The sequence below is a fragment of the Coregonus clupeaformis genome, unplaced genomic scaffold (assembly GCF_020615455.1).
Source record: "Coregonus clupeaformis isolate EN_2021a unplaced genomic scaffold, ASM2061545v1 scaf0890, whole genome shotgun sequence".
NCBI classification, from domain to species: Eukaryota; Metazoa; Chordata; class Actinopteri; order Salmoniformes; family Salmonidae; genus Coregonus; species Coregonus clupeaformis.
The window spans coordinates 163,895-219,196 of record NW_025534344.1 but is presented as its reverse complement, the minus strand read 5'-3'; the positions used below and the strand labels follow the sequence as shown (position 1 = coordinate 219,196).

The window sequence follows — 55,302 nt, the reverse complement described above, 5'->3', positions numbered from 1 at the left end:
TGCCGACAGATTTTCATTTTTAAATCATGAGATTATCTTCAAGCTAATATTTCAGGTGGGAGTGATGCTCTTGACTTTAAAGTTCAAACATTCCTACGATTTTATGTTCAGTTTTATTTCCCCCCTGTGCTCACTCAAAGTCTATTTAGACTATTTTGGACTCACAGATTTCCTACTGTGTTCCAAAAACAAGGTATGATAGCATTTACTGTAGGTCTCTAGGTTTTCTTTTTATAGTTGTGCAGTTGTTCATATCCCCTGCTGGGGTTTTATTTTCACTAATTCTGTTAGAAGGAACTGAAATGCTTCTGTGCACTTGTAGTTTATGGGAGCGTGTGAAGAACCATTATCTCTGTTATAATGAATTAATAAAGATCCATTCTATTCTATTCTAATCACTTTTATTATATTCGATTATATTCTATTCTACTGAAACATACCAGTAAGATCGCCCTGAATTCTGAATTTCTTTCATTTATTTACCACCATGTCTCATGTTTGAGATGTTTCTATTTTTTCTCTTTTAGAATTCCAAACTGGTTTACCATCCGGTGCAGTCCTTCAATTCTCTGGATCTGGATGATACTGACGGAGCAGACCTCCACTCCCACCAGAAGCTCATGTGGAACACTCTCAGGGATAAAGTGGAGACCAACTGGTTTCTCTATAAGTCCATTACAGTGAATCAGTCTCCACAGGTGACTGACTACCAGAGATAATACAGTATTTATTGTGTGTGTGCTGTCTTCAGTCTATTTGTAGTTGTCTGCGTGTGCTGGGTTAACTATCTACAATATACAGTATACAAAATACTAATTGTGTGTGTTATTTCTGCCATCATGTTTGAGTTTGCTGTTTGCTTGTCTCTTCCAGTTACGATGGGCAGACATTGCCCTGCGGAACTTCCTGGGGGCGGGACCAGTGGTGGGGGTGGAGCCTCCTGGGTTGATGCGTAAACTCCGTGGCAGTGTGGGCGGAGTCACCAGGTCCTCACCACCTCAGAAAAGGACACAGCTATTGCATGATGTCGCTGTGGATGTCCGACAGATGCAACACTTTAAGGATCTCCTCCGAACCAGCAGAGCACCGGCACCTAGGGCAGACGATGGGCAGGGGCAGGGGCAGGGGCAGAGGAGGGGCACCGGGCAGTGAGGGCAGGGGCACAGTTGAAACAGCATCTCTCAGCCCTGGTCCAACAGAGACTGTAAAGAGAACTATGGGATATGTGTGTTTACATTTACCTCAGAGTGAGAGCGAGAGAGAGACATTTTCTCAATAGCCTTAAAGGGAGGGATGAGAGGATGAGGTTGGTGCTTAAAATACATTCTCACACTCTTACACACAAACGTTTTTGCAAATAAATAAAAAAGCTAAATTCTCAATAACCACCACCTATTTTGACTCTTGCTGCCAAAGTTGTAAAGGTTTTTATGAAAGTTACATTTGTGTTTTTGTTTTTACTTCACCAAAGTGTGAATTCAGGAAATGAATTACATTCTCATTAACTGACTGTGTCATTCCTCATTGGGTTGGACAAACAACAAATTACATTTCAGCTGCCTAATTTCTCTCTGTCCTCGACTGATCTCAAATAACCACATGATAATCCAGATAATAGCAATTTGAGCGCTCTCAACCTTTTAATCAATTAATAAAAAATGCACCCTGACAGAGAAACAAATAATTGGTTGGCTCATTTCCTCAATGTCTTCCGGACCCCAATTTACGCTTGTAATGGAGGGACACTTTTTTTAGGTACTCATATAAGACAATATAATCACACATTGGGCATAGAGGAGTGAGATACATTGTTTTATTAAGATGAGGTCAAAGACAACCAACTTCACACCTTTGACAACAGTATCAAAACATAAAACTACTATCAAAACGTTTCTTTCCCAAGATGTGGTGTGTGATCATAAGATCTTTCTCCCAGTTTAACATGGCACTGCTGTGAAGTACCTCTACCGTATTGACACGGCAATATTGATGTTTCAATTAGAATAGCGTTACATAGCACAGCAGCATGGTAACGCAGCGGCATGGTAACACAGCATCGCCAACCATCTGCTCTGACTCCACGTCTGACGAACGAGGCACGTGGGGCTAATCGAGCCGCACATGAGCGATGGGACTGCGAGATCTCACACACACACAAAAGATGCACACTAACTCTCTCACACGTACAGACACACACACATAGACACATATACACACTCTGTCTGTCTCACACACACGTTTCTATGCAGAGAAAGAAGGGAGGGAATAGAAGGGAGGCTCCTCACCCTCTAGTTTAGACACCCTATTAACTATAGGGACAACCTCTGATTCCATCTCTCCCTTTCGTTTTGATAGGATCACCTAACAGGGTAATAATGCATTGACAGGGAAGAGAACCATACCAGATGTGTGGAGAATTCTTCAAAAGCGCACCCGACAAAAGATTTGAAAAGGAAATGCTTTGTGCCAGGTTGGCGTGCTGGGAGGGTATGAAATAATACAGGGCATTATGCTTGGCATTACTGTCTGCCAACCCTAGAATCAAAGACATGGTTGTGTGGATTACCTCCCTAATCTGTTGATGCTTTTGAAGAGCGATGCAGGTGTTTATGTGCCAGCTTTTTTTTTGTCTTTTCGGAAGGGAGTTGTGTTAGGTTGGTAATCTGCATTAAATGCTTTCTGGGGAATAAGACATGATGAAATGGGTCCAAGAGATCTCACTGGAAGCATGGCACGCTTTATTTTAAAACAGCATGCTGTCGAGATAGTTGTAATACCCATGCCGATGTGGAGGAGGTAGGCCTAGACATCACTTGTTGACTTATTTGATTGTTGTGGTAGGAGGAAACTACTACTTCTGAACTCTTTAGGGTACCGACTAACAAATACCTACTAACAATTTTTTTACAACCAATGCAAAAAATACCTCAGTTTCAAAAGTTCAATGAACAAAATCGCCAATGGCACTAACCAAAAACTACATCCACAGCTCTAGGACCAACCCATCTTATTATCAGGGGTAGTTAGTCTAAAGATCAGCTCATCAGTGGACTTCCAGAGCAGTATACATTGGGTAATCCTCCCTTTTTCTCCTCACTGGGGTGGTCTCATCCAGGTTCAAAGAGGGACAGAATACACCTCCCACCACAATAGAGTAGAACCACTGGGGCTCTGCTTGCTGAGGGGTGCAGCTTTAAGCAGGCCTTTGAGGGCCCTAATTGCATTGGAATACAGGAGCCTGAGAGCTTGGCTCTGATCACACCGACATGTGGAGGGTTCGCTCCCCAGCACCTCGAGAGCCATACTTTGCCAAGCCCTTTACAATACACACAATTAATACTCTCCATGCTCTCGCTCTCCCTACTCTACCTCCCTTTCTCTTTCCGTCACTCCTTTCTTTCTGTCTTTCTTTCGTTCTCTCTTGCTCTCTCTCTCACTTGCATGCACACGCACACACTATTAATTATCACACAACCTGTCAATCCTGCTTCCTTTGATACATACACCAATTACAGCAGGGACTATAAGTAAGAACAATAGGAAAACATGGGTAAAACTTAATAGACACCAATCATTACACAAGTAGCCTATACTACCAGTTGAATAATGTACTGGTATGTAATTACCTTGCAAAAGCTAGTAAGTATATGCAGTTAATTAATCTCTATATGGTGACATAACCTGACCACTGAAAGGTAGCAACGGTTCAATGCAGTGTGATATTGGTCTGGATGTAGCTAAGGTTTTCAAGGACATGTTTCAGTGGTTTTACATATCAGACTACCTGTAGGCCTACATGTTAAATTATGACTGTCTAGTCTAAATCCTTTCTATTAATTTCTAACCTATTGCATGAGAATTATAAGCATCATATTTCCTCCAGTTCAGTACAATTGGAGGAGGGGACAGGAAGTGGTCACAGGCATGTCATGAATGTTAATATGGTAACATCACATCAACATAATGCAAAGTGAGGGATTCTTCTATGAGGCCTACAGGTCTGTCTTCATCCTACTTACTATAAATTAGGTTGTTCCAAAGTGACAAGAAAAAAAAGACTGCCTACCTACACGTTTTTTTATTTCCCGATGACCATTTGTAAGATTGCTTACTGAAATAGTGAGATGGTAGGCTAGATCAAGTGAGGTTACGGGTCTTCCTGGTTTAAAGAGTGGTTGTGTACATTAAGAAGCCTACTATCTAAACGTGAATCAATGGAGTGTGTAAGGAACAATTGAAGATTTTAAAAACATCTTTAACTAACTCATCATTAGATTTTTCATTACATGAACCATTTATGAAATGTAATTATTTTCCCCACAGCATTTGAACACAAACGAGTTCTTGTGAAAAAATCGCAGAGGGATACGAGTTGATGTATGGGGAGACAGTTACCTAATTAGACCGTTAAAAATTGAAACTTTACAGCATGCGGGTCATATAATTACTGTTAATTTAACGCTCAGATTCTCCGTCGTTAATTTTTATTCCCTTAAATGTTTGGCAGCAGCTCTTAGAGCACAGGAATATATTCTACTGTATGGGAAAGCACACTACACCCTCCGAATGAATTACCACGGACCCCGCAGTCCAAATAACAAGACTCGCATCATTTATGCGTTGTTAAGCCATGTAATTGAACGACCCATAGTTTGCATATTACACCATTAAAATAAATGTGCTTTGCATTTCTCCCAACACGACTATTTAAGCCTGTGTGGTGATGTGGTAATTCCTTGAATTACAGCCCTAATTACCACAAATGTTCTTTTGATTTGGGTGATTTCAGTGTTACGCCACAATGATGATATTACAAAAATGAATTAGTGAACCATGCCTTGAAACTTTTCTGCTTGTACTTTAATCCTTTCATATTTGCACTGTGTCATATGCACAGTCTATTGGATTATGTTCATATTATATTATATATATATATATATATATATATATATATATATATATATATATATATATATATATATATATATATATAATCAGGATTATTTGCTGTGACATGTCAAGAGAATACTCAGGTCAAACTATTGGTATAATGGATGGATGCACACATCTGTGCATAATGCCATACAGTCACTCTCATTTTAAACCCCGATTGTTAATCTACACTCTTAGAAAAAAAGGTTCTGGATAAAACCGAAAAGGGTTCTATGCTTGCTTCATATATGGCACCCCTTAAGGTTCTATATAGAACCGAAATTGTTTCCATATAGAACCCTATTTGGAGTCCAAGGGTTCTATATGGAACCAATTTTGGTTAAGTGAAGAAGAACCCCTGGGGTTCTGATCAAAGAACCCTACAAAGGGGTTCTATATAGAACCTTTAGGGGTGCCATACATGAAGCAAGCTATATAAATAACCCTTTTTGGTTATATCCAGAACCTTTGTGTATTGAACTAATCAGGCAATTGGTTAACAATAAACTGTTCCACGCTAAATGAAATATTGTTTATGTTATCCAATAATGGTACCTATATTAATAGACCTATATGCCTTTATTATGTAAATTGAAGGTTTGTTGAGCTTTTATAGGCTACATTTTGATCGTTAGCTGTTTTAATATTCGATTAAATTGAATTCATTTCGATTTCATAATATTTTAGTTTTCCCCAAAAAAATATTCATACGGTTTTTCCATACTTATGGTTAAATACGTTGTAGGCCTGTTTGTTCTGGTGGTCAATTCCAAGCTCCAAAATATTCATATATTTATTGGGGATATTTCAGAGGGCTATTGTATTTGGCCTGCACCCTAGGCTGATAGTAGCCTAGCCGATTAAAGAGGATTCAAGCGAGTAGTTTGGCCTTATTTGTGACTGAACATTTGCTTCGATAATGCACAAAAGTTTGAGAATGGAGAAGTGGGGCCAGTTTTAATCCCTTATGTCGTTTGTAGGCCTATCATAACTACTCTCTCAGGCACACACAGAAACTCTCTCACTCCTCTCTCCCCATCTCCCTCCCTCCCTCCCTCTCATCCCTTCTCCTTCAACGTTCCCTATAACATCCACTCCCTCCTTTTCTCCCTCCAGCCTTTGTCCCACCAGAGGGCCCCTTTAAATAGGCCTTTAGATATTCAAGAAGAGGGGGCGAAAGTAGCTGTGACGTGAGCTCTGTTGTTTCATTTACTCTTCACTATGGCAACCAGCAGTGTTGCGACAAGAATGTCTCTCTTTGGACAATGTCCTATCCTATCCCTGAGCGGCACAGAGAGGAGGAGAGAGAGAACGGCAGCTGTGGCGGGTTTGACACCTGCGCACCACGCCACGGACCGAGGCGTGATCTCACTAAGCCGCTTGTATGCACTTCTGTCCTTGATGCTTCACTGACTAAACATCAGCCAGTCGACTCCCACTCTAAGAAACATTTTAGGCTTATATTATATTGGCCTAAGTGAGAAAAAAAAGACTTATTTTTTTATGATTGTAGACAAGGGCTCTCCAACCCTGTTCCTGGAGAGCTACCGTCCTGTAGGTTTTCGCTCCAAACCTAACCTAGCACACCTGATTCTAGTAATTAGCTGGTTGATAAACTGAATCAGGTTATTTACAACTGGAGTTGGATTGAAAACCTAAAGGATGGTAGCTCTCCAGGAACAGGTTTGGAGAGCCCTGTTGTAGACTATTAGGCCTACTACGCCATATTGTAGGCCTATAGGCCTACAATCTCAAATCATAAATGTAGGCTATGACTAGGCCTACAACATGGCTTAGTAGAAAGTGACCTACCCAGCTGTTGGGTAGGTTACTTTCTAAATGTAATCCGTTACAGTTACCTGTCCAAAATTGTAATCAGTAACAACTTTTGGATTACCCAAACTCAGTAACAATCTGATTACTTTCAGTTACTTTCCCTGTAAGAGGCATCAGAAGAAGACAAAAAGGATCCATCAAACGCATTTGGTGTGTCATAGTGGTCTCTGACTTGAGGTCAGACTCGCGCAGGTGGAGCAAACTTAAACTTGCGCCATTTTCTAAGATGAATTGAATGTCATTGAGAAAACAGAAAGGTGTCCTAATGTATTTTTTCCCAAACATCCCTTCTACATTTAAAAGTAGCACAATAAGTAATCATTTCATTTTTTTAAAGTATCTGTAATCTGATTTCAGTATTTTTGCTGGTAACATAACTGATTACAATTCGTTTTTTGTATTCAGATTACATGATTAGGCTACATGTATTCAGATACTCCCCAACCCTGTATAGACACAATATGTGTATAGGCTTACTTCAGACATAAAATATTGATTTCATTGTACTATTATTTAATGTTTGTATTACTTATTTTCCCTATATTTGAATCGATTAAGTACCATATTGAAAGCTAATTGTCCAAAGATCATACTTTTCAAATGGGTTTCGATTTGAAAAGTATACTTAGGCAACACAACACTAGTCTTGCCTATATAACCGAATTCAGCACTGTCCTTAATGCATTACGCATGAGGTTCACTTCTTAGCCACTGTGGAACGTGTGTTGAGTAGGCCCAATTTAATCATCGTATGCAAACTTTGGTGAGATAGTTAGTTAGTTAGTTAGTTAGGCCTACAGCTGAAAACACCTAAGCAGATGCAATGCTTATTCAAATATTTGAAATATTGGCGCAAAAAATGTTTCTGTCTCTGTTCCATAGGCCTTTTATGCATCTGCTTTGTGACGCACAACTTTTATAATCTCTTACCGTCATTGTTTGACATTGTTATGGTGGTCCAACTTTTTGTTTTATCGTAGACGTTTTATATTAGTGTAGTTCTCCATAATCCAAACATGTTCAACTTGGTATTTCCAAATTACATCAACGAATTTTTCTACTAAACCAAATAAAATAGTGCCCAAACGAATATAAAAACTCCTACCATTTCAGACCTGATTTTCATAGGTCTGAGGTGGAAGCGTTTCACACGCACACACACACAAAACAACAATGACATCATAGCCAATGAACCGCGTGCCCATAGTTGACCGACATTATGCAAACCTGATTTGAATGCATACTACTAAACAGTCTATTATCACAAATTGTGTTTTTAATACAAGACTGCTATGTCTAGCTTCTGATGTAAACAATTTGAGTCATAAGTAGCCTATTATTGAAAGTTATTATTTGAAGGTTTCCACCTTCATATGTTCATGGCGCCAAGACTAGTTTGATTCAGTTAAATCTTTATTGTACTTAGCCTTATATATTTGTATTGTCATACAATACATCCCAGTATTGTAGAGCATATGCAATGCAGAGGGAAATGGCGTTACATCACCGACATTCTATACAAACAGATCACGTAACACATACACAAGCAAAGTACTGTCAGTGGTACAAAGCATGTATCTATAGAGGTTCACAGTAAAACATGTTTTCATTCCATGCATTTTTGGCCAGAAAAAAGGATTAAGCCCTGCAATAATTTAAACAATGCAACCAGCACTAATCCTCGCAATAAGTCTCAGTTACTCTCATTAGGCTATTCAATATCAAGGAATCCATATCATATCTCATAGTATATGCCTAATAACATAATGAATACACAACAAATGTAACTGCAACTATAGGCCTACTACCTCAAACAAAACTTTATCCTTGAAGAAAAAAAGTTTTCGCCACAAACTGAACACCCAAAATATGAGAACGCCCACACAATTATTGTAAATCTGAATAACATTCAATGTCTGAAAAAGCAATGGAAATACATTAAATACAAAAACAATTTACTCCAAATAAATAGACGAAGATATTTAACCGTATTCAACTGGATATTTCACAAAAGCATTTGAATCATGCATCACTCGTATGATCTGCAGTCATGATATTCATATATTGGTTTAAAACATTATCGTATTAATTTGAGAAAATCTATATATGCCTTACAGTTCCATTGAAAATCTCGGCCAGTGCCCATTCCCTCTCCGTTTTCCATGCCGCACTCGGGCTCTCACGTTTCAGAGGTGCCGCAGCAGAACTCGCACTTCTCTAGAAAGAGGTAGTGTTTGTTGAGCCTCTCCAACGTCCAATGAAAGGGCTGTTGCCAGTAGCAACCACGTCCATCAGCCATTTCTGTCCAATGAACGGCAGGACGAGGCGGAGTGCAGGTGCGCGCCGCTGTGTCCACTTGGCAGAGTGCCTGGGAGACGCCTGTGGCAAAACAGTAACTGTCAAATGCAAGGTTCCTTTAATAAGAGCGATCAGTCCGGCTCCGAGAGTCATGGCGACCACAGCGTCTAATCATTATAATATCCTCACCTCCAGCGCATCCATTGTGCACTCGGAGCCCGGGAGCATGCAGCAAGCATCGGCGTACAGGGACGCGCAGACCCTGTTGCAGAGTGACTACTCATTGCAGAGCAACAGTCACCCGCTCAGCCACGCGCACCAGTGGATAACGGCACTGTCGCACGGAGAGGGAGCTCCGTGGTCAACCAGTCCTCTCGGCGAGCAGGATATCAAACCTGCGGTGCAGGGCACCAGAGACGAGATGCACAGCTCCAATAACCTGCAGCACCAGCACCAGCCGCGACCGCCCCACCTGGTGCACCAGTCGCATGGGAACCACCACGACGCCCGAGCGTGGAGAACTACCGCAGCCCACATACCCAGCATGGCAACATCCAATGGCCAGAGCCTTATTTATTCACAGCCCGGATTCAGCGTCAACGGCCTGATCCCAGGCAGCGGGCAGGGAATGCACCACCACAACCTAAGAGACGCACACGAAGACCACCACAGCCCGCATCTCAGCGACCACGGCCACCAGGCGTCCCAGCACCAGCAACAGAGTCACCACGACCATTCGGACGAGGATACACCGACCTCGGACGACTTGGAGCAGTTCGCCAAGCAGTTTAAGCAGCGGAGGATCAAGCTGGGCTTCACTCAGGCTGACGTCGGACTCGCCTTGGGAACGCTGTATGGAAATGTGTTTTCCCAAACCACTATTTGCAGGTTCGAGGCCCTGCAGCTCAGTTTCAAAAACATGTGTAAGCTCAAGCCTTTGTTGAACAAGTGGTTGGAAGAAGCGGATTCCACCTCGGGCAGCCCAACCAGCTTGGACAAAATCGCTGCACAAGGGAGGAAAAGGAAAAAACGGACCTCTATCGAGGTAAGCGTAAAAGGGGCTTTGGAGACCCATTTCTTGAAGTGTCCTAAACCCGCAGCTGCGGAAATTACTTCCCTGGCGGACGGTCTACAGCTGGAGAAAGAGGTGGTGAGGGTTTGGTTTTGTAACAGGAGACAAAAAGAGAAACGGATGACTCCTCCCGGTGGACCGCTTCCTGGAACCGAGGATGTGTACGGGGACACACCGCCACATCATGGAGTCCAAACACCGGTTCAATGAACAATAACGGACCAATCTTTCGCTATTTGACTTTTCCTGATTTAATTTATCCTGAAAAGTATATATAATTCACTGGACTATGAGCGATAGTGGGTGTTTTATGTATAATAGCCTGGCCTATGGCAGTGAGTAGGCTACTTACACAATATCTACATTGAATACCATTGAAAACCCGAATATCATTAGCGATGGAGTGGAAAATGTTTTCTTCAAGAGCTAAGAGAACATATGTTCGAGGATATGCCTAGCACTGTGACTCGACGCAGTTTCAAGGTGTAGCCCTATTGTGAAAAATACTTGGCGTAAAGGGAATTATGGTTTAAAACTAGCCTCGAGATTCTTAGCTAAAATGGTTTACATTCTCGACTTTTCTAGTCTATTCAACACATGGCGCTGCGTATACATCATTGTTTTGTACTGGACGTGTGCGTCCGACAAGAAAAGTCATGAGAGCTGCATTCTATAAATATAGCCTAAACGCCATTTCTCTGTCCCAGACAAGCAGCTGGGGTTGAGCATCGCCTGAGCAATGTGTGAGGGTTGATCATCTGTCAGTCATCTTTTTCTAGTTAGTTTTGACGTTCAACATTGCTTTGAGGCGTTTAGGCAAATTATTATGGGCGAAAGCTTTATTATTTTGCCTGTTACCTGTTATATCCCTATTATTATTATCATTATTATTATTATTATTATTATTATTATTATTATTATCATTATTATTATTTTTATTATTATTATTATTATTATTATTATTATTATTATTGTCCAGTGCAGTTCGAATAATTGAATAATTGATACCACATATGTCGTATGGTTTTGATATTTCGTTTGGACGCACACAAGAACACATCATCCTCCTTGTTCTCTCAATGATATCAGCACGTGCGGTTCTAAACACAAAAGGCTGCCAACACTGAGCTCCGCTCCACGCCACGCGGCCAGCAGCTAGCAGTCAGGTCACGGAAGGGCTACGTGGCGATGGAAACCTGGCACTTTTCTAGAGCAAGATATATCACCAAGTTTCACAGAACATTGTGATCAATTTTGTAAATATTGTATAACTTAACAGTCATGGCTTAGTTCCTTCTCACTGGGGCACTTTTTTTCTTTCGGTGTTTTCAAAACAAAAACAGGTTTTAGCTGTTTATTTTTTTATTCGAAAATGGTTTTGACACAATTTTAGGTTTCAATAGCCTACCTTGTATTTTTATTTAAAGTTCTTTGTAGCTGAAATTATGCTTGTTGTTTGCAGTGTAATGTGTTTGAGACGCATTTTATGTTAAAATCAGAGGCATTTCATTGATGTGAATTCAATTGGATTGACAGAATTTACTTCACATGTCCTGTCATTGGCTTTCAGTAATGTCCACCTGACATTATATTTTTTAGTCAAATATATGCTTTAAGTAATTATGTTCTAATTGATTGGCAACTAAATAATGAATCAGCCCACAGATTGACAAAGGAAGGCGATATGCTCGCTGAAATATATTTTATTTAAAAGATGTATAATTCCTTTACAAAAGGAAATAGATATTTAAGTAGCCTACATTTTATATCAACTTTAAAAACAACGTAGGCGTTTTGTCAAAAACAAGTCACCTGGCATCACATAATAATAATAATAATAATAATAATAATAATAATACATATTTTATTATTTATCATAGGTGAGGATTTTATTTGATCCTTGCCGTCTTTCAGACATGTTGATTTTCTTTTGTTTTGGTATCATTGCGATTTGGGAAGAATTGTCAAATATTTTAATTTTATTATTTTGTTATTGAGATTGTAATTTATTCTATAATGACTTTTATAGATGACACAAAGTACAATAGATATATAAATGGCATCGAAAAGGCTTATGGAATATAGGCTAGTCATAAGGGGGGAGAGATAGTATTTTTTATTTCAGCGGGATTGCCATAGCCTGTACATGTTTTCTGATAACCATATGGCTTGTTCTCCGTAGCTTTGTTTTATTTTATGCAAATTATATCCAGGGACTTGTGTTCTTCTCATTTGGAAGCAGCTTGCCTAATCTTACTTTATCGCTAAAAGAAAAAGGGTCATGACATTGATCATATTTCTTCTGTAGCTTGAATTAATCGACCCATCTTACAATTCTCTGAAAATCAAACTGTGGGATGTACAAATTCGATTTTTGGTTTTTGTTTTGTTCGTTTTTTTGTTTTTCCACGTTTGTCACATTCACTTTTAATTGATCTGGATAAACCTGGGGGTTAAACACGCAGAGGTGGTGATATACATATGTTTAGGTCATATTTCATCACTTGATATGACATGAACAAAGACTTGCACATTTTTAAATAATGGGGTTGATATTAAAAAGCTTTTTTCAATGTCGAGATCTAATGTATATTTATTCAAAGCTGCATGGAACACGGTCTTTCTGGCTATTTCCCACCATCTTTTTAAAAATTGTATTCTCATCAATGGTCTTTTTGTGGTCATCACGTCATGATGGCGAATTTGGTTAATTTTGGGGTTTTGCAAGAAGAGAGGCATTGAGTTGGTTTGTTTATACCATGTTGAAATTCAGAACAATAACAAGATTTTAATGTTTATCAGTTCATGGCCACGGCGCATTGTATTATGCCAACCAAATGCTAAGACCTAATTAATGCAAGTTACAGTTTCACGAGAGCTATGACATTTCTGTGCATTCGTTCATATTTACTGACAAGACAAAAATATTTAATATGAGCAAATGGGTGGTGAGCCTCGGCTATGGGGAAAATATAGGCTATAGGCCTATTTCGTTTCCTAGGTTTCTGCACCCTCAACAGCATGCAGTCTTTTGTAGGCTAAATGTAGGTCTATGTCCTGTGTCCATTCCACAGGTCAAATGGACCACAACACCATTGAGCTCTGTGTACGTATAGATTAGGATCAATGAATCCATTCGGACATGGTTTCAAAATAATACAACTATCGATCACAACCATAGACCGATATACATGGCATCATTGTATCGGTCCTATTATGGCGTCTGTTAGCGCATGGGCAGCGCTATTGGCAGCCCATTGAGGACTCTTCCATTTTGAAGTAGTCCATTTTCTTCTTCTACTACTTTTATGACTTGGCAAACAAACTGAAAGGGTGCATACTGCCACCTGTAGTGTGTTGTTTGAACAGGTATGAAGCCAAGGTTGGCGATTTACTGCAAATGTTTGCTCATGACTATAATTAATTGGTTTATCCCTCCTGATGACCCGGATGGAATCATGTTGACTACTTAAAAATGGTGAAAGTCCCGCTCATGCTAAAACAAGCTTTTATTCCACAATACTGATGATGGATCAGCTCCTAGAGGGATATTACCACCTAAATGGCATATTATGGCTGCAAATATTGAGAGGGCTTATTTGAAATGCTTAGGCCTACCCTATAATAATGCACTAAATCAAGATTTGGCAAATCATTCCGCACATGTTGTTAGATGTCATGAAATATATTGAGGCAAAAAGTACAGACAGTAGCCTAGAATTAACTAAATATAATCAAGATTTGAGAGTCCTCTTTCTAACTCCATGGTCACAACCCAGACCAGGGCCTCGCTTCTCAGAGCCTTCGTAGCGTTAAGATCATCTTTAGAATCATCTTATGATGTATGGTAGCCGAGCTGTTTCCCAAAACCATCATTACTAAAGTTGCACAAAATAACGCTCGTTATTTACCGACGGCCTCAAACCACTCGTAGAACATCTAAGTGCGTCGTTAGATGCTTTTTTGCCGTTCCGCGTCACTTTATACACAGAAGATCTCCGCTAAACACATAATCAAGAGGTTCATCTGTCGCTCTGTGACTGCGAATAAGTTCAGAACGCAGTCGACTACAAATAGGCTAGCCTATGTTGCTCATGTCTTGCATTTGTTACAAACAAGTGAATAATAAAAACGATGCATGCTTCAAATGAAAACCGAGATGACTGCAAAAGATGGGCTACATTATAGGCTACGTAGGCCTATATATTTAAATCACATTGAAATCAATTTGATGTTCATTCAATTGAATTATATTTGGCTAATTCTAGGCTATTGTCTGTGCTTTTTCCCTCAAAAAATTTCATGTGTAACAACATGTGCGGAATGATGTGCCAAATCTTTGATTTAGTGCATTATTATAGGGTAAGTCGCTTCAATATTTGCAGCCAAAGGTGGTAATATCTCTAGGAGCTGATCCATCGTCAGTATTGTAGAATAATTACAATACTAAATTAATTCAAAGTCTATTCCACCTTGGTTCAACGTAATTTCATTGAAATTATATGGAAACAACGTTTATTCAACCATTATGCCCAGTGGGGCGCTGCTTCTCTTTCGACACAAATGGTCTAACGACGCACTTCGCGAACGTTCTATCTACGTGCTTGTTTGAGAAAAAGTAAAAAGTTGGCTCATAAATAACGATGCATCTGGTACGACCATCGTAATGCTTACGTTAAATCGCAACTGGGAAACGAGACCCTGGCCTCGCCGCTCAGTGGCCAAATTACTCATGATGCTTCTTTTCGATGTAGGCTCTACATTTCTCGTACCATCAATTCTCACCTTTTGTCTTCACCTTATTCATAACGATACAGACGTAGACTAATCGATTGAAACCTTAGGCATACTCACCATAACTTTGTCATCAAGTTTACATTTTTTGTTCCACGCTATTTGCTGTTTAGGCTACTGATTTTCATGTAGGCCACCATGTCCTCCACGGTGATTAGTTCTGTAGACTAACTAATAGGCCTAATATTTTCATAATGTTTTTCTTGACCGATGAAACATTTTGGGGGATAATTTAATCCAATAATTCTAAGCAAAATGCCATATCATATTGCATAATTTTGAAACCTTGAAAACACGTGGATGTCCCTTATTTTTTCCATTTTGTTTACATGCGATCATATGATGATAATCTGAGCCAATCATACTTATCAATCTTTCTATAGACACATAGCAACACTCGATGCTTCACAAGTTCAATACCGTTTTGATGTGAAAGGGTGGTTTGAAAGTGTTAATGTAACCTGATCTAATGGAACTTCAATAGTCTTGATATTGATAGGTAGGCCTAGGCTACGAACTGTCATCAAACGGTAGAGCAAATATCTGCGTTCAACAGCAAAGAGGATTGGCCTTCGTTACGAAATGCTCTGTCAGTCTCCATGTACGGCGATGCTGTATAGCCTAATACCATATGGTTAGATGACTCCTTAGTGCCAATCCACCATTAACACTTGATTGTTACATTTGGATGGACTTGGCTGCAGGCTGCCTCAAAGACTCCCTACGAATGAAGAAATGCAAATATAATAACTGCAGAGCTAGGTCTGCATGCCTTTCTTTTAGGAACTTGTGGAAATGGTTTATCCTAGCCTACTTGACAGATTTGTAGGCCTATGTACATTTATTATTATTGCAAGTGTCATTTTTATTATTATTATTTGTTTACATAGCCTTTGTTTGTTTAATGAGCATCTTTGCATATACCAGTAACATGTTTTATTCGAATAAGACCAAATATTCCAAAGGAAAGTGTGCAGGAGACCACAATGCCATTTCAATGTTTTGCATGAAATCCACCGGCCTCTGATCTATCTCGACCCTTACAGAAGAAACGCCTAATTATACAAAATAAATAAACGATGGTCTTGTGCACTTCATTCGTTCAGTTGCAATTAATACTGCGACATGTTAATTACACCTTCCTCTTTATTTAGGTTGCTTGAAATTTCCCATTAAGCTCGCGCACTGCACGGTTCTGCTTGGCGCTTATCCGCCGCACGCAGCTCAAGTCGCGCAACGTCAATCCTCTGGTGCCATCTAGCGAGTCCTTGGCTGAATAATAGCCTAAAAGGCGGGGCAGTTTAGTATAGCCTAGTTCTACACATGGAACACATTCTTTCTTAGAACCTCTTAAATGGATAGGGACATGGGTTTACATCTTGCCTATTGCTCATTTCATTTTTAAGACATGCTTTCATAATTTCCAATCATTGGTCAATTAACAAACTAAACAATTTAAGGCACCTTCTCATCAGGCAACATAGCTGTTTTTTTTTTTGTTGTTGCAAACCACAGGAGCCTCCGCTCTCAATGTTCAAAATACACCAGAGTGTAATTTCAGCCACAGAGATCAATAGTTTCTAAAAAAATAATCTGGATTCAATTTTATCACAAGCGTATTGCGGTAATGCCAAAATAAAGGAAACACCAACATAGTGTCTTAAAAAGGGTGTTTGGCCACCACGAGCTGCCAGAACAGCTTCTTAATGAGCCTTCTTGGCATAGCTTTCTACAAGTGGGATCTTAAACCATGCCAGGAAAATGCACCCTACACCATTACATATTATTTATATACCTCTGTTTATTAATGTTTTTTATTTTGGCAGTTACTGGTTGCTCTACATTTGGGAAGGCTAGCAATGCACGCCAAATATACAGCTTGCTGGGTGTTGTCAGGCTATAGACATACAGTGCCTTCAGAAAGTATCCACACCCCTTAATCCTTTTCCACATTTTGTTGTGTTACAGCCTGAATTTAAAATGGATTAAATTTCTATTTTGTGTCACTGGCCTACACACTATAGAGTACCACAGTATGAGTTATAATACCATTTAGAAAACCTATTGGTCAAAGAGGAAATGGCAATCGCTTTTCCACCATTCATTTTTAACCCATAGGGATTTTAGAAACCCGCAAATACAGGGTTGTGTTTTTGTTAGTATTGATGTTTTGTGACGGAGGAGTGGCTTCCGGGCCACTCTCACCAATGGTCTGATTGCTAGAGTGGCTGCAAAGATTGTTGTCCTTCTGGAATATTCTCCCACCTCCACACAGAGGAACTCTAGAGCTCTGTCAGGAGTGACGCATCGGGTTCTTTGGTCACCTCCTGACCAAGGCCCTTCTCCCCGATTGCTCGCTCTGGTTTCACGGGGCGGCTAGCTCTAAGAAGAGCCTTGGTGGACCCAAACCCCTTCCATTTGAAGAACGATGGGAGGCCACTGTGTTCTTGGGGACTTCAATGCTGCAGACATTTTTGGTACCCTTCTCCAGATCTGTGCTCCCAACACAATCCTGTCTCCTGAGCTCTCACGGACAATTCCTCCCGACCTCATGGCTTGGTTTTTGCTCTGACATGCACTGTCAACTGTGGGAACTTATATAAACAGGTTTGTGCCTTTCTGCAAACAATGTCCAATCAATTGAATTTACCACAGTGGACTCCAACTAAGTCGCAGAAACTGGAAAAAGGATGACCAATGGAAACAGGATGCACCGGAGCTCAATTTCGAGTCTCAGCAGAGGGTCTGAATACTTGTTTAAGGAGGTATTGTATGTAGATTGCTGAGGATTATACTTTTAATAATCAATTTTAGAATAAGGCTGTGAATGCAACAAAATGTGGAAAAAGTCAGGAGTCTTTTTTAATACTTTTCGGGGCTGGGCTCTATCAATAGAAAACAGGTCAAATAAAACAAAGCGCAGCTAGTTTGCTGTCTTTCCAGCTTCAGTTTGAAGTGACTGTGCATTCAGCTTGTTGCCTAGCTCCTTGGAACAACAGTGTCCCGACGAGAGACACATTTTCTACGCCAGGCGAAATCGCTGCATCATTAGCTCATTGTACGTGGATGTACAGTATCCAAACAAATGTCACTAGAAAACCGCTAAACGAAACGCAAAATGCAGCTTACTGTATAATATTCTGGCTGCACTGTTTGACTTGACTGTAAGTTAGCCGTAGTTGGCTGCAAAGCACGTGGATAAGAACGTTGCCAGCCAGTATGGCACAATAGAACATTTAGAACGAACGACTGGGTCGCGTACCATAGATAGAGAACAAAAGACTGAACGACTGGGCCAGCGTCTCTGGCAAAACCGAACCGATAGAACGAACGTGACCAACCGGGCTTGGGTAGCAACCCTCTATATTTGTGTCGGGACTATATCTTGTGGAAGGATGAAATAGAGGAATAAATTAATCAAAATAACGTTATTTGAATATGTTAGTAAACCCCGGTTGTATAAAAGTGATAATGTCTCGGCCGGGTGTTTGGAAGATATGTTGGCACGGCTTGGCCGGCCATCGAAGCTCTCCCAGGTCTAACAACACCCATGTCAATATATCCTCCAAACACCGGCTTCTCGGGCATTATCACTTACCAGAGTTCATTGGAATGGCTTCATGTCCATGGTTCCAAAATGTAGATAAAAGTAGGTTTAAGTAATTAGACACTTTGGGTAGAGTTTTGGGGCACTTCTTCACCACTTTTCTACCAAATATTTAAAGGATAACATAACAGTATAGTGGTATACTTAGGCTATTTTTATTGTATTCTCCAGACCCCGTCAAATATTTTAAGCCATCATTGGGCTAATGTACACTTGAAGTCGGAAGTTTACATACACTTAGGTTGGGAGTCATTAAAACTCGCTTTTCAACCACTCCACAAATGTCTTGTTAACAAACTATAGTTTTGGCAAGTCGGCTAGGACATCTACTTTGTGTATGACACAAGCAATTTTTCCAACAATTGTTTACAGACAGATTATTTGACTTAGTAATTGATTAGCTTCACAACTCCAGCGGTCTGTAGAAGCTTATATAAGCTAAGCTGACTGTGCCTTTAAACAGCTTGGAAAATCCCAGAAAACTATTTGGAGCCTATTGAGGTTACCTGTAGATGTATTTCAAGGCCTACCTTCAAACTCAGTGCCTCTTTGCTTGACATCGTGAGAAAATCAAAAGAAATCAGCCAAGACCTCAGAATTTTTTTTTGTAGACCTCTACAAGTCTGGACATCCTTGGGGAGCAATTTCCAAACGCCTGAAGGCATACATGCACTGTCCATCTGTACAAACAGTAGTACGCAAGCATAAACACCATGGGACCACGCAGCCACCATATCCCAGGAAGGAGACGCGCCTGTCTCCTAGAGATACCAATAAGATACTGTGCCATTTAGAGACGCTTAATCCAAAGTGACTTAGAGCTAAGTGCGCATACATTTTTACATATGGGTGGTCCGATCGAACCCACTACCGCTACCCCATGCTCTACCAATTGAGCTACAGAGGACCACAGAAACAGAACGCATTTGAGTCGAAAGTGCAAATCAATCCCAGAACAACAGCAAAGGACCTTGTGAAGATGCTGGAGGAAACAGGCGCAAGGTATCATATCTACAGATAAAACGAGTCCAATATTGACATAACCTGAAAGGCCGCTCAGTAAGGAAGAAGCCAGTGCTCCAAAACCGCCATAAAAAAGCTAGACTACGGTTTGCAACTGCATATGGGGACAAAGATCATACTTTTGGAGAAATGTCCTCGGTCTGATGAACACAAAAATAGAAGTGTTTGGCCATAATGACCATCGTTATGTTTGGAGGAAAAGGGGGTGGCTTGCAAGCAAGAACACCATCCCAACCGTGAAGCACGGGGTGGTAGCATCATGGGGGTGCTTTGCTGCAAGAGGGACTGGTGCACTTCACAAAATAGATGGCATCATGAGGAAGGACAATTATGTGGATATATTGAAGCAACATCTCAAGACATCAGTCAGGAAGTTAAAGCTTAGTCGTAAATGGGTCTTCCAAATGGACAATGACCTCAAGCATACTTCCAAAGTTGTGGCAAAATGGCTTAGAGGACAACAAAGTCAAGGTATTGGAGTGAGCATCACAAAGCCCTGACCTACAATCCTATAGAACATTTGTGGGGCAGAACTGAAAAAGCGTGTGCAGGGCGAGCAAGGAGGCCTACAAACCTGACTCAGTTACACAGCTCTGTCAGGAGGAATGGGCCAAAAATTCTCCCAACTTATTGTGCGGAAGCTTTGTGGAAGGCTACCTGAAACGTTTGACCCAAGTTAAACAATTTAAAGACAATGCTACCAATATAATTGAGTGTATGTAAACTTCTGACCCACTGAGAATGTGATGAAATAAATAAACCTGAAATAAATCATTCTCCTACTACTATTCTGACATTTCACATTCTTAAAATAAAGTGGTGATCCTAACTCACCTAAAACAGGGAATCTTTATTAGGATTAAATGTCAGGAATTGTGAAAAACTGAGTTTAAATGTATTTGTCTAAGGTGTATGTAAACTTCTGAGCTTCAACTGTAGGCCTACCAATTATTATTGAGATATGGCCATGTGAATCTTGTTCATTATGGCCCTATGGAGCTGGTTTGGTGGTCATTTTGGAAACCTGAGTATAATCAATGGTGTAGTGCTGCCGGAGCGCACCGGAGCGATGAATTAATGTCTCACAATATCACTTAATGAATTATGAATGAGTATTCTGCATAACAGCCTGAAAATAATAGCATACTAAAACGTTACTGTAGAACCAAAAACACCACGTAATTTCTTATGAGATTTTTAAGATTTATGATTGTGCTGAATGGTTGCGATTATTTCTCATGATGCTAAACAGCGCGCGGCAAACGATAAATGTGCTCTGATAGAAACAATACAGGTAGGCTAGTCTGGAGCTTGTTCAGGTGGGCAACTTTCACTGGGGACAGGGGGATGCAATTCTGAAATTGCATTTTTGTCCCCCCCCAGTTTTATCATTGCAATGTGATAGAAAAAGTGGCAACGGTGTGCTTTAGGACACTCCAAACAGGTAGGCTGTTTGGAGTGTTCAGCCGGCTGGATTTAGGACCACTTGTGGAAACCACAGAGCGGGCTGACAGGCTGTGTGAAGGCAAAGCTTCTGGAAGGCTGGCTGACCAGCACTGGAGAGGCTTGAGAATAGTTCAGTGTGTATGTGTTGCGGTCTTTCACCGAGTTGTAAAAGCAAGCAGAGCAGAAATTGGCTACCCTTTAGTTGACTGATGTAGCTGGCAAGGTAACTGATGTTTAACTTAACAGAAAAAAATGAGTGTTTATTCGCAGTGCTGAGCTAGTATTGTAACCTGACATGTAATGTTAGCTAATGTGTCATCCCCTCTCGACTGAGGTTAATGAATAAGCTACGCTAGGTAGTAGCTACCTCAGCCAGGTCAGCTCTAGCCTCTAGTTATCTGTCAAATAGTAATAATAGCCAGCTATCTTAACAGCTGTTGTTTGTACGGAAATGTTTTGTAGCCTTTGTTTTGTCCAGTTTCAGAAGTATGATATGCCATTTAGCAGACACTTTTATCCAAAGCGACTTACAGTCATGCGTGCACACATTTTTGTGTATGTGTGGTCCCGGGATCGAACCCACTACCTTGGCGACAAGCGCCGTGCTCTACCAGCTGAGCTACAGAGGACCACATAGCTACAGAGGACCACAGAAGTAAAATGAACTTGGTGCCAGTTGATGTACCGTTAGAGAGAGAGATGGCTAAAAGTTGGCTAACGTTAGCTATTCTTTTTGACTCAATCACACTAGACCTGAATCAAACGATGAAACCATCAGCATCGCCCCCACTTCTAAAACCAAAGTGGCGCCCCTGAACTCATTAATATCACCTGCTCTGAAATCCGCTCAAAGAGTATTTACTCACATCACTCAAGAAGAGATCTAAATACATATGCTCATGAAACCGATTGAGATCAAATGGTTATGGTTGGCATTCAGATGCAGCTTGGACGTTTCACCTGTAAAACAAGAATAATTATCATACACAATTGACAGTGATGATGGCCTATTTTGAAATTAGGTAGGCCTAATTTGATGTTTGAGGGTGTTAAATACATTTTACATTTAAGTCATTGCAGACGCCTTATCCAGAGGACTACAGTTAGTGAGTGCATACATTCTTTTTTATACTGGCCCCCGTGGGAATCGTTCCACAACGTTGAACCCACAACGCTGGCGTTGCTAACGCCAGCCTACCAACTGAGCTACATCCCGCCGGCCATTCCCTCCCCTACCTGGACGAGCTGGGCCAATTCACCGCCCCAGGGTCTCAGGTCACGGCCCTACGCAGAGCCTTTGCCAGGATCTCTAATGGCACAGCTAGCACTGCGATGCAGTGCCTTAACCACTACGCCATCGGAGAACATTTATTCAAGTCAATGTGTAGGCATAGGCAGACGTGGCATTTGGATGATGTGTTTTATGCACAAAAATGATATTATTCAACAGGCTACGGTGCAAACTTTGATTGAGAAATGATGATGTAATTTTCTATATTTTTCTTAAAATTGACACAAAACCGAATATCATATTATATGTCATTGCAATCAGTAGACTTCAGGGAATAGCCATTTTACTTTGTTTACATGTAAACTATTGGAAGTAGCCATGAAAACATTTATGAAAAACAGTAATTTGGCACACTTTTCTACTAAAAGATTAAAGGATATGTATGTATATATGGCATTTTTGGGCCATTTTATTGTGTTTTTCAGACCCCCTCAAACATTTTGAGCCATCATTGGTCTGTATGTACCAATTATTTATGGAGAAATTCCCAAGTGAATCTAGTCCAATATGGCCCCATGTAGCTGGTTGGTGGCCATATTGGAAATGGCAGCCAGTAGGGTAATGAACAAAATATGCAGTGACACTATAGCCCAAAATACTTCTTTAGACATGTCCCAGCAGTGTGTGAAATTTGGTGGCTCTATCTCAGTCCATTTTTTTTTTTTCCCGTAGCCGGTCAAAATGACCTCAATATCACCCCCATGAAGGTCTTGGGAGAATTTGATGATCAGAATGATTGTCTATATTATCTGTGGGATTTATTTAATGCGTAGATAACATTACAAAGTCATTTTGATATTGTTTGGAATGATTTTACCCTATTTTCTTCTAACAGGAAATCCCAATCTGGTTGACTGACATGCTCCCTAGACTGCCTCCCAGAGTGAACACAACCAGTCATGATGCTTTCATCTGATTGTCAAACAAATCACTTCAAAAAATATGCTACCTGTGCATGTTCGTCCACTCCAAAATAATCCAAACAATGCAATGCATGTACACTCGCGCCATTTGAGGAATGGAAATAGATATCTGTTTACAAAACACAAAAAGTGTTAGGGTGACCATCCTGTTTTCCCCATGACAGTTTCAGCCTCATTTCAGGTGTCCCTAACTTTTCAGGCTACAAAAAAAGGCCAATTTGTCAGCACGACGCATCAATTAATGTAGGCCTAATCAATGGCAATCGTTGAATGTTATTAGGCACACTTTTTGTGTTTATGGTCAATTTATACTACCAGTAGCCAGTGATGTAGTGGTAAAAAAATTGGTGGGTAAACTCTGATTGGTGGTCGGGGTGAAAATAGTAACGTTCCCTATACTTTCAATGCATTTTTTCTGAAAAAGGTGGATAATCTGTGTTTAGTTGCATTTACCCTCCACTAGGCCTACCTTCTCAGCCGAGGCAATTTTACACACGAACACACGCAGAGCAGGTAGCCTACATTTAATATAGTACACAAGTTGAATCAAAACATATTTACACCCTAGTTCATGAATTGTCCATCATTTATGAGTTGAATGCTTGGAGTCGTCACAGATCGTGTGACATAAAACACTACCTTTCTTTCCTTACATTAATGGCATTTCTGACAGTGTTCTTTGTCATTTATAAGCATTTAACAATTGAATTAGAATATTGATCTTAAACCCTGTACAATTCCTGGATCTTGGAGATCTCGGAAAATGCAAGTGTAACTATGCCTATGTAGCATTTCATTATGTTTCGCTGTGAAAACAGTTCTTACGGGCACACAAATCCAAAATAATGTATGCCTATGCCATTGCAAAATCGAATGCTTTTAACTGAAAGAGTCAACTATAGGCCTACTGTTATTAATGTTGGATGGATTGGATGCGCATTGGTGTCTAGTTGTAGGCTAGTAGTCTAGTGATATTGGCAACCATCATCAGCTGATCCAGGAAAGAAAACAAATATTGTGTGATAGAAAATAATGAAGCTAAATAAATTGTCTACTTCTTCTGGCTACGGATGGCACAGAGAACATCTGAAAAACAAAGCAATGAGAGCTCTAAACAGCTGACTGACAAAAGGAAATAATGATAAATCAACGGATAAATCTAATGCATTAGAATAAAGGCTATTTTTTATAAATACTGAGTGGACAGGCAGTGGACAGGGAGACGTTTGTGCAGCCACCTAGAAATAAATGGTTTAAACCATGACAGAGAAGTGGGGGTGTTAGTTTCATTTGGAAGCATTTATTTTCATATTTACCACAGTAAAACATATTTACCACTGCATTTTAAACAAATAGGAGAATGGGGTTAAATTAGCATTACATTTAGAGATCCCCCCCTAAAGTTCGACTTTTGTTGCATTTAGGGGAGTTAATGTCTCATTCATGGGAGTTGAGCCCCTGTGGCTCCCATGTAATTCGCACCCTGCTGCCTCCAATCTTTTAAATGTTCTTTAAGGTATCTAGTATTAGTCTACCAAGTTTGATACCTATATCATAAAGTGGAACGATCTGGGGTATATTTGGTTCTTATCAGCTGGACTGTATCGGGTGAGCAGAGATTACTGAGGATTACCGAGTTCTCTCTCTCTCTCTCTCAACTCTGTGTTCTTTTTTCACTTTCTGCGCCAAAATATACTTTAGAATAAGGTTACATTTAGAAGTTGAAATACAGTACAAAACTGACACAGACCAGCTCAAAGCATGGGCATGATGTATATGCAATGAAATATATAAACCCTGGATTGCTGATGCTATGTATTGGCCATTGAGAGGCTTTGAAGCCACCAGTCGGCCATATTGGCACTCCCCATTGGGAGCAGTCCTCTATAGGAATTAATGGAATTCTACAGTATTTCAATTAAATGTTTCAAGGACAGACTTGCATGTATTTAAGTATTTTTGTTGTTGTAGTGGGGACAGTAACATTAGTTATCTCAAAAAATTATACTTTAAGGAAAATATTTGTAAAAAAAAAAAAATATATATATATATATATATATATATACACACACACTACCGGGCCAAAGTTTTAGAGTGCCAAGAGTGTGCAAAGCTGTCATCAAGGCAAAGGGTGTCTATTTTTTGGTTACTACATGATTCCATATGTGTTATTTCATAGTTTTAATGTCTTCACTATTATTCTACAATGTAGAAAATAGTAAAAATAAAGAAAAACCCTTGAATGAGTAGGTGTTCTAAAATTTTTGAACGGTAGTGTATATAATTTAAAAGTGTCTGTAATAGAATAACATGGAAAAAAACAAATGTAGTCATTAATAAATGCATTTCTATACCTTCCAAAATATTTTTTACAATGATAGGGGAGTGCCAAGATGGAGGAATGGTGGCTTCAACACAGCGCCCTCTATTAGTCAGTTAGTCTATATTAGTCAGTTAGTGCGGTACATAGCCTACAGCAGGGTTCCCCAACTTACATTTTATAAAAAAAATTAGAATTTTCATTGTTGGACATAAAAGACTGTAAAAACACCAGGAAATCAGCTCCAAGAGATTTTCATTTTAGAAATCTGTTCCTAAGTATTCCCACACATAATAGAGAGACATGATCGTATACAAATGTAAGCAAAGGTTTCAATTGATTATGTTTTAGTCTACAAACTATTTGTAATTATGTTCCAGCCCCCCGACAATCCGCTTCAGCCCACGCCTAAGTCTAGTTGATGATCCCTGGCCTACAGTATATCTGTGACATACAGATACAGTTGGATCTCAGTGAAACACATTTTTCAGTCATTGAAATGCTGTGGCGTGTATTCATGGATGCCAAGGGAAGCCAGGCTTAATTTATCCTTTCTCTCTCTGTTTCATAATTTTCCTTCAATTCGCAAGTGACTGAATGTATCTCACTGGAGAAAGCATCCGAGTGAGCGAAACAGCTCCCCTCTGTCTCTGTTTATTGTCTATGCTGTCTGGTCCAAAAGAGTATCACATTGTCGCCGCCCGTAGCATTGATTGCAAGGTAAGCCAGCGAGCATTTGGCCTCCCTTGATAAAAATAAAATAAAAATAATAGCCAATCAGCGTTGAGCTAAACTGAGTGAACTCATCTGTGAATGGTCCTGGCACACAAAAAAAATAAAAAGTGTCAAGAGAATCGAGAGCATACTTCATTAACAGAAACTCGTTGTGCATCTTGTTGTGTTGTTGTCCTCCGGTGGCTAGCTAGCTAGCTAAAATTGTCCCTTTCCTAAATTAGCCATGGATGAAGATAGGGATTTGGACTTGTGGTTTTACTTAATTCTCTGTACTGGCCAATGATTATAATGGCGATTCTGATACAACCATAAATTCATACATTTTGCCCCTTGCCTGAGAGGATGGAAGTTCAATATGTAGCTAGATATAGAAGGCTAATGTTAACTAGCTAACGTTGTCCATGAAAGGAAGTTAGGCTAGGACAACAAAATATAAAAGTGTGTACTGTATGATAGAGTGATCAACCGTTTCGTTAACATGAACGAGAGGAGGATGGCATTGGCGTTTCTCTACAAGTAGGGTGAGTCAACATGTTTTTTTCTACTTGCACGAACGCGCATGCACGCACACACACACAGAACCATGGAAAGCCACATCATATTTAGCTTACATTGATTGGACTAAATTGTTTTGGTATCTTTTAGTTGTCACTGTATTAGACTAAGCATAGGTGATTTGATGATGTTGACATGTTGAAGTTGAAATAATGCTGTAATAGTGGAGGCAGCTCCTGTTTTCTTTGTGACTTGCGTTAACTCTCTGTTGTTCTAAATCAATAGTTGTTTAGTGGGACGAAAATGTCGGAAACATTAGCTTGCTTGACCAACTGTTTGGTACATGCAATATGCTTTGTAGACTTCACCGGACAGATGTTGCTCTCCAGTTTTGTGATGAAACAAAGGTGTGGTTGAATTTATTCTGCCACTGTGTCTTCTTATTGTCTCGGCCTTAGGCCTATATATCACAGTCACAAGGCATATTAAGTAACAGGTTATAGAGCAAACAATGCAATTAACAGGGTTGTAATATGGCTTTTTTTCTGGCTTGGCTTCCCCAGGTGATTTTACCCACGCACCGCTACTGTTGAAATTATGGATAGATTGATTCCAATCGCATATTAGGAAATGAAGAGGTGGGCTGGAAAGAACAGATGTTAGTGTCATATGCATATCACATAAAGTATGAGTAACCTTTTGAACCCTAACACACTAAAGTTGCCCATGGTCTATGTAGCTATTCCTTTGATAACAAGCATCCCACTGGGCAAAAACTGGTTGAATCAACGTTGTTTCCACATCATTGTGATGACGTGGGAATCAAAGTGGAAAACTGATTGGATTTGAAAAAAGTCATAAACCTAAGGGAATTTAGTATTTCAATCCAATGACATGGTGAAATGTTTTGTTGATTTCACATTGAATTCACCTTAGTTGACAACTCAACCAAATGTAAATCAAAACTAGATGTTTGTGCCCAGTGGGATGATTATCTCTCTCCCTCTCCCCTTCTCCCTTAGATAGATAACTGTGACAAAGGCTCACCAGCTCCCATAATTCCACCATTTGACATTGTTGTTTTTCAACCTCACTCAGACGCATCTGAGCTAACTACACTGTGCGCCCTTAAGTACACAAATGTTTGTGTGCATTCATTTGTAAACAAGTTATTGTTTAATTATAACTTTGCGTGAACTTTGCTGATCAGTGGGGCGAAGCATGTCTCCCCTTCAGCGCGTAATTATTCAGGCTAATTGTTGGCCCTGTTCACGGAGCATAAAGCACTGCTCATCCCTCAGCATGGCCATCTCACATGCCTTCATTTCACTGGCTATGTCCCAAATGGCACCCTATCCCCTATATAGTGCACCACTTTTGATCAAGTGCCACTTTTGACCAGAGCCCTCTGGGCCCTGATCAAAAGTAGTGCACTATATAGCGAATAGGGTGCAATTTGGGAAGCACTCACTGGCTGTCTCCTCAACAGAAACATTAGCAGCCTTTTAATGGTTCAATGTCTCTTATGATCCTAGTTGTCAAGATAAAAGCATATGGTGCTGAAAAGGAGGAGGGGGTGGTTATATATTTTATTATTTTATTCTCACGTCTAAAATGGATATAATAATAATAATAAAGACATGATGTTAGCAATTTGTCTGTCTTTACACCGTAAACATGCGTTGTTGTCCCACCCAGTCTGTTCTCCTTCCAAATCAAAGCGGGTAAACGAGATGGGATGAGTGACAGATGTCTACATTATTACACCACAGTCCCTATAAGCACAACACATAAGCCACATAATGACGACTGTCATGGTGAGGCCTCCCTCAGGCGGGTTAGGTTGAATCTCTCTCTCTAAAGATGAGCAAAAAAAGACTATATAAAATAAATAATACAAATGCTGAGCTATATTGTATGCTCAATTTTTTAAAACAATGATATTATTTTATCCCCTTGCTAGAATAACGACACTTAGCATTTTTCTAAAATGCTTTATGAGATTGGAGAACACATTGAGGGATCTTAGACGATTTCTCCATACTTCATTAACAGAAACTCGTTGTGCATCTTGTTGTGTTGTTGTCCTCCTGTGGCTAGCTAGCTAGCTAAAATTGTCCCTTTCCTAACTTAGCCATGGATGAAGATAGGGATTTGGACTTTTCATACATTTTGCCCCTTGCCTGAGAGGATGGAAGTTCAATATGTAGCTAGATATAGAAGGCTAATGTTAACTAGCTAACGCTGTCCATGAAAGGAAGTCAGGCTAGGACTCTTCAATTCAAACCACAGGTTTTCAATGGGGTTCCAGTCCGGAGGCTAAGATGGCCATTGCAACATTTTATGGTCAATTAACAATTTCTTTGTGGATTTTGATGTGTGCTTGGGGTTATGGTCTTGCTGGAAGAGCAACTTGCGGCCAACATTCAGCCTCCTGGCAGAGGCAACAAGGTTTTTGAAATGTATTTTAAAAAGTAGGTATGGGTATGCCCCTCCACAAAGCTGAGGTGTTCAGAAAACTCCTGTCTGGGCCACCTACGTACTACTCCCAATGCACTGAACCTGGCAAAGCCTTTTCAAAAGCTTTCCTCTGTGAAACTAGGAAGTATTACGGTGTCAGGTTAGAGTCTGTCGACTTCGAGTGCAATGCGGAGGTGGCTAGGGTTAACATTAACAACTGGGTGGATAAAAAGACAGAGGGAAAAATCCAGGACCTGTTGCAAAAGGGAGCTGTCGACAACCTCACAAAACTTGTTGGTGAATGCCATTTATTTCAAGGGCAAGTGAGGAAAGGAGTTCAAGGAGATATCCACCAGAGAAGCTCAGTTCAAGGTGAGAAAAAAATGAAAGTAAGCCAGTGAAAATTATGAATCAGGAGAGCACGTTCTGCTTGACCTTCATCCCTGAGGTCAGCTGCCAGATTCTGGAGCAATCTGAGCATGCTTATCATGCTCGCGGAAGAGATAGAGGACAAACTGGGATGGAGAAACTGGAGCGGGAGCTCACGTATGATAACTTTGTTGCATGGACCAGGCCCACGTGGGACATGTGCACTTGCCCAGATTGAAGATGGAGAAGACCTGCGACCTGAAAGCCATTCTGGTCAGCATTGGCATGATGGACTCCTTTGAAGGGTTCAGGAGCAATTTCTCAGGTATGTCACCCAACAACAACCTGGAGTTGTCTTAGGTGGTGCACAAGGCCTTTGTAGAGGTGAATGAGGAAGGCACCGAGGCTGCGGCTGCCACTGCCATAAGGCTGTCTCCCCGATCAGTCATTTTTTTATTTTAATGTTGAAAGCATAATATACGTACCTTCAAAGCCGCCATCCCTTTCTGTTCTTCATCCGCCACAACAGTACCCAGAACATCCCCTTCTGTGGCAGGTACTGCTCCCCTTAAAGTGATGCTAGAGGTTTTGTATAAACGAGTCCCCGAAGACTTTGCACAATTATGTGTAACGTCATCTATTTCATATGATATGTTACGTCCTGTAAAAAAAAGAGATATGTTACGAATTCCAATTCGTACAATTGGACTTTGCCATGCTTAAGTGTGATCGTCCTTGTAAACAATGTTGTCATTTGTAATAATTGTTACTTTATGTAATCTCGATTAACCCAGAAGTAAAATCTTGTGTAATTTGGTCAGCTGCATGATTAACTTCTGGGCCTATACGTGTTAGAAGTTGAGAGTTCCGGCAAAGATGAAGGCCTAGATTCAATCAGATCAAGCGCTTACCGGCGATAGCCAACACCTGCATAGCTGATGTTTTGGCGATGTAAGAGGTGGAACTGTGTTGGAGCTGTCAAATCATTGTCACGAAGCCACACCCGTCCCACTTGCGTTAGAAGTTCAGAATGAGAAAGTGTAGGCTATATAGAAATAATGACTCTCAAATTGAAGATCATTAAACATGATAGAGGATTTCTATCAGCCTAATCAAGGTGTAGATAAAATGTCACATTCCAGTGTTCGAACTTGTAAACATGGCTGTATGGGTTCTCTCTTAAAGCGACTCGTTGCAGCCAATGGCAATGTGTGCTTTAGGTATAATGCTGGGAGACGCTTGTGGATTTGACAGCTCTAACACAGTCCCACCTCCGACACTGTCAAAACATCAGCTATGGGGATTTCGGCTAAAGAGGATCTGATTGAATCGAGCCCAAAGTCTCCAACCTCGCAAAGCCAAAGCCCCCTCATGCGCAAAGCACTTGAATCGAAGCAGTTTAAGCACTGCCTTCACCCAATCCTGAAACGTCCAAATAACAAAAAAACAGAACTACTGCTGCTTGTTATCTCATCCCATTCAGTTCCAACTGATTCTTTGGTCTACACACAGAAACTGCCTACAAGAGATTATACTGTTATTTTATGTTTGCGGAATTATGTTTAATAATGTAATTATGTTTTAAAATTGCATAATGTTTGCATAATCTTAATTTGAATATTTTGTTTGTAATTTGTGTCAGAAAAAAACCAAACATAACAAGGTTTGGCAACCTACAGAAACATGCATTATAAATCATAAATCATCCATACAATCAGATATAGCCCATTTTGACTTTGTGGCAACCATAAAATCACCATAGAAGGAATACCACCTTTCTGAAAAAACTATAGCTTGGACAGAGGGACATTTCCAACAGTGACATCACTGATCCAAGCACTGCTTTTTCACGCAAGCGTGCCAACAAGAGCTGACCTGTGCTGGCTCAGATATTTTATTTTCACATGATCCTTTTCCGCCTAGTTCCAGCAACTATGATGGGTCTGTAACCAGGCCAAGCTTGGTTTGGTTCGGCTCAGTAGTGTGAAAGTTCTCATTATGCCATGCTTAGAAGAAAACATGATATTTGCTTGTTAGACCAGCAGTAACCACAATAGTTCAACATCATCTGTTGGAACAGTTAATATCTGCTCCTCCCTTGTTTAGGGTTCAAACATTTGACATAAGAACTTTTAATTTAAGAGGCAATAATTTCATCCAGACTTTTTTCTTCTAGATTCATCTGGCCTGGCTCTTGCAAAACAAATAAAAGCTAAACTAATTGCTGAATATCCCCTACGGATGAATCAGGATTATAGTTGAGCATGACAGCGGAAAATCAAGCCGCTGCATTGAGCGGAAAGTCTCCATGAATCACGTTTTGTGTGGGGGGACAGGCAGCGGTGGTGGTGGAGCGGTAATCATCGGGGAGGCAGTCCAAATTAATACTTCACCGGCGGCCGCCTCGTTCTCCGTCATTAGGGCACATTACAGGGCCACAATATACATCATTAAACCGGGCATAAACAATTCATTAAAAGGCAGTTAGGGAGACAAGCGAATGTCACTTCTCCCTGTAGTATTAATAGGCAGTAAAACGGCAGAGGGTTAAGGCTAATGCTGCACTCCCAGTCAACCTGACTAATGGCCTCTAGTTGTTCCAGAAACACAAGATGACCCTTTGCCTGGCTTCCCAAAGTCCTTGATCCGGCCAAATGCTATGCCACGCCCACGGACGTTAGTTTCTTCTCTGCAATGAGTCTGGATCTGAGTACCTCCATGACAATTTCTAGAACGGAAAAAACATTCTAACCGTTCTGATTGGTCCCAGAAACCGATGGGCTGGCAAGAGCCAGAACACACGCGTGTAAAAGCCTATGGGTAAAGCAGAGGTTTGAAAATGTGTCATTGGCTTTGTTACTCCGATTGGTTAGAGATGATCCAATCACTGATTACTTTGTTTGGTACAACACCCCTCATTTTGACGTCACCACAAACGACTTCAACGATGGCAATCTGAGACTGAGGTTTGTAGCGAACGAGCAGTGGAAAAAGTAAGTTTGAGTCATCAGGCAAGATGACCCTACCCTTCAATGTAGTTATTTCTGTTGAGTCACCGCTCTTAGGAGATATGCATGACAAGGCACCTCAGAAAAAAGGGTTCTACATGGAAGCCAGAGAACACTGTATTGCACCTTTCTATTTAAAGAGTGGTGAAAACAAGGTGGTGTAATGTCAGCACAACGTACACTATGAGCCATAAATCCAAGGCAGTCAAATCTGGCATTTCATTGGATATACAGTTGGGGATAAAGATGTAGTCTCAGTCATCAACCTTCAGTTTATTTAAAATCTGGTGATATTTAAGCACCCAGTTTCGTCATAGTAGAGGTGCAACCTTTTTAAATACTTTAGAGTGGTTATCTGCCAGCGAGTCTTGAGGACACCACACCTGACATTCACACTTAGCTAAGGGTACATTACTAAAGGTTCTACAAATGGCACAAAGTTTGACCACACACACACATCCAAAACTGACTGGGAAAGGTCAATCAATGCAAAAATTGCCTCTAAATAAAAGTAGCATTACAATGTGGTGAAAATTGTGGTGACTTTGGTCAGCTAGTGACCGGACAAAGGAGGGAAACTAGATTTGTGTAGCAGGATGACAGATTGTGTGTGTTCGTTGTACGAGTGTTAACATTAATGTGTTTTTCAATAGTTTGCCTGTGCAGGTTACTTTAGTGAGTTTAGTGTGACCAGACCACGTTCCCACAGATAAAAGAAAATGTAATCTAAAAAGCAGACATTCACATAACTGCCACTTAATAAAAAGGGAATTGAAAGATGGAGATAAGATTCCGCTTAAAATAAATATGGCTTTGCATATGTCAATCAAGATGACAGATCTGCATGGGTTTCTTCACTGGTCAAATAAAGCTATAGTGAAGGACCTGCGATTTGCTAGTAACTTTGGTAGAGGGCAGGAAGCAAAGCACTACAATCACTGACACACATGGACACCACATTCAGTCATGAATATAAGGCACAAAAATACTTCACATACTAGCTAGCATGTGCTCAAAATGAAACTTCAAGTTTTGCTTAAAGGTAGACTCAGCTATACAAATTTCAGTAGCAGCATGTCAGGCCGATATCCACAACAACAAAGAGAGTGAAGCGAGAGGCTAATCTCCTCCGCAGGAGTTGTCCCTCAGCTATCACATTTGCAGGAGAGTGAAGCGACCTCCCGTGCACATGCGAAGATGCTCTGTATGGGACTGTGGGTGCTCACAAGTACAGCTTTTTGTATAGCGTTTATTCCTCAATATCTTTGTTTCACACTGCTGCTCGTATCGCTGAGTCTCAGTTGAAAGGGAATGCTTTCAATAATATATTACAAGATCAATAAATAATTAAGGATAGTGATATAATTTTACAATCATACAATTTGCACAATATTCAACATCAAATACGCAAACTTTTTTGTTGTTGTCTCAGCATCAGTGCCAAATGTTAATTTTTCTGAACTCCCATAAATGTTGTTGTCTCAGAACAAGCTGTGGCAGTGGAAATCAAACAGGACTCAAATGTTCCTCTCAGAATAAAGGAGGCTCTTCAGCTGGTTTCTGAAAAAATTAAACTTAAAACAATATGAACAAAATAAAAACCCTGAGATTTCAGATTCAGATGCAACATTGAGGTCAGACATTTTACAAATGCGTCACAGGAGGGGTGGACAGATGACAAGCAGCCACCACCAGATGTGTCAGTTACTAGGCTGACCAATTATGAAATCTAGCGGCTTTGGCAGCCATGACCCTGATTTCAACCAGTTTTCCTCTCAAGACTCTCTTGCATTCAGCGGCTCGACACGAGGAGACTGTGTTGAGGTGTTCAGCTGATGCTCATGGCACCACAACACTCCTAACCATTCAGTCCACATTATAATAGGCCTCAGTGCTCTCAGCCATCAGGCCCATTCATTCTACCCACTGGGCATCCAGTACTACTCCACCCCGCTAGTCTAAAGTAGCGCCTCCCCCTGGTGTCCCTGTGTCGGTGTCCCTGTGTCACTGCCCCTGTGTGAGGGTGGGGCTGGGTGAGGTCACTGGGTAAAGCTCTTCTTGATGGCCACGTTGGGGAAGAGTCCGCAAAGCTCTTGGACGATGCGGGCGTCCACCTGCGAGCAGAAGGACACATCCAGGAGGAGGAGCTTAGGACACGCCTGCAGCAGCTTCCTGAGGGAGGAGGAGCTTACCATCCGGGTGCCTGTCAATCAACAACACAAACATATCACGAGTGAGCAACATTTATGTGACCACTCAGAAATACATAGATTAATCAGATAGTCAATTACAGACAAATAATAGTGAACACTGTTTTAAATGCTCCAAGTAAAATACTATATTCAAATATCTGGCCTGAACATAAATGTACTTTATTTAAACTTGTGTGAGACACCGAGAGAAAGAGAGATAGATTAAGAAAGAAAGGGGGAGGTAGTACCCACCCAGTATGTCGAGGTGCTGCAGTGCGGGGCAGTTGGCAGCCAGCTCCTCGATGTCTGAGTCGCACACGGTGCGGTTGGCGGTGAGGAAGAGCTTCCTCAGGCAAGGCAGGTTGCGGGCCAGGTGCTGGAAGCAGCCAGAGCTGCTCTGCAGTGTGGAGCACCAGCCCAGGTCCAGCTCCTCCAGTAGTCTGCACCCTGCAGCCAGCTCAGCCAGGCCACGCTCCGTCAGGTTTCTGCATCGCCACAGGTCCAGGGAGCGTAGTGAGCGGCAGCGGACAGCCAGCATGCTGGCCACCACGTCATAGTCCTCTATCTGCAGGGAGGGAGAACACAGGGGTGGTGACCTCAGTTAGGGCTGTTAGCTAACACCGAATGACTGAATCAAATGTCATGATTCTTGGTTGTGGTTAGGAGTTGAGTGGTTAGGCTGATCCTAGAATGTCTATCTGGCGCAAGAGAAGAGTGTATGATAGTGAGTGCATTTGTGGGGGGCATCTTACCATCACACAGCTCCCCAGGTTGAGGTGTCTCAGCTCAATGCAGAAGGTTAGGATGCTCAACATGACTGTTTGCTGCAGCAACATAAACAAAGCAAGAGAGAGAGAAAATGTCACAAAGTTGAGTTACGTTTCTATCAACCGACCCAAAATATGATGATTGCACCCCTTTTTGTACACACACAGTAAAATGAGACTGAGGAATGTGTATCAAAGGTGTCACGTCAAAAATTACAATAACAGGTCTACCCATGTTATTCAATATCTCTCCAAGATGACTTGGTCTGGCACACACACACACAACTCAACAGTATTAGGGTAGTATAACATTTCAAAACGTTAAAAACAATACACCAAAAAAATACTTCATTTGCTTATCACCTATCCACCATCGCTAGAGAGGGATAGAGGTGAGATTTCAATGTGGAACTGTCAACATGCCACCCAATGGCAATTGAGTGTGGGTGACGTGTACTTTAGCAAGCATGGCTAAATGTGTATGCTGTGTGTGTTTCGAGAGTGTGTGTTTGGTGGTCTCTTTTTATGCCTTTAGACAGTCAGAGAACTATTTAATTATACCAGTGACAGCTTAATGACAGACAACAGGGCTGGATGACACGTAGGACTGCAGACACACACAGCTTGCTCAGTCTGCCTGCAGTAAACAACCTGAAAGCCTAGACCTCATCCTCACTGCACTGGAAATACTACGGTATGGTGTCTGCCTTAGAAAAAGGCTGAAACACTCAGAAATGCTCTGTAAGGTTTTGTAGCAGGCCTGGGCAAAAACAGCTATGCACCGCAAGGACCCCAGCTCTGAGTTCATTACAAATGATGACAGTAGAGAATTAGTCTTACGTAAACCACAATGGTGCCATCCACAGGTCATGTATCGAACAGGAAACTCAACTGCCATACACAATCAATATACCCATATGCATTAGGCTAAAAATAAGGCGTGTTACAACATCGTCTCAATATATGTTACTTAGCAAACGTTTTTAACCAAATTGACACTCAATGCAGTGAGTGCATACATTTTTAGTATGTGTATGTGATCCGTGGGAATTGAACCCACAACCTTGGCGTCGGCATCATGCTTGAGTTACATAAATGGGTGCCGAAACGTTTCATACTCAGCCCACTACTGTTTACAATCTATATAAATAACATTGGTAATGCTGTAAAAAAATTATAATTCATTTGTATGCAGATGATACAGTGTTATATTCCATTGCTCCATCGGTTGGCCAAGCCTTTTCACATTTGAAGTCTGATTTTCAAGCACAGCGGAGGTCACTATTGGATCTAAAGTTAGTGCTAAATGCAAACGAAACATGCTTTTTTCTAAGTCCCATAACCCAAATTTAAATTAATTTGTAATTAATAGTTTGAATGGTACACAAATTAAGCGAGTTCCTTCCTACAAATATCTTGGTATCTGGCTTGATGACAAACTGTCATTTAAAAACATGTCACTGAGCTGGTGAAGAAGTTGAAGTTCAAGGATGGTTTCTTTAACAGAAACAAAGCATGTCTGACTTTTGTTAATAGGAAGGAAATTGTCCAGGCCACTTTTATGTCCATTTTAGATTATGGGGATATTATCAATATGCATGCAGCAGCATCTACACTTAAACCACTAGATGCTGTTTTCCATTGTGCCCTTAGGTTTATTTTTGTTGATAGTTATAGAACTTACCATTGTGTTTTGTATCAAAACGTGGGTTGGGCCTCTTTGTATGTAAGGAGAGAGCAGCATTTTCTTGTGTTTATCTACAAAGCACTCATACAGAAACTTCCTATGTATCTATCATCATTAATTCAATTTAGACTTACAAATTACCAAACCCGGTCTAAGGCTTGGATAACACTGGACGCCCCTTCGGTCTCCACACAGTTGGGTAAAGTTGCTTTTAGTTTATGTGGAACTTTATGTGGAACAACTTACAGAGCTCTCTGAAATTAGATGTTCTGGTCCCCCGTTGGTCAGTTCAGAGTATTGATCGGAGACCTCTATGTTGATAAATGTGTCTGTTTTTCTTAATATGTTTTGTATATTGTGTGTTTGATGTATTTATGCAGGGCTCATCTGTAAAAGAGACCCTAGTGTCAGTATGACTTCCCTGTCAAAAATAAATAATGCTCTTACCACATTCTTACCAATTGAGCCACACTGGACCGAAGTAGCAATAGCATCACTGTTCTAAACAGCACACCTAATGCGAGCGGTTCCATATGTGACAGATACGATTAAAATCTCTGTTAGAAATGTAGAAAGAGGGGAGAATCTAATAGCAACAACTAGGATGGGTTGATAATATGACTAGGATTGTTCCTTTGGCTTCTGGACTATGAAAGAAAGTTTATATGAAAACCAATAGAACAGGAGAGAAATGCTGGTTAATGGCATGAGGAAGTCTTTATAAAAGAATTGCCTCCACATTTCTATGGTTGGATTTTGGCTAGGCTACTTTGAAGCAAGGTAAAACTTTCCTCATTATTGGAAGTAAAGTAAAACGTTCAGGTTTCAAACAATTATACTGCCTCAAGCTAACATTGTAAAGTGGTGGGTGATGCGCTGATAGCCTGCCTACCGTTGACTATAGCCTATGCACTCGAATGGCGAATGGGAGGCGCACTTTATTACGAGTTGAGATTGAGAAATACAAATTGTAGATCTTTTTAAAATCGTGGCCATCAAAACAGTTAACATGCGATTGCATTTAGAATTGCCATTTGTTACGCAATGACTGGGCTTATAAAAGCACGTTTCACTCCAGTAGGCTACCAGCTTTTTGTAGGTAACCTCTCTCAAGATTTAGTACAGACCAGGCCTGACACAAAATGTAGAAATAGTAGCCTACTTTGACAACAATTCAGTGAATGCAATTAGATTAGATTAGATAGAGAGATATAGAGAGAAGATACAACAACTATTCAGAGACAAAATATTTGTAGGACAAATTCATATTTTACACTGTCACTTTAGTGTTTGCATTTAGCCTACAACATGGAACATCTGGAAGCATGGCCCCATCCTGCAAAGTGGCACAGAACACGTAGAGCACACAAAGGAGGTTTCTACACATCTCTCACTCTTTGCCCTGCGTCCACTCCGGATGCACACCACACACCCTCTCTTGTGCCCTTCAAACTTGAGTTACAACTCGGTCCACACACCCTGGTGCCACACTCTTGGCTCCCCTCTTCCTGTCACTATAGCCATATCAAAGTGAATGCACAAGCTGCATTTTGAATGCCTTCAGGGACCAGCGCCTGTGGTTTCTGGGAAGGGGCCTTTGCAGGGTCCCCCACACAATGTACGCTCCCCCAAAACACATACTTCCACCATTTTCTACCTGTGCGTCCAACATTGTAATAGCTCCTCAGTTGGTCAAGATGGTCAACCCGCCCATTTTCTTGTTGTAATCCATTACAAGCTCTGTAACAGATATAACATTTTACATTTTTACATTTTAGTCATTTAGCAGACGCTCTTATCCAGAGCGACTTACAGTTAGTGAATACATATATATATTTTTTTATACTGGCCCCCCGTGGGAATCGAACCCACAACCCTGGCGTTGCAAACGCCATGCTCTATCAACTGAGCTACATCCCTGCCGGCCATTCCCTCCCCTACCCTGGACGACGCTGGGCCAATTGTGCGCCGTCCATGAGTCTCCCGGTCGCGGCCGGCGGCGACAGAGCCTGGATTCGAACCAGGATCTCTAGTGGCACAGTTAGCACTGCGATGCAGTGCCTTAGACCACTGCGCCACTCAGGAGTTGATATAAGTTCCTACCACTTTTAAAAACGGCTCCAAAACCCCTGCCACTGTCACTTTAGGCCCAGGCTGTGTGGTACAAGGGTGAATTGTGGGACTTAAGGCAGACACACGTCATGGAAATGTAGGCTCTCCTCTCGGGTGTGCTCTCCCTCTTCCTCAGCTTCTTCCTCCTCTACTCTTTTCTCCCTCATCTTCACTCTCCTCTTCCCCTCCACTCTCCCTCCTCTTCACTCTCCTCTTCCTCTCTCCCCTCCACATCTCTATCCCTCCAATCATCTCTAACTCATATTCCTCCCTGCCTTTTACTGCCGAGCCCTGACTCTCCACATTACTCCCTTCGCTTTCACTGACCTAGACGGAACAGAGTAACAGAGGGAGAGGAGAGGAGCAATAAATACGATACAATTGTAGTCAGGAACATAATCTCTCTCTCACACTGTCTCGCTCTTCCTTCCTCTCTTTATCTCAACCATTCACATACGCTCTTCCTAATAAGGGGTTTCCATAATAAATTGTGTGATACAGTTAGCAACACGCTCTCTCTCTCTCCTCCAATCAACTCTTGCTTTCTTGCCTGACAGACTATAACTACAGAGTTCACCCTGCAACTATTTCCATGAGACAGAGCGCAATCATTCGAGCTCCACCGCTGGCGCTGATGTGCTCGCCTGTGCCAACCAAGTTATCATGACATGACAGGACTTGCTAATCTGTGAGCTATTCCCCAAGTTTCACAGCATCAAACATCAACAACACCAAACATTTATCTGATGCTTACTTATTTCACTCACCTCGACATCATCACTTTCAAAGTGCAAGGATGTGTGCAAATCCATATCACCAACCAACATACAATTAAACAACAACAATTAAAAGTAATGTCTGCTTCGGCGCTGTCATTTTGAGTAATTACGTTTTTAAAATCTTTGAAAAGTAAAATGACAGCATACCCAGTTTCCGGTTGATGACAACAGACACGCGAATATGACAACAGGTTGTTAGAAAGTTCATCTTGCGATATTGACACATATTATTGTTAGAAAAACAAGGCCGTTCGCGGCCGCTATAGTAATTTAAAGAAAGGCTGTCGACGGCCACTATGGGTTCTAAAGGGTTAACACGATTTTTGAATGACTACCTCATCTCTGTAGCCCAAACATACAAGGTCCCTCAGTCGAGCAGTGAATTTCAAACACAGATTCAACCACAAAGACCAGGGAGGTTTTCACCAAGAAGGGCACCGCTATTGGTAGATCGGTAAAAAAAAAAGCAGACACTGAATATCCCTTTCAGCATGGTGAAATTACTCATTACACTTTGGATGGTGTATCAATACACCCAGTCACTACAAAGATACAGGTGTCCCTCCTAATTCAGTTGCCGGAGAGGAAGGAAACCATTTCACCATGAGGCCAATGGTGACTTTAAAACAGTTACAGAGTTGAATGGCTGTGATAGGAGAGAAATGAGGGTGGATCAACAACATTGTAGTTACGCCACAATACTAACCTAATTGACAGAGTGAAAATAAGGAAGCTTGTACAGAATTGTATTTTCTAAAACATGCATCCTGTTTGCAACAAGGTACTAACGTAATACTGCAAAAAATGTGGCAAAGCAATTAACTTTTTGTCCTGAATACAAAGTGTTGTGTTTAGGGCAAATCCAGTACAACACATTACTGAGTACCACTCTCCATATTTTCATGTTATGGGTATGCTTGTAATCATTAAGGACTGTGGAGTTTTTCAGGATAAAAAATAAATGGAATGGAGCTAAGCACAGGCAAAATCAGTGAAGACAGTGAATGTTCCTGAGTGGCCGAGTTACAGTTTTGACTTAAATCTACTTGAAAATCTATGGCAAGACCTGAAAATGGTTGTCTAGCAATGACCAACAACCAATTTGACAGAGCTTGAAGAATTTTGAAAAGAATAATGGGCAAATGTTGCACATTCCAGGTGTGGCAAGCTCTTAGAGACTTACCCAGGAAGACTCACAACTGTAATCGTTGCCAAAGGTGCTTCTACAAAGTATTGACTCAGGGGTGTGAATACTTATGTAAATGAGATATTTGGTGATTTCATTTTCAATAATTTTGCAAACATTTCTAGAAACATGTATTCAATGTCATTATGGGGTATTGTGTGTAGATGGGTGATTTTTTTATTTTTATTTAATCAATTTTGATTTCAGGCTGTAACTCAACAAAATATGGAATAAGTCAAGGGGTACTTTCTGAAGGCACTGTACCTCTATCTTTGTGCGGTAGAGCACTAGCCGGCGCAGGTGGGTGAGCTTGGAGATGTGTGTGAAGGCCTGGGGGTGGAGGCGGTCGCACGAGGACAGGTTGAGCTCCTGCAAGCCGGGACACGTCTGGGAGATGACCTCCAGACACGGTTCACTCAGGAAGTGACAACACGACAGCTCCAGACACACCAGGCTCCCGCCACACGCCTTCATGAAGCTGAGGGGGAAGAGGGGGAGGAAGTCAGACCTGTGTTGTGGCGTGGTAACACAACATTAACAGGGAAGTTCAGGATTTTACAACTTCATGTTAGTTTCAGTTTCAAGTTTTATTAGTTGTATGTACGGGATACACATGGTATACACCGTCCAACAAAAAAATGCTTACTTGCAGGTTCCTTCTCGACAATGCAACAACAAGAAATAATAAAAGGTAAGTATACAAACATAAAGTAAATGGCTCAGTAGAATAAAGATTTGAGCATAATTATAATACAGAAAGGCACAATTTATTGTCCAATATTTCCAAAGATGGTTCCTCACCCTGAAATCAACGGAAGTGATGGGCACACACATGCCATTCTGAAGACAGAGACCAATGAACCACAAATGTCCAGACTCTCTAGCCCACTCCCAGCCAGCCCCATCCCCAATAACTCACCTGCTGAAGCCAGTAAGGGTGAGGGCTCCGCGGTTGCCAGTCCAGGAGAGGTTGAGCCTCTGGAGCAGGGTGCAGCGACCCTGCAGCTGCCCCAGGGAGGTGTCACTGAGGCGGGCCCAGTATGGCTGCAGGCTCAGCTGGATGTACTGGAGGGGGTCACAGCAGTGCTGGTGGAGTAGCTTACAGGTCTGGGCCAGGCGACACAGGTCGGGCAAGGTCAGGTGGCTGACTATCAGCTGGATCAACTGCATGGGGAGAGGGAGGGAGAATTACAGAAAGAGAATAAGAGAGAAGGGAGGATGGTGGGAGAGGATGTAGAGAGAGCGAGAAAGAGAAAGAAATAAAGCAAAATGGAGAAAAAGAGAGACAAGGAAAGCAAGAAAGAAAAAAGTAAACAGAAGGGATGATGTCAGGCAGAGGAGAATCACATAAAAATGTGTAAATGTGGAACACACACAAAGCAGTGAGTTTCAGTGTGGCAATGAATCTGCTTGTTTGTGCAATATGGATGTGTGCTTCTCTCAGTAAGACAGAGGTAGAGAGAGAATAGGTGTGTATGTGTGCAGTGAATAAACAATACGCTGTGTGTTCAACAGGGTATCAGCTAGCAGATAATAGCTATATTGTATTTCAAACACACACACACGTCGGTTGTGAGGTGGGATGTGAATGGCAGCGGTTTGGAGAGTAGTACATAAAACCAAGAGAACAGCTGGTGTTTTTAAGCTCGTCTTGGAAAATATTACATCTTTATGACATGAAAATTACTATTTTGTAAGCTTAATATCAAATATCTCCATGGGTCCAAGCCAGTATGTGTAGGTCTATGGGAGACCGCTTTTGTCCAATTAAGTCCTCGCAAAGTGCAAAAATTGCCCAAGATACCCTAAGCATAAACATTTTCAGTAGATGAGACTACGTAAAAATGTATGCGCACATGACTGTAAGTCGCTTTGGATATAAGCTTCTGCTAAATGGCATATTATTATTATTTACACTTAAAGCTGCAATATGTAACTTTTTGGGCGACCCGACCAAATTCACATAGAACTTCTATATCATGTGTTATAGATCTGTCATTCTCATTGAAAGCAAGTCTAAGAAGCGATATATCTGTTCTTTGTGCGCTATTTCTATGCTTCCCATTCTTAAGTGTTCTTTTCTGCATCTTTTACTTTCAGTTTTGTACACTAGCTTCAAACAGCTGAAAATACAGTGTTTTTGGTTATGGAAAATATATCTCACAGCGGTTTAGATAGTACAATGATTCTCTACACTATTGCTTGCTTGTTTTAGTCACATAAACTGAAATTTAGTGGACAGAAAATGCAGCCAGCAGCCATATACGAGTGTTGTAGTATATGTGAGTGTCTAATAGCGTATTCTCCCCACCTCGTAGGGCAGTTTGTCGAAGTATCCATTCCCCAGGTTAATGTGCTTGCCATCCCCGGCCTGTCTGAAGGAAGCTCCCGGGTCAGACAACTCCTCATCGCTGTCACTCAGGTCACAGATGTCGATCCTGGGCATCTTATAAAGGGAGAGAATGGGCCTCTCCCTCTGGCCTCGCAGGACAACGGCGTCCAGTTCCGTGTAGTACTTTAGCAGGGAGCTGTTGACCTCCACGCGGATTAAGTTGGTGGGGAAGCTCAGCTGCTTGATGCTGGGGGAGAACTGCCTGGCCTGGGGGGTCAGCACCTTGGTGGGCTCCCCAGCCCACAACACCTCCCACCTGGGGACAGACAGAGACAGAGGTACACCTCTCAGAGGTACCCACACACACACCACTCTTTAATCTGAGACAATCACTTATGGCCGTTTTCCCATTCACAAACTAAGCCTAGTCCTGAACAAATAAAACTTGCTCAATGGAGAATCTAAGTGAAAGTGCTTCTTAGTCCAAGACTAGGCTTAATCTGTGTCCGGGAAACCAGCCCACAGAGTACAAACATGAATTTCGTTGTGGTCCTCTGTAGCTCAGTTGCTAGAGCATCGCCAGGATAGTGGGTTAGATTCCCAGGACTACCCATATGTAAAAAAAAAAAATGCACGCATTACTTTAAATGCAGCCGTTTTTAAATCACAATATCAAATCATTTCTGGGTAACAATTAAGTAACTTACCGTGATTGTTTTCAATTAAAATAGTCAACAAAAAAAAAGCTTCTTAGACTAGAGCAGTTTCTCAAGCAATAATTTTGCTAGGACTGTCGGAATGGTCTGAGTGGGGAGTGGAAAACTGAAAACTAGCCGTTATTGGCAGAGACGTTTGGAACTCTCTTTCTTATTGGTCTATTAACTAATTAATAGTAAAACTCCACTCAACAATTGAGAGCATCTTGACTGGCTGCATCATTGCTTGGTATGACAACTGCACCACCCTCGATCGCTTGGCACTACAGAGGGTGGTGAGGACAGCCCGTACAGCACATTTTGAAATAATTCAGACCACTTGTACAGCCTTAATTTGCTCACACATTCATACGGACTCTACACACGCTGCTTCTGCTCTGTTTATCGTATATCCTGATGCCTAAAACTTCAATTAAACGCCAAGTCTCAAATAGCCGCCTGTCCCTTTTAATAGTTTTTTTCATAAACACCTGTTTCAAATAAACGCTGGGTCTAAATGAATTGCTTGAGGTTACCATGGACACAGCTTTGATATTCCTATGGTCATGTGCATTAAAAACATTTGTAAAAAATTCTGTCATCGTTGCTAGCCATGGAGCCACCAAAAAGAAAACACGACTTCAGTGATTACCGGTACCACTCTCCATGGTGCTGATGGCCGAAATTGGGGTGTTTGATAGGCAGCCTAGTCTTTGCAAGTCTGACCTGCGATGGATTTGTTATTATAATGTTTATACTGGTCACAATAAACAGTGTGGTAGTCTTTTCTATATGTTATTGAGCAAAAGCTGTATGCATTAAGGAAATAGACGCCTGACTCAAATAGAAGCCTGACTCATTATAATACGCGCCTGTTGTGTTCAGTGATTGAAGCAAATAAACACCCAGGCTATTAATTTAAGTTTTACAGTATATAGGGAAGGTGTGAAAGTGGCTATGTACGAAAAGCAGAGATTTCATGCTAGAAGATTTGGCAAACTACATTTCTACAACCCGAGTCCCACACCACCACTATGGTCCTTACCTGATGTCCGTGGGAGGGTTCTGGGAGAAGGGGTTGAGGGAGCAGGCCATGATCTGGACGATGGCCCCCGGGTGGTAGGTCTCCAGCACCTCCACGGCTGTGGGGTAGACGGGCTCCTCGAAGGCCAGCTCGATGTAGTCCTGGCTGTGGAAGGCCTTGGGCGTGCGGCGGAAGGGCAGCGGCGCGCTGGCACACTGCTCCCACCACGTCCCGTAGGCCCTGAACACGGCCGTCTGGGTGAAGTCCCCAGAGCTGGGGTAGACGTTGGGCACGCCGGCCAGGTTCCACATGGTGTACGACATGCTGTTCTCACTGCCGTAGTGGGAGCTGAAGTCCAGCACCTCTATAGGATAGGATAAGGTTAGTCCATCTGCTTCCAACCCCCCCAGACAATAGCACACAGCACACATTTTGGGAGGAGCACACCGTTTCAGCTCCAGTGCAGCACAGACTGGAATATGTTCTGGGATTCATCCAATGGCATTGAGAAGTATACCACCTCAGTCACCAGCTTCATCAATAAGTGCATCGACGACGTCGTCCCCACAGTGACCGTACGTACATATCCCAACCAGAAGCCATGGATTACAGGCAACATCCGCACCGAGCTACAGGCTCGAGCTGCCGCTTTCAAGGAGCAGGACACTAATCCGGACGCTTATAAGAAATCCCGCTATGCCCTCAGACGAACCATCAAACAGGCAAAGCGTCAATACAGGACTAAGATTGAATCCTACTAAACCGGCTCTAACGCTCGTCGGATGTGGCAGGGCTTGCAAACTATTACGGACTACAAAAGGGAAACCCAGCCGCGAGCTGCCCAGTGACGCGAGCCTACCAGACGAACTAAATGCCTTTTATGCTCACTTCGAGGCAAGCAACACTGAAGCTTGCATGAGAGCATCAGCTGTTCCGGACGACTGTGTGATCACGCTCTCCGTAGCCGATGTGAGCAAGACCTTTAAACAGGTCAACATTCACAAGGCCGCGGGACCAGACGGATTACCAGGATGTGTACTCAGAGCATGCGGGGACCAACTGGCAAGTGTCTTCACTGACATTTTCAACCTCTCCCTGACCGAGTCTGTAATACCTACATGCTTCAAGCAGACCACCAAAGTCCCTGTGCCCAAGAAAGCAACGATAACCTGCATAAATGACTACCGCCCCGTGCTTTGAAAGGCTGGTCATGGCTCACATCAACACCAACCCTAGACCCACTCCAATTCCCATACCGCCCCAACAAATCCACAGATGACGCAATCTCAATCGCACTCCACACTGCCCTTTCCCACCTGGACAAAAGGAACAGCTATGTGAGAATGCTGTTCATTGACTACAGCTCAGCGTTCAACACCACAGTGCCCACAAAGCTCATCACTAAGCTAAGGACCCTGGGACTAAACACCTCCCTCTGCAACTGGATCCTGGACTTCCTGACTGGCTGCCCCCAGGTGGTAAGGGTAGACTACAACACATCTGCCACACTGATCCTCAACACGGGGGCCCCTCAGGGGTGCGTGCTTAGTCCCCTCCTGTACTCCCTGTTCACCCACGACTGCGTGGCCAAGCACGACTCAAACACCATCATTAGGTTTGCTGACGACACAACAGTGGTAGGCCTGATCACAGACAACGATGAGACAGCCTATAGGGAGGAGATCAGAGACCTGGCAGTGTGGTGCCAGGACAACAACCTCTCCCTCAATGTGAGCAAGACAAAGGAGATGATCGTGGACTACAGGAAAAGGAGGGCCGAACACGCCCGCATTCACATCGACGGGGCTGTAGTGGAGAGGGTCGAGAGTTTCAAGTTCCTTGGTGTCCACATCACCAACAAACTATCATGGTCCAAACACACTAAGACAGTCATGAAGAGGGCACGACAACACCTTTTCCCCCTCAGGAGACTGAAAAGATTTGGCATGTGTCCCCAGATCCTCAAAATGTTCTACAGCTACATTACCACCTGATTTGGCAACCGCTCGGCATCCGACCGTAAAGCGCTACAGAGGGTAGTGCCCAGTACATCACTGGGGCCAAGCTTCCTGCCATCCAGGACCTATATACTAGGCGGTGTCAGAGGAAGGCCCATAAAATGGTCAAAGACTCCAGTCACCCAAGTACCGGCGCGCCAAGTCTAGGTCCAAAAGGCTCCTTAACAGCTTCTACCCCCAAGCCATAAGACTGCTGAACAATTAATAAAATGGCCACTCTGACTATTTACATTGATACCACCCTTACATTGATACCCACCTTTGTTTTTACACTGCTGCTACTCGCTGTTTATTATCTATGCATACCCCTACCTACATGTACAAATTACCGACTAACCTGTACCCCCGCACATTGACTCGGTACCGGTACCCCCTGTATATAGCCTCATTATTGTTATTTTATTGTGTAACTTTTTATTTTATTTTGTACTAAATATTTTCTTAACTCTATTTCTTGAACTGCATTGTTGGTTAAGGGCTTGTAAGTAAGCATTTCACGGCAAGGTCTACCCCTGTTGTATTCGGCGCATGTGACAAATCCAATTTGGAGCTATTTTAAGGGGTTAGACTAAGTGCCTTGCTCAAGGGCACAATAGCAGGTGAATGATCATACCTTTGGCATACTGTTCCACCTCCACGCTGATGGGCAGGGTGGCCCGCTGGCCTGACTCCACGGCCCGCCTGCTGGTCAGCGCCTCACCCCGAGTTCCGCTCCTGGACCGGCGCCGCAGACAGATATAGTAAAACATGCTCAGAAGGGTTAGCATAGGGAACAGTAGGTCTGGGGAGCAGTGGGCTGGGTGTGGCTTGTGGGAAGCGGCCCCAGAAGCCTGCCTGGCTCGGGGGGTCGTGCTCAACACAGCGCTGGCTACAGGCCCAGCCACATGCAGGACCTGTGGGTTAGGGAAAGAGACAAAAAGACAAGAGTTAGAAAAGCAAGGCAGAAACAGATTCCCCATTGATCTTCAAGAGTGATAGTAGTAAAACTTTGGGCCAATCCTTTTTTCTTTCACAAATTGCTAACAAATAAGCAACTGTATTTGTCTAAGGGAGGATTAGAAATGTACAGAATGGTTACCTGGAGGAAAATGAGGGAGGGTCATGCTTTTTCAATTTCAGTCAAGGGGAGGGTTTAGTATTTATATTTGTATTATAGTCCAGTGGAGGGTCATGTAATTTGTAATTTATGGAATGTCTATAATTCTCTGTGTTTTAGAAGGAGTTGCTTATTAGGCTATATATCGATGCCACCCCTCATCTCTGATTCTCCGCTGGGCGGGCAATAACAAGTGCGCCTATAGGCTATTTAATGTGGTCTCAATTAAGTTATCCATAGCCTATAGGCTATGAAGTGCATGCACAGAGCAAAGTTATACTTCTAAGATATCTACTGGGATGGTGAAATAAAACTAGGCTGCATTACACACGGCAATGGATATTCTAATCCTGAGCCCCGGCCTGCTCTGCTCATGCTGATCAAAAACTTTTTTGTGTGCTGCCTAACCAATGGCTGTGCCTAAGGTAGCAGTTCAGGAGGAGTCAACGGCTTCTTCCCAAAAAAAATATTGCGTGCGGACTAGCCTATAGCATATGTTCTGTTCAGTTTGAGAAGGAGAGCGCGAAGATGAGGAGGACCGGAGATCAACTTTGTAGCTTGCTGCTATTACTATAATTGATAATATGAAAAACAATATGTTTCTTACCCATGATGTATTTATCAGAGTTATTGACCTCACAATAAGCCAGATTCGAGTAACTTACATTGTGGTGCTGAAACTTGAAGAAGCATCGCGGCACAATCAATAACTGCATAATTCATTTAAACCATCTTCATTTAAATTTACTTTACTAATAACAAGAGGGCTTTATGTTGGAGCCTATTTCTTCCTATTTAAGAAAGAAGAGGTAGGCCTACCTGTTTGACAGACGAAATTAGGCTATAGGCTGCTACGTCCATAGATTTGTCAGTCAATTCCTCCACCCACCATGCACTATTTAAATAGCCTACCTCTGTGTCAGTGAAGGGCTGTTAAGTTAAATCCAAGACTCAAATTGAGGGGGTATGAGAGGGTATGCCATAGGCCTACCTTTTATTAAAGAAAGGGCAAAAAACAGAGGCCTACCCCTTGTTATCTTAAGATATTGAAGAAAATTAAACGGATCCAATTATATAAAGTGATCTATAACAGCGCTTTGGTCCGCGATGCTTTATGCTGGAAACAAGCTGTAAAATACCCAGGAAAGACGTGACTCTGATGCATATGGGAATATCATTGTTTAGTTTCTTTGACATTCAGAGGCTGAGCTACAACCTTCTATAGCCAAGGAAACAAAAACTAGACTTTGCTTGGAAAGTAATCTAATTCTGTCACTAGCAATTGATTAAGCTATTCACTTTCTGTACATTACAAGATGTTTAAACCCAGACAGCTTTTAGGGAAACACTTGTAACCTTATCTCGTTGGGTTAAGCCACGGAAGAAGAGTAGCCAGCAGTTAAAGCTTACATTTTTCTGCGTCGGTAGGCCTACTCTGTCTGGGTAGGCCTAACATTTGAAAGTACCAAGCTCAGACTCCTATTGACGTCTCAGATTTAATTATTAACAGGGACAGTTTCGATGCAAACAAGACACACTGATTTGGCATTGGAGAAATATGATAATATGAACACATAGGCCTATCTCTCTGTCCATTCAGCCTGTAATTTCGGTAATTTGTGTGGTATTTTAGAACAAATCTGTTCAAATTAAGTAGAATTTCATGACATTTTAATAAAAGGCAATTTTTTCTCGAGCCTGCAAATACGATGATAAGACATACCAGTTAGTGAGTGCATACATTATTTTTTTATTTTTTTTCATACCCCCCGTGGGAATCGAATCCACAACCCTGGCGTTGCAAACGCCATGCTCTACCAACTGAGCTACAGTGGGGGAAAAAAGTATTTAGTTAGCCACCGATTGTGCAAGTTCTCCCACTTAAAAAGAAGAGAGAGGCCTGTAATTTTCATCATAGGTACACATCAACTATGACAGACAAAATGAGAAAAAAAAATCCAGAAAATTACATTGTAGGATTTTTAATTAATTTATTTGCAAATTATGGTGGAAAATAAGTATTTGGTCAATAACAAAAGTTTCTCAATACTTTGTTATATACCCTTTGTTGACAATGACACAGGTCAAACGTTTTCTGTAAGTCTTCACAAGGTTTTCACACACTGTTGCTGGTATTTTGGCCCATTCCTCCATGCAGATCTCCTCTAGAGCAGTGATGTTTTGGGGCTGTCGCTGGGCAACACAGACTTTCAACTCCCCTCCAAAGATTTTCTATGGGGTTGAGATCTGGAGACTGGCTAGGCCACTCCAGGACCTTGAAATGCTTCTTACGAAGCCACTCGCTTCGTTGCCCGGGCGGTGTGTTTGGGATCATTGTCATGCTGAAAGACCCAGCCACGTTTCATCTTCAATGCCCTTGCTGATGGAAGGAGGTTTTCACTCAAAATCTCACGATACATGGCCCCATTCATTCTTTCCTTTACACGGATCAGTCGTCCTGGTCCCTTTGCAGAAAAACAGCCCCAAAGCATGATGTTTCCACCCCCATGCTTCACAGTAGGTATGGTGTTCTTTGGAGGCAACTCAGCATTCTTTGTCCTCCAAACACGACGAAGTTGAGTTTTTACCAAAAGTTATATTTTGGTTTCATCTGACCATATGACATTCTCCCAATCCTCTTCTGGATCATCCAAATGCACTCTAGCAAACTTCAGACGGGCCTGGACATGTACTGGCTTAAGCAGGGGGACACGTCTGGCACTGCAGGATTTGAGTCCCTGGCGGCGTAGTGTGTTACTGATGGTAGGCTTTGTTACATTGGTCCCAGCTCTCTGCAGGTCATTCACTAGGTCCCCCCGTGTGGTTCTGGGATTTTTGCTCACCGTTCTTGTGATCATTTTGACCCCACGGGGTAAGATCTTGCGTGGAGCCCCAGATCGAGGGAGATTATCAGTGGTCTTGTATGTCTTCCATTTCCTAATAATTGCTCCCACAGTTGATTTCTTCAAACCAAGCTGCTTACCTATTGCAGATTCAGTCTTCCCAGCCTGGTGCAGGTCTATAATTTTTTGTTTCTGGTGTCCTTTGACAGCTCTTTGGTCTTGGCCATAGTGGAGTTAGGAGTGTGACTGTTTGAGGTTGTGGACAGGTGTCTTTTATACTGATAACAAGTTCAAACAGGTGCCATTAATACAGGTAACGAGTGGAGGACAGAGGAGCCTCTTAAAGAAGAAGTTACAGGTCTGTGAGAGCCAGAAATCTTGCTTGTTTGTAGGTGACCAAATACTTATTTTCCACCATAATTTGCAAATAGAATTCATAAAAATCCTACAATGTGATTTTCTGGATTTTTTTTCTTCAATTTGTCTGTCATAGTTGACGTGTACCTATGATGAAAATTACAGGCCTCTCTCATCTTTTTAAGTGGGAGAACTTGCACAATTGGTGGCTGACTAAATACTTTTTTTCCCCACTGTACATCCCTGCCGGCCATTCCCTCCCCTACCCTGGACGACGCTGGGACAATTGTGCGCCGCCCCATGGGTCTCCCGGTCGCGGCCGGCTACGACAGAGCCTGGATTCGAACCAGGATCTCTAGTGGCACAGCTAGCACTGCAATGCACTGCCTTAGACGACTGCGCCTACTCTTGTCCACGGTGAACCCACAACCTTCTGGCCCGCAGCCCTGTGCACTATACAAATGTCTGCATTGCCATGTAACGCTAACAGGACAAAGAATTATAAAACTGCATATCTAAGGGAGGGTTTAGGTAAAATATATTTTGCTTAAGGGAGGGCCATCCATTTCTATTTCAGAGGTCCGATTTTCTCCATGTAACCCCTATTATAACATTCACTCCCTATTTTTTTTTGTCTAGAACAGTTTGAGTATTATTCTCTACCTTAGCAGTATGTATGTTTTTTGGTTTGCTGTTTGTTTCTTCACACCAAACAGATGTTTGCTACAGTACTGCTCTGCCACACAGTGGAGAAAATGGGCTAACTCTTCTTGAGAACCAGCCCTGATGATGTCACTTTTGTTGGAGGTGAGTAGCAAATGGCTCAAGCAGAGGGGTATACTACAAAGCAAGATCAATGAGTTAGCCAGCTAACTTGCCTAAATACTCTGAAATAACGTTTTCTTTTTTAGAAAGATGAGCTTGAAATAACCAACAACACATATCTTAGTTTAGCTTTTCTAATGAACCAGCTAGCTGGTTTACTGATTGATTATGTGGTCCTGTGTCGCTCAGTTGGTAGAGCATGGTGCTTGAAACGCCAGGGTTGTCGGTTCTATTCCCACGGGGGACCAGTATGAAAGCAAGTTTCCTTGCAAAGAGGATAAAAACACTTCAGCACCAGATAATACCTCCAAAAAGTATAATTTTCGTTCCATTATTCTTGATAAATAATACTTAATGTTGAGCTGAAACACCAAAGCTTTAGATGTTCCTTCACAGATGTGTGTCAAATTATCTTTCCTCTACTTCCCTCTCCGTGGGCCTACCCCCACCCTAGCCATGTTTGACTTATCATTTTTATAGCTAAAATCAATTTACACAAATTCTTGACATAGCTAGATAAGCTAACCCTACCCCAAACATCTGTCAACTAGCGACAGAACATGCCATTGCAGCAATGCCAGATATAACGTTAGCTTGTTACGTCGTCGTTGTTGTAACGTTAGTTGTTGTTGTTGTGATGTAGCTAACTAATGATTAACCAACTTGTCGCTTTGATGGAACCCACATCAACATCAATCACCCAGGAATGTGGCTAGGTTAGCTGTGTGATTATCTTGACATATGGTGGACCAAAAATCAACCAGTAAAAATAAATATCAGTTCAGCTAAAATTGATGCAAATGCTCACTATATTAATCTAATATTTAGAAAACATGACATGATAATATGACGTTTGTAACTAAATAACATTTAAGTGGATATTGTAGCCAGATAGCTAGCTAGCTAACGTTAGCGTTGGCTAGCATGATTTGACTAGCTTCCAAACGACCAACTACTGTGGCAGACTCAATAATAAGAACAAATATAAAAAGGTTTACATATGTACTTACGTTAACAGTAGATCAAATTAAGCATTCATATAGCAAGACTGTCTTTGTTCCATATCTGAGATTATTTTAGCAGAAACCATGAAACCGCAGACTTTTGTTCTCACTTCTGTTTACATCGAGTATTAATGCCTTTGAAGCAGAGCATTATGGGAATTATAGTCTTTTGTACTGGAAATAACATTATTCTGGGAACCACTGAATGTGTGTGTGTGATTATAATCAGGGCTGAATAAAACATTTGTCCGTCAGAATTGACTGAGAATGTAGTGGTGTGACATTTATCCTCTCCTAACAGAGCACTCTCCTGCCACAACCTGCCTCTGACCTCTCAAGGCAGAGGCAGAGGGACTGCATTGTTGGCTGTCCATCACACACATACACACACACAATCCCTGGTATTAGAGAGAGAGGGAAGAGAGAGAGGGAAGAGAGAGAGAGAGAGAGAGAGGGAAGAGAGAGAGAGAGAGAGAGAGAGAGGGAGACAGAGGGGGAGAGAGAGAGAGAGAGAGGAGAGAGAGAGAGAGAGAGAGAGAGAGAGAGAGAGAGAGAGAGAGAGAGAGAGAGAGAGAGAGAGAGAGAGATTGATTGATTGATTGATTGATTGATTAATGGATGCTTATGGTCATGTCTTGGCTGGCATTTGCATTGATGAATGACTTGTCCAGTCACTTTGTCTCTCTGGTGCATTGAGGCCATATTGTCACCACAAAAGAGCAATGGGTCCCTACGGAACCCTCAGCAGCCAATCACAAGCCAAGCTCTCATTAGCAGGCGTCCTTTGTGGGTGACGAGAGCAGATTAATTACCTTTGACTAACAGAGCTCCATTTCTCTCTTTCTCTCAATGTTAACAATACATAACCCTTTGTTGTTTTTTTGTGTGATAAACACATAATTTTCATAAACATCAAATAATTTTTTTCCTCATTGAAAATGTGATTTAAATTCAATGACCAAATAGCCAAATATATTTGGCATCATAAATTAATTGACACGATTAGCATATTTTTCTTGTCAGACAAAAATTATAAAGGAGAACAATTCAATGTGTTCAATTGTATTATATGTAAAAAAAAATCGAAAAATGTCCTTATATTTCCTTAGAATATCCCTAGAATAGGCTTTGAGGCTGCTGCCATCACTGGCCACTGGCCACTGGCTAAGGTACATTACCAAGACACTGGAACAGAGGAGGGTATCAGAGGAGAAGCTGGTGTCCATCCAACTGCAGAGTTAACGAGAGAGGAAGGGGGTGATTTGGAGCCAGGGGGCACCGGGGCTGCCAGTTCTGTGATTGACAGTCCGGGCTGCTGTCAGCTCCTCTAGGCATCACCGCCGCCCAGCCTCCTGTCTACTGTCAGCCTTTGTTCCGGCCCGCTGTGCCACACATGCATTTACACATGGGTGAGCACACACAAATGCAAATGACCACACACACGTAGACACACACACACACACACACACAAAAAAGTGAATTTCTGTCCCTGTGCTTTGCCCCAGCTGTCAGAAACTTAGTTAAATAATGAATCTTTCCCTCTCTTGCCTCTGTGGAGAGGCTGAAGAGGGGGTCAGACTAACCTAATGTAAAAGACGTCACGCTGCTTGCTTAGCGAGTACCACTTCTTCCCGATTCGGCCCATACCTGGTGTAAACTCGGGACCTCTGCCTTACTAGCACACGTGATCACCCTCCTGAAGCGTCTTACCGGTCGGTGCCACACAAAAAGCTGGCTGTTCGCTGGCGCAAGTGGGGACACTTCAAGCTGAGGAGT

The 55,302-nt window shown here is 41.8% G+C and overlaps 2 protein-coding genes and 1 pseudogene across 4 annotated transcripts; 2 read left to right on the top strand and 1 right to left on the bottom strand.

The window, feature by feature from the left end:
- Positions 1–8,202: 8,202 nt before the first annotated feature.
- On the top strand, positions 8,203–12,711 carry LOC123485881 (POU domain, class 3, transcription factor 2). Its single transcript, XM_045217016.1, has one exon. It carries the CDS (start codon positions 9,026–9,028, stop codon positions 10,346–10,348), a length of 1,323 nt encoding a protein of 440 aa, XP_045072951.1. The 5' UTR covers positions 8,203–9,025; the 3' UTR covers positions 10,349–12,711.
- A 16,541-nt stretch (positions 12,712–29,252) lies between these two features.
- On the top strand, positions 29,253–30,173 carry LOC123485880 (annotated as a pseudogene).
- A 2,688-nt stretch (positions 30,174–32,861) lies between these two features.
- LOC121585306 (F-box/LRR-repeat protein 4) lies at positions 32,862–53,656 on the bottom strand. Of its 3 annotated transcripts, none has more exons than XM_045217013.1 (9): positions 53,533–53,656; positions 48,015–48,294; positions 45,405–45,747; positions 43,644–44,010; positions 42,252–42,496; positions 41,597–41,810; positions 35,554–35,625; positions 35,054–35,366; positions 32,862–34,812 (listed from the first exon to the last, which is right to left on the bottom strand). In XM_045217013.1, the coding sequence occupies exons 2-9, from the start codon at positions 48,166–48,168 to the stop codon at positions 34,649–34,651; spliced, it is 1,872 nt and encodes a 623-aa protein (XP_045072948.1). In that variant the 5' UTR covers positions 48,169–48,294; positions 53,533–53,656; the 3' UTR covers positions 32,862–34,648. The 3 variants fall into 3 exon arrangements, with proteins under 3 accessions (XP_045072948.1, XP_045072949.1, XP_045072950.1); XM_045217014.1 differs by having other exon boundaries at positions 43,644–43,980; XM_045217015.1 differs by lacking the exon at positions 53,533–53,656 and having other exon boundaries at positions 45,405–45,745; positions 48,015–48,089.
- Positions 53,657–55,302: the final 1,646 nt, after the last annotated feature.

Excerpts from the sequence above, each read along its gene's own strand:
- LOC123485881 (XM_045217016.1), top strand. The coding sequence starts at position 9,026 with ATGAAAGGGCTGTTGCCAGTAGCAACCACGTCCATCAGCCATTTCTGT.
- LOC121585306 (XM_045217013.1), bottom strand. The coding sequence starts at position 48,168 with ATGCTAACCCTTCTGAGCATGTTTTACTATATCTGTCTGCGGCGCCGG. Across the intron at positions 45,748-48,014 it reads GGTGGAACAGTATGCCAAAG|AGGTGCTGGACTTCAGCTCC; the intron begins GTATGATCATTC and ends CCTATCCTATAG. Across the intron at positions 42,497-43,643 it reads TCGACAAACTGCCCTACGAG|TTGATCCAGCTGATAGTCAG; the intron begins GTGGGGAGAATA and ends CTCCCCATGCAG.